Below are 71436 nucleotides of genomic sequence, written 5' to 3' on the forward strand. Positions count from 1 at the left end.
GCTTCACTTATTCTCACTCCTTTTGTGACATCAAATTTAAAATTTTGTTTAAAAGGATATGATAGAAGCTCCTAATAAGTTATTCCTAATTGTTATTGATTAATCTCTCGATACCCATGACTGAATCTATAAAACTCAATTTTATTAAGAAAAAGATCAAGTCTTTTAATAAATTATCATTAATTATTTGGGCTTTATTGTTGAATTATTTTGTATTGATTTACGAGTATTTTTTTAAAAAAAGATAGGACTCCTTAAGTCCTAGCTAACACTCATGACTCTTTTATTGGTCTAGTGGCCATAATAAATACATACACAATAAGATTGCTTTCATATATATTCAATAATAATATTGTGAGTTACCATGATTTACATCCTCCCAAATGCATGCTCTGTCCGGGGTGTGCGGGTTCTTAGGATTGGGGATCAGCCTTTTGGAAGAATAATAATTAATTAATAATATTGCTTTCATTTGTGTTAACTATATAAGCCCATCCTCCACTTGGTGCAACCTCATTCTCATCAAGGCTTCTTCTCTCAAAGATCGCCAGCTTCAAACCTTTTTCAAGAAAAAGACAAAGAGAGAGGGAGAGAGATGGATTATTACTCTGGAAATGGCTTCTTGGAAGAGTTATTAGCTTTGAGAAATGAGTCGTGGGAAGGAAACAGTATTGCCATGGGAATGGGAATGGAGATGATGAATGATGAGCTCTTCTGCAACTACAATGGGTGGCCGAGCAGTGATTATTGCACCGCTCTTCATTCCTTCGGGGAAAGCGCCGCCATGCCCGTTCCGCCACCTTGCACCACCGCCTCCGGCGGCGCAGCCTTTTGTTTTGATGAATTCTTGAGCTCCTTGCCATTTGACCAAAGTCAAAGTTACTTACACCCCGAGTTCTACATCCCGCCAGTGCCGTTTGGGGATGAACTTTCGCTCCCTCAGCTGGCGGAATCTTCGAGCACCAAGCTGGAATCATTGCCATTCCCGGGCAGTCAAGAAGACTTGTCGGCCATCCTCGAGCCGGTTCAATCCTCCAGCGTTGAAACGCCCAGTGCTTTCAATATCGGGTTTTGCGGCCCTGAGAAAAAGGCCAACAAATCCAAGAAGCTCCATGGCCAACCTTCAAAGAATTTGATGGCGGAAAGACGAAGAAGAAAGAGACTTAACGACAGACTTTCCATGCTCAGATCAGTTGTTCCCAAAATTAGCAAGGTACCCCCTCATTTTCTTGGTTATTTCATTTCTACCCACAAATATTTTCTTCTTCGAATCATCCCAATAAAATGCTTCTTTTTTTTCCTTGATAGATGGACAGGACATCTATCCTGGGGGACACAATAGATTACATGAAAGAGTTGCTAGAGAGAATCAACAACTTGCAAGAAGAAATGGAGCTGGGGACAAATGATCTGAGCCTGATGAGCATCTTCAAGAACGAGAAACCCAATGAAATGGTGGTCAGAAATTCACCAAAGGTAATATAATTATTTTTTTGAGTGACGAAAAATATCCACAACCACTACTCAAAAGTACTGAAGAGTGTGTACGGCGTAAATCTCGTCTTGTGATCCTAATTGATAAAGAATTATAATAATGTAAATTATCTTAGGTTGTCTATAGCTAACGGACAATTTGTAATTTTGGGAATACTAAGTCAGTAATTTGACTAACTTGGTTGGAAATAGGGGTTGTTTCGTAAAACAACTATTACTATATGGTTGTCAGTTTACATCACTTTTAAAATGTTGGGGGTCAATGTATAATTTAGAAGATTTGTTTGCAGTTTGATGTGGAAAGCAGAGGGGAGATGGATACGAGGATAGAGATATGCTGCGGAGCAAAGCCAGGTCTTCTGCTATCAACTGTGGCTACACTGGAGAATCTAGGCCTTGAGATTCAACAGTGTGTGATTAGCTGTTTCAATGATTTTGCAATGCAAGCTTCTTGCACTAAGGTACAACATATATGCAATATTCTAATTACTGGCCATGTTCCGTAACATAGTTAGCTTATCAGTTAATTTTAATTTATTTGATCATTATAAGCTGTTTGACTTGTTAAATAATATTTGATTAATTAATTTTTCGTAACAACTTATTGTTCCAAAATGCTAAAATTAAAAAAAAGCTGCTCAAGTAGCTTTTTAAGAAAGTTATTTTGCATGTAATCAGCTAATAGCTAATTTACCAAACATTTTTCTACAATAATCTAATGCTATCAACTAGTCAAATCCACTAACTCAATGAATTAAAAGTTATTTACCAAACACTCCACATTACACATAGCAAGATTTACTAGTGCACACCCATAAATAGTGGTTACATGTTTTTCTCGTCATCTAAAATTAATAATATAATTATTAACTAAACACATACAAATCAAACAATATCATTTACCGTTTTGGCACTATTTTTATTTGTGGTGGTGTAACGTTATAAAATTTCTCTAATCTATAACATTGGCTAAAATAGATTTCTTAATGTTATTTCAACATAAAGTTTATCAAGCATATGCTAGATGTTTTCTCCTTTTAACTCGATATTTTTTGTGATGGTGATAGGAGTTGGAGCAAAGGGAAGTCCTAAGTTCAGAAGACATAAGGCAGGCACTGTATAGAAATGCTGGATATGGAGGGAAGTGTTTCTAAAAGAAAATATCAAAATAGAGGAAAGTGAGGATAGTCTCTGGATCTTGTTTGACAAGACATGGAGGTTTTCGAGAGAGCTGACGTTGTAGTTAATTTTTGTGAATTTTATCATCCTAAAATATGTTGATATTCCATTTTATATATTTATTATATCAAAAGTTTTGGTTGATTTTATTAAGTATTAATGACATACATCTATTCCCGACCAGCAATTTCAGACTTTAATAGTGAGGTTTTTGAGTAATTTTACAAATGTAATTATGAGAGAAATATGAGAAAAAAAATAAAAATAAAAGTCTGACCACACAAAAAAAACGACTATTTACACGTTCGGAGTGCACAATTTTAACTAGCATGCGGGGCTCATCATTTCTGACCAAAAACCTCTTCTCCTGCAAGCACCTTATTTCTTCTCTCTCCTCACCTTCTCTCTTCCACATCAGCCACTCTTCCTCAAAAACCTCACAAGAACCACTAATGTGGGTGTCCTTAGAGCATCCTCAATAGTGGAGATTTTGGTGATTTTGAGTAATTTTTGTATGTGTGATGATGAAAAAGAAAATGAGAAGAAAAAATGGAGAAAAAAAAAAAAGCTGAATTTACAAAATGTTAAAAAAAAAAAAAACAGAAAGCTAGGAATTAACGCGCCCAGCTGGCATGCGCCAAGCTGGGCGCAGGTTGGCCTTCACGCAGCCTACGCTGCAATTGTTTTTTCCATTGGTTGGATCCCACCAACTGACAAAATCTCCAAAATATCAGAAGCAACTCTTCCATTCTCTCTACTGTTTTTCTTTCATCAATGGTGACATTTTTTTCTCAAATACCGTGAACAACCCCCTAATGGGGATGTTCTTAGAGGCTTAGAGTCATAGTTAATCGATTAGCAATTTCTATGTACCTTTTTTATTTATTTAATTCTTACACTAAGTCATTATAAAGCAAAATTTGATATTATGTAGTGTACATACTTTATTATAATAAGATATTTTGAGTATTTATTTATTTAATTTCACTATTTAAATTTGATAAATAATACTCCTTATAATTATTGAATATATGTTACTATTACTACATCACATACTAATTAATATTATTACACAAGATATTTTAATGACTGCATATCAAATAATGAAATTTGAAATCCTACCTTATTTTCACCTTATTCTTTTTCTATAAAATTACAATTTTTTTTTTCAATAGTTCTCTCCTTCCAACAAAATGTCCTATGAACCACTGAACCAGCCGACCTGTTACAGACTTACAGTACTTCCAATGTGACAACACAAAACAACCTCAGCTCAGTGGTCCCGTGGTCTACGTCAGTGTACAAAGCTTTTGAGGATGTCAATAAAGCCGATATTGTACGTCATATGTGAATTGGGAAAACAGTCCAAGAACTTTAACCCTTCATCAAAAGCCACCTGTCGAGTTTCTACCCCATTGGCCCCATTTTCTCAAGCAACTTCACCGAGCAGTTGTACGTTGGGAGACTGATTTTGATACGAAACAGTGATAGAATCTATAGAAATGAATCTTTTCTTGGTTAGTTTCATGCATGCAGACAAAAAGCTATGGCATTATTGTTGCCTAAAAGTCTTAACCCACATGTAATAACTACTATTTGATGTAATCCATGAAAGACAGTACACTATTTACTGCTGTGTTTGAAACATCATAGTTGACAGGGACATTGATGAATTGGAAGAAGCTAATAACTGCAGAAGAGGAAAATGGAGAAAACAGATTTGAGTAAGTTTAGTGTTCAATTCTGTGATTGCTCAACCTTAGCTCTAATCTTCTGTTCCAGCACTGATATCTCAGTTTCCAGGCTGAACATCCTGTTAAGGGCATGCATGTTTTCGAGGGTTTCGCTTAGAGTCCGGCTATCGCTCCCATCGCACCTTAAATGCTGCATAGGACCATGGAGGATCTTGTTTACTATCCCTCTGCTGAGATCATCCACCGCTTTCCTCGCCTTCTTTGTGATGTCATCGCCCATTTTCGACATGCATTTCTCGAGCTCTGCAACTCGTATTCGCTCTGCATAGGCTCTCAGTTTCTTGATGGTCGGGACGGTTTCCAGTGAATCCCTCCAGGCTTCGAATTGGCTGGACTCCTCGGAGATAATTGCCTGTGCTTCCATTGCTTTGCGAAGGCGGTCCTCCTTGTTTGCAGCGACGACCTCCTTGAGATCGTCCACGTTGTACACTCGTGCAGTGTCGAGAGCGTCGACACAGGCACCCACATTCCTAGGGACGGAAATGTCCACGAAAAGCCTTAGCCCCCCGACGCTAGGGCCTACAGGCGGAAGGCCAATCACGTTCTCTCTTACAAACAAGGCGGTTTCTGAAGCCGTGCTTGTAAAGATCACATCTGAGTCTGCAGCACAGTTTAGCATCTCGGACATGGGCTTATAGATTATCTCGGCATCTTTCATCTCCTCCTGAATCGCGACAACTCTATCCTCGCTTCTATTTACAACCACCATCTTCGTACACCCCTTTGCCACCAAGTGCTTGATCACGAGCTTGCCCATCTTGCCCGCTCCGATCACCAACATCCTAGCGCTACCATGAGAGGCCTCGGGGAGCTTCATTAACGCCAGTTCAACAGCAGCAGAACTAACAGAAACCGCCCCAGCTGCAATGTTCGTTTCAGTTCTAACCCGCTTTCCCACAGTGATTGCGTGTTTGAACAGTCCACTAATGTTCCTTCCAAAACCGGTCACCCCTTGCCCAACCTTCACCACTTGCTTCACCTGTGCAAGGATTTGACCTTCTCCCAAAACCAACGAGTCCAGCCCAGCTGATACCTCGAATAGGTGCTGCGTTGCATCTTTGTTATACAGCAAAAACCGGTGCTTGCAAATCTCCGAAACAGGAACTCCACTGATCTGTCGAAAAAATAAGTAAATATATAAAACTTTGTGTTCAATTTGATCCTTTAATCATTCCATAAGCAAAAGATATGGCCACATATAACACACTGAATAGCAGCCGAAAGGAAAGACAGGAAAACATTACCTTTGACATCCATTCAGTGACTTCTTTAACACCACGATGCAGAGAAAGCGCTACAACATATATCTCCATCCTGTTACAGGTACTAAGAACAGCAGCCTCTTCAATGTGGTTCAAATTGCAGAGTTCCCCGATCGCTCTAGACCACTCCGCTTCAGGGATAGCAAGCTTTTCCCGGATTTCTACTGGTGTAGTGTGGATACTGAGCCCTATAACAACGATACTACTCCTTTCTTTCGTATATCCTGAAACAAATCAATCATCACTATCAGTTCTATTAACTTACACATGTATTTAAGAATATGCAACCATTCAAGGAAAATTAGAGAAAAAACACTATGAGAGTCTCAAACTTAAATTAAGCCTTCAAATTTTGTAAGAAAGGGAAACAAATATGGTTCTACTGTCATACCTAGAAAAATAGAAAGTACACATTCTCTTAGTAAGTAGTTGCACTATAATATGTTCCTCTCATAAAAATCATCATCATAAGTACTATTTCATATTCTTTTTATTCATTTGTATGAAAATATTATTATGTTACATTTAATTTTCAATTGCTGAGAATTGAAGCATGTGCTCCATCTCAACTAAAAGTCCCCTCAATTCGAACCCATGACATTTGGTCTAGCTCTGATACCAAATTAAAGCTTCATCTCAACTAAAAACTTAAGCTAATAGTTGATTGCACATTAATGGCTATATGCTCGAGAACTTGCAGCCGGTAAAGAGCTTACAGAAACTAATCAACAATAATATGATGAAATTAAATGCAGAAAATAGGGAGCAAAAAATAAAGAAAAAAAATCACTGATTAAACTCTTATGAAGCTATACATACTGTCAGCAGCTGATGTCTTGAGCTGTTGAAGAGCAGAAAGGCTGGAAGCCAAAGCCACATTGGCAGAGTCGGGCGTGGATTCCGTCGGAGCCACAACGTCCGACGTCGCCGATTCACATCTGACGGCGAAATTGAGCGAACCCTTCTGGATTAAAGCCATTCTACCTCGACCCGGATTGCAGAACACGGCAATAGGCGCGGAAGTGGAAGCCCCGGCATTGCGAAGCGGCAAAGACTCGAGCTTGGGTCCCGTAAAAGCGTTCAACACAGCCATTCCCGACGACGCTAATTTCAACGGAGATAATTGGGTTTTGCCGGCCGGGGTGGGGAGCGGAAGGGGCGTGTGGCGATCAACGGAGAGAATTTTCTATTGTGTGAAGTGGCGAGAGGAGATGCAAGCATGGTTGTCCAGGTTGGACCCCTTTGTATTTTTGATGCGACCATTATTGGTGATTGAGCTAAGCTTTTTGGCGTTTGGGATTTCTCAGAATTCTGATTGGGGGATGGTTTACCCGTTCTATCCACACTCGCCACTACCAAACGCCTTGGAAGATCTTCTAGCAGCTTTGTGGGTCCATCAACATCTCTACATAAGAAAAAAGATATGTACGCAACTATCCTATGTGGCGTATCCTATTCCAGTTAAAACTTTCACCTAGGTATCACTTTTCATGTTTAATAAAAATAAAATACTTTTCGCGTGCACAGCTAAGTTGGTCACAGGGGTGAAGTTTGAGAAGAATGACCTGGAATTGAGTCACGGGTGAGTGTTAACAGCAATGAGGGCAGCTCTGCTGGTTCGAGTGTGGGCTCTGGGAGCAACTTTTCAAAGTGAGAGAGGGAGGCCCTGGAAGCAATTTTCAAAGTGAGAGAGCGGGGCCCTTGAGATTGGAAATTCAACAATTTAGGAAGAATAAAAATAAAATACTACATCTACTTCCAACTTTTACTTTCTCTCACCAAATTTAGATGTTGACATTTTTCTAGAGACCCACGGGATAAAAATAAATAATCATTCATTATCATCATCTTTTTTAGTTAAACTTGTGGCACAAAATCTTTCTAGTGCAAATTTACTAATGTATACTTTATATATTCTTCCCAAAAGTTTGAATCTCCAACCTCAATGGCCCCACACCCCGACCCAATCCAAAAAGTTGAATCGCCATCCGCAAGGGTCCCCATCCCCAACCTCAATGTATACTTTATATATTGAGTATAAGAGGTGACTTGTTTGAACATTACAAAGTGCGATTATGATCAAATGTCATTCGTTTTAGTTTGAGCCAACTTAGGCCTCTTACCCTTGGCTAATCAATTACCATTGATCGATCTCACATTTTAGGCTAACCTCATCATTAAAATCGAGCATTTATGCTTTAAAAAAAAAAAAAAAAAAAAAAAAAAAAACCTCTCTAATATCTATCTAACACATTCATAGAGAAGCAAATCAATGAATAGACGAGTTGACTCAAATAATCATAATATTTCCTATGTTTTTTATGTATTCAATCAATCTTCCAATAATTTGAAGCCATTATTTTTTAATCTCGTTAAAAGAAGTGTGATCTATATTTAAATAATTATTCTTTCATTGAAGTTGTACTAAAACCCATCAAATATTTCGGCAGTATAATAATTATATCTCATAAATCCATAGACAAACTTTAATTTACAGTTTTATATAATAATATAAGGATTAAGAATGGGACATAAATACATAGATGCATTTTGAAGAAAAAGATAAGATACTTTAGAGAAGTGATGGAGATTGTCCCTTAGGATTTCCGCGGCCGTTTCCGCCACAAATTGCACTAGAGAATCATGGGAGGGACCTCAACTTAATTTTTATAGATAGATAGGTCTTTCTTCACAACTCCAGTCATACTATATATGATATGATTGAAGAATATAAGCAATGAGAATATATCTCCATCCTAAATACCTTCGTAAAATTACATATGAGAATTTATTGTGTAGGAATGAAAATTCCAATTCACCCAGTGAATATTAATTCAAATTCATTTTACACAGATTATATTTTTTAGGTAATAGTGGATGATGGGTGTGGTGAAATTTCAAAACTAATCTTAGTATGGATTGGGTTGGATGTAAGTTTATATACAAAACTCGCATAAAACCCCATTCAACCCACCATGTTACTTTGTAAGTTTAAGAAAATAAAATAACATTTTTTTTCAAGCAAGGTAGTTTAAGTTTTGCCCACACCCATATGTGAAAATAAATTTAGATAGGAATGTCAAAAGGATCCTAGGTTGAGGGAGCTTTAAAAAATATTGAGTGGTGGCAACTTGCAAACATCACATTGAAAACTTTGATTTTAGGAGTGACGGAGTTTTTCGAATCGTTTTTCTTTTAGTGGGCACGAAAGGTCTCTCCCGCGAGCGTGGCGTTTATGTGGCATTGGTTGGTTCTTTGTGGACTTCAATTCTTTATGGTGCATTTACATGGTCCTCAAGTAACCTACTGAAGCACAAAGAGTCAATGTCCCGAGATTCTTTGGTCATTTACTTCTCATTTGAGGGGTCACAAGTATGCCACTTGATCATATAGCCTTTGATGGGTTATAAAAAGTAAATTTTCTTTTGAAATATTTCTATCAAAACTGAATAAAACATATTTAGCATTTTAGATTTTTAGTATTATTTCTCCTAAAAAAATCGTAAGCAACAATGGGCCGCTTCACATACATATATGGCCCAATAATAAAGTGGCTCAAATATATATTATAGCCCACTAAGGTCTAAAACTTCAAAACCCAACAAATTTGGCAATTTATATCATGGACTAGGGTATTGTGGCAAATTATGCCCTGGACTCGTGTCCACAGTGAATTGTGGACACGGGCCCAAAACGACGTCGTTTTTCAAAAAAAACGCGTCATTTAGTTATAAAAAAAAAAAAAAAAAAATCGCGCGCGTTTTGCCGTTAACGGCGTTATTTTTTTTTTGGATTATGAATGTACAGTTATGCCGTTATGAATGTACAGTTATGCAATTATGAAATTATGAACACAGAGCTCTAACATTATGAACTTACAATTATGAACATATATAGTGATAAAATTATGACCATGGAGCTTTAAAATTGTGAATATAGAGCTTCGAAGATTATGAATGTACAGTTATGGAGTTATGAATCTACAGTTATGGAGTTATAAATCTACAGTTATGAGATTATGAATCTACAGTTATGGAATTATGAATGTACAGTTATTGATCGAATTATGAACAAAGAGCTCTAACATTATGAACTTACAATTATGAACATATAGTGATAAAATTATGAACATAAAGCTCTAAAATTGTGAACATAGAGTTTCGAAAATTATGAATGTACAATTATAGAGTTATGAATGTACATTTATGGAGTTATGAATGTACAGTTATAGAGTTATGAACGTACAGTTATGGAGTTATGAATGTACAGTTATTAATAATATAGTAATAAAATTATGAATATATACTCCTATAACAAAGCGGTCTGAAATTTATAATAATAATAATAATAAAAAAAAGGGAGATAACAGTGCCTAACGGCACTGTTACCCGTGTCCAGCAAGCATGCTGGACAGGGGTCCAACGCATAACGATTGGGGTATTGTGGACCCTTGATCAAAATGATGATTTAATGTACAGAATTTCATAATACAAAAAACAAAAAATCACAACAACAAGACATATAACACATGTTATATATTTACTTATTTTTCACATTTGATTTAAATACAAAATTTGTGTTTATAGACATATAATTTCACAACACAAGACACTAAATTCATAATATAAGACACAATTACTTATTTGTTTAAAGTACAAAATTTATACTTTTAAGGTACAAAATTTTATAAACAAAATACAAAAATTAACAATATAAAATACATACAAATGCACTAGGGTCCATAGTGCCTGTAAACCCTAGTTCATGGTATAAGGATTGAACAAATTTGGTGTGGAGTATTCTTTTTTTATTTTTTCTTTGTTCCGGGAAAAAGTACAAAAAATAATAATTATATAATTAATTGAGGCAAAAATGAATGCGGTTTATTTTTATTTTTATTTTAAAAAAAATCTTTTTGTTTTTGTTTTTTTTAAAGGTGCGTGCCACGTTTTGGCCATACTGGCCAAACAGGAGTATCCGCCCATTACGGGGTGATGGAATTGTCCTCTCAACATCTTTGGCTTGCTCTATTCTATCTCTTTCACGCTTACATATTTATATTCTTTATATTATATTTATATAAAAGAAAGGAAAAAAAAATGTCGACCACGTAAATTTAGGTCATGCAATACTGATAACATCCACTAAATGTGAAGAATGATAACTATTAAGGACAAAAAAAAATCAATTTAATTTAATAACAACAACGATCTATTACCAATTAATTATATAAAAGCTAATCTTTTTATAAATATATTTGATATTAATAGTTAGTAATCGTACAACTAAGTTTATTTTTCTCTAATTATACGTTTATTAATGAGATTTTGAGTGAAGTTTTCTCTAAAATTAAGAGTCAAACTCTTTGAATGTGATTCAAAATAAATTCAGATTGACACCATCATAATAAAAATATCAAATGTGGTATGCATTATTCATTACTGGAAATTATGAAATTTCCGACCACCTGAAAGTGATCTTAAATAAAGTTGAAAGCCTTGTTCCGACCACTTTTGGTATCTGGAAAAACCATTGTTGCTATTTCCGACCACTTTTGGTATCCGGAAAAATCATTGTTGCTATTTTCGACCATTTTTTGGTATCAACTTGATTTAAGATCACTTTCAAGTGGTCGAAAATTCCATAATTTCTAGTAGTGATTGTCAATCTCTTTCCCCACCACATGCAATGCTCAATCTCCCTCAGTCATTGGAGAGAATTTGAATTGAATGTGCAACCAACTGAACCCCACCCGTCCACTTCATCACTACAAGATCATATCATAATGAGTTGAGGATCCCACACCAAAGTTTTGGCCATCATCCCTCCTTCCAATTCTTTGGTTTGTCATCTTTAATTTATACGTTTTTGGAGCTTTTGTCCGGACGTAGGGATCGAATAAAATCAAAATGCTAAGATCCAAACTCTTTGGAGTGATTATACTTTTTTCTTTAAAAAAATGAGTATTACAGGTTAATCACTATCTTATAGTATGTTAACTTTAGACATTTTCTAATTATTTTAATTCTTTTTTATTTATGAAAAAGTTACGCTTTGGATGAAACTTATCTTGTGGCTCTAGTCGGCAAAAAGGTAAAGGGAGGTAAATCAGCATAAGTTGTTCATAGCTAACCAGCTCAATATGAACTTGAAATTTTGTACTTACCAAGTCAATTGCTTGACAAACTTGGCTGAGAATTGAGATTGACTCCAACTATATTAGCTTTCTTTGATTTATGGGAAAGTTGCACTTTGGATAAAACATATCCTGTGGTCCGAGTCGATAAAAGACTACACGAAGGTAAACCAATTTAGGTACACGAAGGTAAACCAATTTAGGTTGTTCATAACTGATAAGGTCAATGCGAACTTAGAAACTTAGAATCTTGTTGTTATCAAACCATCAACTGCCTAACAAAGTAACAAACTCGATTGGGATTGCCCCCAATTATCTTAGCTCTCGACTTTAGTATTAGAGGTTCAAATCTTTTTCATTGACAATTTCTGAATACGAAATGCTTAGTCTTGTAAGATTGAATAGTTTAGTTCAGTGACTTACAGGTTTAATATAAGTGATCATTTTGATATAAAAAGTTTGATGAAATCACAATATCACATATATCTAATCAAATTTAATTTCTCGATATGGAAAGGGTATCAAAAGTTAACTTTTTGAGCGGAGGATTACACTTTTCTTTTAAAAGAAAATTTGTTGCTATGGCTGAATAGCTTAAATTAAGTATCTAGACCTGCAACCCTGGACCTCCATGTTGACCGGGGAAGCTGGTATAAGTGAGATTGAACCCTGGACCTCCATGTGGAATTTGTGGATCCCTGCAAATTAAAAGCCAAAAATTTCTTTTGGTAGACCTTCTAAATGCTAAAAGAGTAGACTGCCCCATCATCACTTGCCCTTTATGCTAATTAACTGCTAATGAATCCACTTTGCATTTACTTGTTGAGTGTGAGACAGCCAAATCTTGTTGGTATTTTATTTAATACTGGTGGTTATTAATCCTTTTCAGATTGGGTTTCTACTGCTTTCACTGCGTTGGAGTTGGAACATCAATGCCTACTCATTTTGATATGTTGGAACTTGGAAGCTTTGGTATGCAAGAAACCAAAAAACCCATACTCTAGATTTATTAGGCAATGAATACTTTTAATCACTTTTTCGTTAGGTTTAATTTATTAGGCGATCTGCGAATAATACAATCCAACTGTAGCTAGGTACGTTCCAGACTTTATTTGTAATGCTTTGTATATATATGGATTTGACTGAATGATATGTTTTCGTTTTGCCAAAAAAGAAAAAACTCAAAAAATCTTGTCCATGAGTTGAGGAAGTGCGTAGAAACAGTGGCAATAGTTGCATATGATCATGGGAGTATTGCCATGAAATTACTTTTGCCACTAGATATTTATAATTGCGTGGTTGAGAAGAAAAGTATATATATGCCACATTAGTGTCAACCATGCATGTTAGTGGAAGGTCCATTTGTTCCAAAGATTTGCTCCAGTATTTTCTACATCTTCCACCGATTAATTAATGCTTTTAATTTTATTTAAATCCCTAATAATTAATTGAAAAGACTCAGGATCCAAATTAATCTCTCGACTATACTGATTTTATAATTTTGATTCTCAATTGTTTATTTTTCTTCGTGAAGTCTTAATTAACTATAAAATTCTTATATATTTTAACCATTCAAATATGGGAGCAATTAAGTAATTTACATGCTTTTTCCCCTTCCCCAGTTTCAGAATATTAATTAATTGTTCTTATGCAAGTATATAACAACTTTAATTTTATTATAAAAAAAAAAATGTTTTAAGGTTCCAAAAGTTGTCAAAGAAGGTTGCAAATTGGGAAGCATGAAAATTATTTCTCTACCCTACGATTTGACAGGGGCTTAATATAAGAATTTTATAGTTAAATTTTTTACTAAACAAAATAAAAAAAAAAAATTAAGAAACAAAACGGTACGTACTCCATAGCTCTCACTAAGTTTACCTTCTAGCGTGACAATTTAATAAAAAAAAAAAATTGTATTCATTTAGTGCATTAATTAATCAACTCCATTTTGAATTTAAAAATGTTTTTTTTAAATTAAATGATCATATAATATAACAAGAGACGAATATTTTGAAAAATAAAATTAAAAATTAAGAGGGTGAGGGTGTATGTATAGCATTAATTTTACCTCTAATTGACAATCACTATAGTCATCGGTCTACAAATTAAATGTTTGCCTTTGTCGTTATTGTTGTTGAAACATTGACCTTGTTGCGACAGTGATCATGGGTAGAATTGTACTTAACGTAAGATCAACATTAAAGTTAGCAGGCACTTAATAAATTATTTTGAGTAAGGCTGCATGTATATATTTAACTATTTATCTATGCAAACACTTTCATTTTTAAAAGTGGATACTCTCAATCACCAAATTAAGCAGCTACGCAACCTTTTGTCAGAGTTGCAAACTTGCAACCGCTGCAGTTGCAAGTTTGCAACCCATGTCATCATTTAAAAAAAATTGCTTCTCAATATGTCATGTCATATTGCAAATGTCTAAATTTCAGGGATAAATTTAGCTTAATCCCAAGAGACCCAACAATGATTTTTGAGAGGTTTTTAATTTTGTGATTTGATGAAAAAGAGATTGAGTTGGATAGAAAAAAACGTTAGAAAGAGAAAAAAAAAATAGTAAATTGACCCTATATGTTTTCTATTAAAATTTTCAACTATTTATAAATTCTAATGACCAACTATGATCGTCGTCACTTTTTAAAAGACATTGTTCTCATTTGATCATGTCCCATATATATATATATATATATATATATATATATATATATATATATATATATATATATATATATGTATATATGTATGTATGTATATATGTATGTATGTATGATAGCATTGTTTAAAAAAAAAATCCCCCTTTTTTTCTCCCTCTCTCCTTATGTGGCATGAAAATCATGCAAAAACTTGCGTTGATGGAATTTTTGGTAGGGAGAATATTAAAATTTAAAAAAAGAATTGATATAAAAAATTTGTTAACATTTTCTTGATTAAGTATATTTTATTATAAATTATTATTTAAAAACAAGATCCGTGCATATGTTGGAATGAAGGTGACAAAATATCATCATAATAATTTTTTTAATTAAAAAGTATAGAAAAAGCTTTTGAGATCATGATCTGATATTAATATTTTCAAGTGTCAAAAATTTATTTTGTAATAGTAAATATGTATAATGATGTGATTGTGTGAATCACGAGACAAAAGTTGCCAACTCTTAAAAGGATATGCCGATACCACTAATCTTTCGCCCATTGTAAGTTTTCTTGAACATAGGTTTACAATGTATGTGCCTTTATTTATCTTGATTGTATTGTAATATAATTCTATTATATTGCAGGGCGTTATGCAATCGAGAAGTATCACACATGCATGGTTATTATATGAAGAAACGAAATTATTATTTCAGTATATATAAAGCAAACAGTTAAATAAATTACGGAGTATTTGACATAGTTTTGCATATATAAAACTTCTCCCAAAAGATTTAACCCCAACCTACGTCTTCATGCTTATTTTATATATATATATATATATATATATATATATATATATATATATATATATATATTAGTAATTAATTAATTTAAATTGTGTAGGTCTAGAAGAGAACACGTATGTTGAGTAACACTCGAAGAACTTATGCATCTTAAGTTATAAAATCATGCACATTAAGTTTAAACTGATGCACCTTAAACTAGAAATGTGACGCACTTAAAACTATGAAAGACGCACCTTAAAGTTTTTTTTTTTTTTTTTTTTTTTTTCTAAAAACACATATTAAGTTTTCAACTGAATAACTTATGTACCTTAAGCACAGAAACCACACATCTTAAGTTTGACCAATACGCAAAAAGATCAAATTGTCATTGCGTTTTTTAAAAAAATTTCTTCAATCTGGGTTGTTGATTTTGTCTAGATCATTGGCTGATTTCTCTCTCTCTCTCCACATATATATATATATATATATATATATATATATATATATATATATATATATATATATAAACTAAATTTACAATATTTTATTTATATTGTATAGCGCACACACATGTCCCAGGAATCATTTCCACATAATACTTTCCTAAATTTTCATATAAACACTCATTTTGTTTAATTTAAATTTATAATTTATAATATTTAATACTAATATAATAAAATGGAATGTAGAGTCCCTTGTAGTTTGATAGTATCACTATTAATATTCCAAACACTTACTTTAGATAAGTTAGATTGTAGTCATAACAAAAAAAAAAAGAGTTAATTCCACTTTTGGTACTAAATTTATAGGTGTCAGTCCACTTTTAATCTTTTTTACCAGAGCATCTATATTTGGTCATAGTATTATTGTGACATAACTATTTTTTATCATCCGTCAACAAAATTGTTGAAATATCGTTTAATACAAAGACATTTCAATTATTGTTATACAAAGTGAGTTGGCCCCGCTATATTTTTACTTTTTTATATTTATTTTTTTTTTTGAAAAAATTCGTAAATCGAAGACCGATGTAACTTTGTATTTAACGACATTAAAACTGTTTTTTGTAAATAGAAGATAAAAAATGATCATACCACAATAATATTATCCTAGGACTAAATATGAATGTTCTAATAAAAAATGACTAAAAGTGGACTAGCACTTAAAAATCCAAGGCTAAAAATATAATTAACTCAAAAAAGAACATAATAAATTGGAATTCATTGTATCAACTTCTAACCGCTAATCTGATCGTATGACATAAATATCGAACATAAATTCATGTAATTAAGTAGCATTTCTTTCAAGATTTGGTGGCATAATGGTACCAAGATTGGACTTTCATATAAAAAGTTGTGAATTCAAGTGTTAGTGGAGATAATATTAACTCTTTGTGTTAAGTAGTTATGAACAGATATTACATTGTAATAGAGCCAGTAGCATTTCTTAATGTTACAAGTCGTTGAAAGATTATCCCCGTTCAAAATTTAAAATCAATCAGATTTTGTGCAGTGGCTAAAAAGTAGGGCCATTAACTATTATGCTGTCATAATAACATTTGTTTATATATTATGTGGTTCATAGAAATATAATTAATAGAGACAAAAAAAAATATAATTAATTAAGATTTTTTTTAAGTGATGAGAAAAATTTGTAACCATTTTATAAAGGTTTGTACAGGATAAATTATATTTTTAGGTAATAATTTATAAATCATCATACAATACAGGTAAATAAGACTTATCTAGAGGAGTAAATTGAATAAATCTTGTTTCAATGTAATAATCTACAAATCACTACACATAAGGTAAGAACGGTAAACTACGTACCTAAAAGCGTAAATTAGATCAATATCGTTATTATGTAATAGTCTGCAAATCACTTCAATTTGATAAATCACGTTCCCATATAATTATTCAAGGTAATCTGCATTGAGACACTAAAGTACGAGTCATATATGACCTGTTGGATCACCTATTTAAGGGCAGAATTAATTAACTTCTTTGTTATGTAGGCATATAAATACTCCGTACCATCTAGATTAGTAGCTTAACCCCATTTCCAAAAGCCAACTTGCTAATTTAAATCCTCCATTAAATTGCTAGTTGATCTTGCACACAGCTGACTAATCCCCAGAAATCGGATAGATACATAATAGAATATTAGATATAATCAATGTCAAATGAATTTGGGATCAAGTTCTGACGTGTAGCCTACCGCGACAACATATGTGATTGCCCCTCCTTTAATCACGAAAACATGTCATGTCACATGTACATAGATTGATATTTGGTTATAGTTTTTTTTTTTTTTTAATTTTAAATACTACTAACTCTAATATAATTTATATATCTCATATGTTCAAACCTCGATGAGTATTAACTCTTTAAACTATAATTGATATAAAATTATAAATAATATTTCTCTTTAAATAATATCTCTTTGGGTTAAATTATTTTTCGTAAATTATTTGAGTCGCTCATTACACATTTCAATATTTTTCGCATTATTATGGACCTTATTTTGACTTTATTTATGCCATAAATTATTATTATAAAATTATTATTATGAGATAAAGTTTTGTAAAAAATCTTATCGGGATGACAACCCTGGTTAGCCTTATCCATAGTTAAACTAACCATACTGGAACAGAGAGTTGAGAGTGCTATAAATTGAAGACATCATTTCCTCTCACCACACCCAAACCTTCCATTATTATACTGTGTATGGTTGGACCATCCCGTTCCGTTTCGTTCCGTAATTCCATCTTCCACTCTTCACCTTCTTCATCATATCCCCTTCCTTTCTGGTTCGTTCTCGCCTTCTGTGATCCCACTTTAAATCATTAATGTTCACGAATTTCGTGTTTTTAATTACTGCACGCCGGCCGGTTTATACTATACCGCCTGAGAATTGAAACTGTTTTGCAGGGAGAAATAATGGCGGCGGCGAACAACGGAGAGTTTAGCTTCTCCACCGCCGGAAAAGGGCGGAATGGACTGCCGAAAATCCAGACGCAGAAGACGACGAAGGAGGACGAGATCTGCCACGACGACAGCGCGAAGCCGGTGAATGCTAAGACGCTGGAGGAGTTGCACTCGCTGCAGAAGAAGAAGTCCGCCCCTACCACCCCGCTCACCGGAACTCAGACCGCCTTCGCCGCCGCCGTCTCCGAGGAAGAGCGGCAGAAACAACAGTTGCATTCCATCAGGTAAAAACACGCAAGAAAATTAACTTAATTTTTCCTCGTAAAAGTAAGATCATAAACTTAGTTAACTCGAGTTACCGTAATTAATGGGCAGCTTAAATGATAAGCTTACCTCATACATTACTATTGACTAACAACCCAGAAAGCCGTGTTGACGTGGCGCTTATTTAGTCAAGGCCAGACCGTCAGACACGTATACGTTTAGTGTTGACGTATTGTCATATGAATACGATGATCATATCCGTTATCTCAACTTTTCTTTTCTTTTTTTAAAAAAATTTACTCAAAATTTTATGATATTATAATAAGAAGTAAAAATGGTTAGAATAAAATATTATTGGATTTTGGGTTTATTTATTTATTTATTTTAAATTTGGATAAAATTCAGTGCTTCGTTGGCATCGCTGACGAGGGAGACTGGGCCGAATGTGGTGAAGGGAGATCCGGCGAGGACGACGCCGGAGACGCCGCGGGTGTCACATGACTCGCACGTGAGTCACCATCATCACGCGCCGACGCTCAACATCAGTGACAGTTCCCTCAAGTTTACCCATATTCTCTACAATCTTTCTCCTGCTGGTAAATCTTTCATTCTGACTCGGCTTTCCACTTTTTTCTGTCAAGCGTAATTATTACTGCGGTGATTTTTTTTTTTTTTTTTTATAAATTTTCTGACAAACAAAAGTCAACATCTTGATTAATTGTTTAATTAGTTTAAGATTTTTTTTGAAGACAATTAGTTTAAGATAAAACGTGTGCTTTGCCGTACAAATCTCTGCTTTAATTTGTTGCATTTTCCAAATATTTAATCTTTTGTCCATAAAACGTGTGCTTTGCCGTACAAATCTCTGCTTTAATTTGTTGCATTTTCCAAATATTTAATCTTTTGTCCAATGTTTAATTTGATGATGGGGGATATTACAACAGTTATACCATGTACCCGGGCCCACCTTGCAAGATGGACTCGGTTTCGAAATACACAATTTAACTACGGAAAGTTCACAATTTAGGTACTGAAATCCGGGTCCATAGAATAATTTGTCGGGATATTAGAATATACTCCGCAGCACATTTTAGAATTCCTAGGAATATATAAAAAGATTATATTCTAATCTCGAGAGTCTAGGAGCTTTGTTGTCCTTACTTGGCATGTGTGATGAAAGAGATAAATCTCGAGTTGTGTCAGTCATTTACAAATGACTAAATTAGTCACGTCTCAAACGTTTCATGTAACTTAGTAGTCTCTTCCTAGGATAACGTTGGAAATCATTGTCTGTTAAATGCAGAGCTTTATGAGCAAGCGTTGAAGTATGAGAAAGGTTCGTTTATCACGGCCAGTGGTGCACTGGCTACACTGTCGGGAGCCAAAACAGGTCGCTCCCCGAGGGACAAGCGTGTTGTTAAGGATGACAGTACCAATGATCTTTGGTGGGGAAAGTAAGTTAATAACGTTTTCTTGATTTTGTGTCAAGAAATACTTTCACTCTTAATTCTAATGGTGCTTTATTCTTGTAGTAAAGTTGGTGGAATTTATGACGTTTTGTGCCTTTTTTCTTGTAGGGGCTCACCTAATATTGAAATGGACGAACATACTTTCTTGGTGAACAGAGAAAGGGCTGTTGATTACCTATGCTCTTTAGAAAAGGTATGAACTTTACCCAAAAATATTCTATTTTAATGTAATCTTGTGATTCTTGGCTTGCTAAAGGGTTCTTTGTGGTAACAACACTATATTTGTTACTGTATCTATTCTTGTACTGGATATAATAGGGTGCTTCCTGGTAATAGTACTAGGCTGGCCTTCACCACATCGTCTTTTTGAAAGAATAATGTTTTGGGTCCCAACACGGATTTCGTGGGGAATGGAATATATGGGATTATGGGAATTTCAGAAGTGCGGTATGGTGGGGGGATGATATGTGATTCCTAGTAAATGACAGCTCGAGAAATTCCCATAAGAGCAGATAGGAAGTATATGGTTGTTGTTTTCCTTATCATAATTGAGTTCTTTCATGCTAGGGGCCATCTGCTGTCTCCAATAGTACACCAAGGTTTAATGTTATTAGACTGTACTTTTAATTTGTTTAGAACATCATAGTACACAGCTGAAGATTGTGTCTGGGATTTGCATTTTTCGCTATATGTGCTAAAGAAAATTTATATGTATTACAGATTTTTGTGAACGATCAGTTTCTGAATTGGGATCCGAACAACCGTATCAAAGTTAGGATTGTGTCTGCAAGAGCTTATCACTCCTTGTTCATGCACAACATGTAAGCACCTACCTAATCGAGAATATCTTTGAAGTTTTGTTTTTTACAGGCCACCAGATAAGTATGCTATTTCAAAAAAAAAAAAAAAAAAAAAAAAAGATTGAAGGTAGTCGAGAATACAAGATGTTAGTTAGTGCATACAATAACTAGGTCGGTTACAGGTGTATCCGACCCACAGCTGAAGAGCTGGAGAATTTTGGTACTCCGGACTTCACTATATACAATGCGGGCCAATTCCCATGTAACCGTTACACCCACTATATGACTTCCTCCACTAGCATAGACCTCAATCTTGCTAGACGGGAAATGGTCATCCTTGGCACACAGTATGCTGGGGAAATGAAGAAAGGTCTGTTCAGCGTAATGCACTATCTAATGCCTAAGCGTCAAATCCTCTCTTTACACTCGGGATGCAATATGGGAAAAGACGGAGATGTAGCCCTCTTCTTTGGATTATCAGGTATATATAGTGTGCAGGGGTCGATGACTTATCCCTTAAAGGAGACCTGCAACCGTACAGTCCCGATATGTGCTCTCTAACCTTTACGACTCTTTACCACTTTTATGGTCCGCTTTGTTGCTCATTTTGTACTTTTGTTTTTTTCGATATGTGTTTATAGGTACGGGAAAGACGACATTGTCTACGGACCACAATCGGTACCTGATTGGAGATGATGAACATTGTTGGAGTGATTATGGTGTATCGAACATCGAGGGAGGTTGCTATGCGAAATGCATTGACCTCTCGAGGGAGAAAGAGCCCGATATCTGGAATGCTATCAAGTTTGGCACGGGTATATTTTGCACGGTTTTTAACTTTTAACTAGGCGTTTTTGCAACTATCAATCGGTACCAATTCCAATGCCATTTCTCGTGTTTTGCAGTCCTAGAAAATGTGGTTTTTGATGAACACACTCGCGAAGTCTACTATGAAGATAAATCTGTAACAGGTAATTCCCCAGTACATTGGCAAAGTGTTCTCTATTCGAAGAATTTTTTACTTGGCATTGAAGCATGTGCTCCATCTCAACTAAAAGCTTAAGCTAATAGTTGGATTGCACATTAATGGTTATATGCTCAACACGCACACGTGCCTGATACCAAATTGAAGCATGTGTTCCATCTCAACTAAAAGCTTAAGCTAATAGTTGGATTGCACATTAATGGTTATATGCTCATCATGCACTCGCTATCAAACGAACATTTTGTTCTTGTATTGCAGAGAACACTCGGGCAGCATATCCGATAGAATACATTCCCAACGCTAAGATTCCGTGCGTTGGTCCTCATCCGAAAAACGTCATTCTTCTCGCCTGTGATGCCTTTGGTGTGCTTCCACCCGTGAGCAAATTGAATTTGGCTCAGACGATGTACCATTTCATTAGTGGTTACACCGCTTTGGTACACTACAAACCTCGAGAATCTGTTATCTGTCACTTCCTGTAACCGAACAAAACTAAAGAACTTTTATAATTTTCTTTTTGATGATTCGAAAGGTGGCTGGAACCGAGGATGGTATAAAGGAACCTACTGCGACATTCTCTGCGTGCTTCGGTGCAGCGTTTATAATGTTCCATCCCACCAAGTATGCGGCTATGTTGTCTGAGAAGATGCAGAAACAGGGAGCAACCGGATGGCTCGTGAACACTGGCTGGTCGGGTGGAAGGTATAAACATTAGATATATATAAAACATGTCGGGATTACGAGTTCTGGATATGGCTAATGATCGACTTGAACGTGCAGCTATGGAGTTGGCAGCCGTATAAAGTTGGCGTACACTAGGAAGATCATTGACGCAATTCACTCCGGGAAACTCTTGGAAGCGAACTACACAAAGACTGAGGTGTTTGGCTTCGAGATCCCAACAGAGATCGAGGGAGTGCCTTCTGAAATCCTGAACCCCATCAACACTGTAAGTGACTTTTCATTGCCAGATAATCTTTAAGAGTCGAATCGCTTTTCTCACAAGAACGAGTTTCTATTGATGCATTGTTTCGTGGCAGTGGCCCGACAAGGATGCCTACAACAAAACCCTGCTCAAGTTGGGAGGGCTGTTCAAGAACAACTTTGAGGTGTTCCTGAACTATAAGGTTGGGGCAGACAACAGCCTGACTGAGGAAATTCTGGCGGCTGGTCCGAACTTCTAAGGCGATAAACCCGGCTGCTGGTTGCAAAGGATGATGCCGAAAAAGATTATCAAGAAATAAAGTTTTATGAGCAGACTTTGTAATGTTGAGTGTTTTTTTTTTTTTTTTTTAAACTTGTTTTCATTTCTGTTTTGAGTGGTTAGGAGCTTTTTACATTCTTTGTTTCTGGGGTTTTCTCCCCTAGTGTACTGCTGCAGATTTTCATCTGCTAATTATACTGAAAAGTGAAAACCCCAGCTTGTTTTAAGCATCTGCTCAAGTTATATTTCCCTTCAAAATCTATTCTTGAGGAGTTTGGTTAACATATTTTCAAGAATTTGGGTTTCAGCATATTTAGCAGCAGAGATCTTGAAAACCTAATGTTATGTTGTCAAGTTCAAGGGAAAACAAAAAGGGTATATATAATATATTACAGTCAAGTGTGGGTTTCATCACTAGGCAGACTCGGTTTACCTTCTCGATTCATGAGATTCTAAATATAGTATGGTTAATGAAAGAGATTGGATTCTTGATTTACCTTCTCGATTCATGAGATTCGGAATATAATTTGGTTAATGAAAGAGATTGGATTCTCGATTCATGAGATTCGGAATATAGTCTGGTTAATGGAAGAGATTGGGTTTTGCTTCAAATGTGGTTAGTAAACCTCACAAAGTGATACACAGTAGTGAAGAAAGATAGTACAACGGCAAACAAGATGATTTGGAAGGGGAAGAAAAGAGAGTATTTCAGGTGACGTGATTCAAATAAAAAACATTAATACAGATTGAAAGTCAGATAAAAACTTTAAGCTCAATAGTCTTTCATAGCAACTAAATTTGGGGGTGTAAACAGTGAGACTGAAATAAACCCTGGAAACTCCAGTGTTAGATCTCAATTATCAGTTTAGCTTCTTCCACATACACTATAATCCAAAAAAAAAAAAGGGAAAAAAAGAAAAAGAAGAGCTGATGGAAACATTATCAGTCTCTGCAACGAAGAACAGAAATTTCAAGATTCGCTTGATGTGGCTACATCATCCTTGTGCTTAATCATGCCAGAATCAACCAGAACTGGAATTTCTGCCGCGAGCCATGGTGCCAGACCCAAACAGAGTGCGTGCGCTATGCCAAATCTCGGGCTGACAGAACAAAACTCAACAGTCACATAGAAGAACCACACTTTCAGATACAAACTACTGAACTACAAACAGGAAAATATTAAGTTTCAGAAGTAAAAGCTGCCCCATCACATAACAAAAGCCTATGGAATTCAGCTTCCAAAAGCAGAAAACGAAGTAAGCATTTCATCTTATAAACAAACAGGGAAATTGTATGATCATCTGAGGCATCATACCTCAAAATGGACCATATATTTTCCTATGATACTATCTATGAAGACTATGCTATTATTTTAGAATGTCCAAACATGACCATATATTGGGGCTGCCAGAATATTATTTAACTAAGAACTAAAAAACACAAATTTAGAATGACAAAGTTTCTGTTTATTTCATTTCTTTCATTCTAAGGTTTCCCATTAAAATTCACAAGTGTTTCAACCAGTATAACCGGAAAGAGACTTCCTATACATCAAAGTTGCTGGAAACCTTTACCAATTTAAATCTTCGAAAGCAAAGCTTAAAAACGAGAAATTTACCAATTTTTCGCCCACAATGGTTTGAAATGCACTGTCAAGCAAATCTTTCCTCCTCTATACATCTACATTAATCGGAAAACAAGTAATCAAAATTAGAATACAAATTCAAAAAATTATATTTGTAGCAAAGCAAATTGAAGAATACAGAATACGGGAATAATTATTATTAAAAAAAAAAAAAAAAAAAAAAAAAAAAAAAAAAAAAAAAAACCTTCTCGGTCTTGCCATCGAGCTGGGGCAACTCGAGCTCGGGGGCGGTGGCGGGATAAGTGACGGGGATATCGAACTGGAGATCGAATTCATACTTGAGGAGGTTATGAATGTACCAGCACTTGCCGGTCCAGCGAGTGCCCTCCGGATTGGCAGCGGAGATCCGGAACCAGTCGTTATCCTTGGACTTGTTCATCGACGTGTAGGCGATCAAAGCCTTGTACTCCTCCTTCAGCCGCTGCGTCCAGGCGCCGCCGTCACGGGGGCCGGCCTTCGTCGTCAGCAGCGGGATCTGCGTGAGCGTTGACTTCGTATTCGGATCCCAACCCTCCATTATCAGACCCGAATTCCTGGACAAATTCGATTAGTTTTTAGTGTTCTTTGACTTCGTCTCTATCGAGGAAGAAGGCGTTAGTTTTACGAAGACGACACTGGGAAAGTTGCCGTTTCTAGGAATACCAATAATTTGACCATCTTCACGTCAATTGTATTTATATTTAATTCCCCTCTAATTTTATAAATTAGATAATTTTGACGTCAATTGTATTTAATTCCCCTCTAATTTATAAATTACATAATTTTGTGATTTGGAAGGGATCAATTTACTTTTCTTAGAATGAGTTACTAGAAGATATTAAGATCGGTAGACAAAGTTCAATTCAAAAAAATCCAACTTATTCTTATTTTTTCATTTTTAATACGGAGTAGTTCTTTTATGAATGTTGGTGGTTGTATTCACATTTTAAACCATCTAACATGAAAGAATGCTTCATTCACAAATCGCAAGTGCATCAACAGTCTTATTTGGATCAATTTACATTAAATTAATTAAAATTTAAATTATTTAGTAAATATTAAAAATGTAAAAAATTATAAAAACACATATTTGACAACTTTATACTCCATACTATATATCACACTTTAAGGCTTTACTAGAGCGTATTTGCTAATGCGCTCCTCCATAGTACAATATCCCTTGCTTCGGCTTCACCTAGCACCGACCTTGATTGGAGCAATAGAGGAAGAGAATGAGGCATCAACCTTTGATTTATGAAAAAGCCTGCAACTTCCACTCAAATGTGCACTCTAAGTGAAGTTCTCCTTATGAGCTTAACTGACAAAAGACTACAATGACAACTTTGATTATTTATAACTAACTAAATTAAATTAAAAAGTTAATAGACAACTTTTTAAAAAATTAATTATTAATAATTGTCTAATTAACTTGATTGGGATTACTCCAAGACATAAATAGTACAGATTATGAAAACAGCTAAATGAACACTCATTATCACTTATGTTACATCATACCTTCATTGAAAAAAGTAAGAAAAAAAGTACATAACTCGATCGAATTATTATAAGAAAATTATATTATAAAAATACTTATCTATCACGTCGAGGCGAAGAATTAAATACAGAATTCTACAATATAAATTTTATCCTTCTGGAAGTATATCTTTGTTGTTATCATGATTGGCACACATTCACATATAAAGGGAAAAAGTGCAAAACAAATAAAATGACGGGTCTGACATGTCCTTTTATTATAAAGGATATAATATAATTTTACCACTTGAGTCAGCAAACCTTTAATGAGAGATGAAAATTGACTTCGTGCTTTTCGTAAATCGAAGAAATGGAAATCACAGTTAACAAGGGAGACTAATTTTCATACGACAGCAAGTTTGTTTCATTTGCAGGAACATCCACAATTCCTCTGAAGGTATTGAAGAAACAGCAACCAGTAAGCCCCCAAAAAAAGGAATATATATAGCTTCCAATCATTATTTCATGGACTATGCTCCACACATTTGTGTAAACTAACCATAAATTAAAAAAAAAATTAATATATTAAAAGTACATTATTTATATACATAAAAGCATATTATTTGAAAATATATGATTTTTTATATATTATTATCAAATAATGGACATCAGACAGGAATAATATCCCATAAGGAAGTACAAAACCAAAGGTTCATCATCCCATTTTCCTGAATGACAGTATTTGCTTCTTTTGGTAGTAAAACACCATGATCATATCATATGCTCTAGGATTATGGAACTTCAACAAAATAACTATCACACACACACAAAAAAATCGTTTTCCATCCTCGTGCTTAGGACATTGGAGCATGAAAAAGAATCGAGGTGTCATTAGTTTATCAAATACCGGCCTGCAGTGAGTAGTGATTACTAGTCCTCATCATGAAAACACACCGACATATTTATAGATAGCAAGGAGAATAAGAGAGCTAAATTTATATTTCAAATGCACTTGGCATGTTCAGTTCTAAGAATTATTGTGGAAAAAGCTTCATCATTTAATCCTTCAATTCCCTCAAGTCTACTATGTGTGAGGTTAGGGTGATAAGTGAGATTTAATTATCTCTGGAAAAAGGGAATAGGTTTATATAAGAGTGGAAGCAAAAATGAGATGTTGCATGCACCTCAACTTGGTCTTCTTAGCATCTGGTTCAGATCCCATCACATGGCAGGTAAAGTTACATGAAGGTTCTTTAGAATCAACCAGCCTTTTGGGTAAACAAGTTTACGACCTTCCAAATGGAGGTGCCAATTCAGTACCCTTGAACAACCAGAAGGTACTCCTTCCATTTGACTTTCATCTCCTACAAGTTGTTCTATGAAGGTGGTCTCCTGCACATAACCATAATGAATAACTGCCTTGCATCCTGAGTTAATTAATGAATACCAAGAAAAAGAGACAAAGAATAAGGCATATGCATACCTGAAAACCTTCTTTCACAGTGTCTAATTGCCGAATTGGACTGGCAGTAGGCCGATGCCATCTTTTTGGATCCCATAGCATAGTACTATTAAAGGCAAAGCCAGACATATCAACATGAAATCTTCTAAGTTGTTTACTCTTCTCATTTGTGTGCCATCCGATAACTCGGCTTCCATTACAGATAGGACCTTCCAGTATTGCTTTGTTTTTGCTTTGTGCCAGCATAGCTACAGGCCAAGTGCCAAAACGACTGGAAAGGGGAAAAAAAAGTTACTCCATAATGATAATAGCAAATAATCACAATATTAAAGATGTGAAATAGCACATTCCAAGAACAGTCAGAAAAATTTAAACTGCCCTGCATTCAGAATTCACTGTTAATGGTGCATTATGTGAGATAAACAAGTTTTGATGGAAAACTACAAAATTATAGAAGTTTGAAGCAAACCAGATTGCTGCATATAAATCAATATTTTACAGCATGATAATTGATAGGGGTTCCAATCCACATATAAGTAAATTGTAACCACTTTAAGGATTTATCTATCTCCTTGTGATTGTTAGCCGAGAATATAACATCCACTATGACTAATCTCAAAGTAATTATAGCACATAGACAAATGCGAATGATGTTGAATAGAACGGTTGCAATATTGCCAGTGTCTACCAAATTACCTGATATTCCTAATGTTCTTAAACAACTCAAGTGAATAGATATTGTCATCATCTGCAAAGTAAACGATTCCATCAAGCCTATGGCGTTCAATGTGCTCCAATGCAGTGTTCCTCTGATGAACACCCCGGTCCTTTATATCTGCCATTTCCTTGGAGCACACAAGATGTCTATACACAACACCGGTCTCCCTCAAAATCTCCGCGGTCTCTGATGAAGCCGCATTCATCTCAACCACAATCCATAGCAATGGCGGCTGCACGAGCCTCAGAACGTGCCCCAATCTACTCAAATCATATGTTTGCATTGCCCTGGGATATGTAGGAGTTACAACAATCAATTGTTTCTGCGGAATAACATCAAACCTTGCATGCACTTCAATCTTCTTGTGTACTTGTACTAGAGAAGTATCAACGGCGGATTTAGGTCTAGGCATTATTACTGTATCCTTCAACTCCCTCTCACCATTTGTTGGGGGAGGTTTCACTTCAATTGAGGAATAATTGCTGCTGTTCACATCTTCAAGATCACCAAAAGGTATTATGCCTATTAAAAATCCTAGAAAGAAGAAAATCAAACACCTATAAAGCGATTTCCTCCATGAAAAAACTTTCTTCGAATACCGCACCCCACGGAGTAAGTTACCGACTGCAAATCCAAATGCAGACAACAGAGATGAGCTTTTGCCGCTAGACAGAAGCTTGTGAGATGGCGAATGAACGTCGAGAGGTAACGAATTCCCTCCGTTCGGATAATGCCGCTCGGGAAATGGCGGGAGAGTTCTCCGGATCGACGCCATCGATAACGAGATGCATCAGCTTAACGAGAAAAATCGGTTCAATGATCTCAACTTCACTAAATAATCCACAAAAAGCCAAAAATTCACTGCAAATAAGTACATACTGAGTCAAGCATCATACCAGTCACGATGAATGCAGACAATAGTAGATCATACCGATACAGAGCACGATTCTTCACTTCAATGTATCGAACTATATACAATTCTCTGCTTCAAGGGAGCTTTTGAAGAAGAAAACAAGCCGATTTTAGTAATAATTTTACTTGAAAATTTTAAACGGAAAGAACTCTAATTTTTCAGTTTTTTTGGCATTTTAAGGAATACGGATTACGGAGTGTAAAGCGAAAGATTCTACCAATCCCACAAATAGAGATTTGTTATGGACGTAAGATTAGCTTTTACCAATTTTAAACTTTTTAAGGTACAGTAAATATTTTATTGTTTTTTTAGTACTATTTTATTGTTACTTTATTTTATTTTTGAAAGGTATTTTATTTTTATTTTTTTTGAAGGGGGTATTTTATTGTTATTTGTGTTAAAAAAATTATTAATAATTATTTCGAGAAAAATGTAATGTATTACTTCAAGAATAATTTGAGTTTTGTCTCAAAAAATGACTGAGTGAGTGATTCTCATATCTAATTTAAAAGTTAGGAGTTTATTACTAACATTTTATTAATATTTATTGTGCAAAATAATAACTAATCTCAAATGAAAATAAGGTTCTAACCCATAACCTCTCATTTGAAAAAGTCACTTCATACAAGACCACAAGATCATTGACAATCAAACATCTATATTATTGAACACAAAGACAAAAATTATCAATAATGTATACTAATAGAATAAAATATTTTTACAATAATTTATGTGCATAATTGGGCTCCAGATGAATTATATTTGGGCTGTTATAAAAACCAATAACATGAAGAGCAATCGTTATACCCTACACCACGACGCACATAGCACTGTGCGTCGCGCGCCTCCCAAAACGACGTTGTTTTGGGGTCGTTTTGGGAGGCGCGGTAGGAAGTTGTTGGGATTATGTGTATTTGTTCACACAGTTGTGTATTTGTTCATATAGTTATGTACATTTTTTTTACAATTATGTACATTCTTTTTATACAATTATGTACATCCGAATCAGAAAATTTGTGTGTATTATGTTAATAGTTGATGTGTATTATGTTAAAAGTTTATGTTTATTATGTATTATATTAGATTATGTGTATTATCTTTTAAAAAGAGTATGTATATTTTGTTATATAATTATGTACATTCATGTATACAATTATGTGTATTTTAGTATAACATTATGTACATTCTTGAACAGCAGGTTTTTTTTAAAGAAAAAACTACTGCCATTCACTGGAGCGGGAAATTTCAAAAAAAAAAAAATTAAAACGACGTCGTTTTGCATCTGGGCGCATAGTGCAATGCGCACCGTGGTGTAGGATATAAATTGCCCATGAAGAGACAATGAATGGTTGAACACCAAGCCTATTGTGCAGGTCTTGGGTTTCAAGCCCAATAGATATCTCTAGTTGGGCCTTACCATTTTTACAGCTTGGTTAATCAGAAATGTATATTTGCAAATTTTTTAGATTTGCCCAAAATGTAAATATCCTCACAATCAATACTTAGGCTTAATATAATGATCAAGAGTCGCCCATGCAAACAATGACCCGGAATTGAGTGTGGGAGTAGGAGTCTCTATGTTCAGATAAGTTATCATGATTTTCGTAACTTTTAGAGACAATAATTATCTCGAGTCTTTTTTTTTTTTTTTTCTTTTTCTTTGTGATTGGTTTCACCTATTTAACTGAGAGTTAAAACTCACATTCTAAATTATCTATCATTCACATGTGTTGTCATCCAATCTTTACATAAATTTACTTCAAAATACATATAGGGAGTAGTGCACCCGTAATGTTGCCTCAGTGTCTCACCAAGTCATAGATGACTTTTAAATTTTATCACAAATTAACTATTTTTTTTAAAAGAACAAAATGGCATTAATTTCCCAACGTAACCATTATATATTCTTCCACTTAAAGAGATATCAAGTCCAATCTTCTTACCATTGTTATATTATATATGTAAATTTATAATTGTAAAGTTAATTTCAATTTAATTTCATCTCATCATTTGGTCAATAGTGCTATGTTGCTGTTGCATATACTACACGCTAGACGTCGATGTTCCCTTGCCTTCTAAGTATATCTCTTGAAGACAATTCAAGCCATTATTTCTTTATTTAATTATTTTTTAAAATTTTCACATGTATTCTAAAAATCTATGAAGAGATAAATTGAACATGTCCAGTTTCAAGACTCAATATCAAACCAACACAACCGTAGGTCATATATAGAAGCCCAATCTCCAGATTGTTCATGGAATTGAATTTACTTGCTTGACCGGTTAGTTGATTAAGTCTGTTCAATCATATTATTAATATGAATATGTTATATTTTGCTACTTCACAATTTGGTTTGCATGTCCTTGGTGAACTTTAATTTCTTAGAGAACTTAGGTATAGGAAAATTACTTTTTGATATTTTATTTCGGGTAACTAAAGAATTTTGATTAAATTTAAATAGATTCACTCCGTCCCGTTCATCTCTTTATATATATTTTCCTTCTTTTTTAAATACAAAAAAGGGAGAAAAAACTCAATTATATTACATGAACTTGGACCTATACCCATGACTTCAACAAGCTAAGCAGCTAAATCTATGACACCTTCAAGAAAAGAGTCGTTGAAGATATAACGATTAAGTTGTAATCAGTCATATAGTATGTAATCCTTTTTCATGTAAATTGGGAGAGCATGCCGATAGAGATACTTTGACTAATAATTAATTAAGAATCCTAGATTATATATATATATATATATATATATATATATATATATATATATATATATGATGCTGGATGGATATGGAAGTTGACATGCATGAAGCTAGGTCAGTGGGTGTTTATGAACATTTGACCATATGTAATACGGGGTAATCATTATGTCTTTGACTCCTTTGAATCGTTAATTGTTTTGCTGGTAGTTATCAAAACCCAACAGTTAGAATACTAGCTTATAACCAATATTTATATAAAGAGATGTATTAGATAAACATCACTTTTACCAGGACTATGTGGTCTAATGGTATCCGGGTTGGACTTCCATTTGGAAGATTATGAATTTGAGCCTCAGTAGAAGCGTTATTGGTTCTTTATACTACAATGTAATAGAGCCAGTAGCTTTCAAAAAAAAAAAAAGATAAACATCACTTCTGTGTAATAACAATGAGATATTATTCTTCCAAAGTTTACCTATCTATCATATTCTACTATTGAATGCTGAACGTTGAATACTAAATGTAAATACATTCTCCGTCTCATGCATTTTATGTGTCGGTTTTAGTTAATAAGGTTTCGCTGAAATTTTAATTTAATTTTTTATAATATTAAGTTTGGCTGAAGTTATTATTTACAATTTAATTTTTTATAATATTAAGTTTAGAATTAGTATGTAAAATTTATATATTTTAATGTAGTTTTCATATTTATCCATGTTTTCCTCATCTCCCTCTTCTATTGGCCGAGGGAAAGATAGAAGACTTTCCCTCCATATAAATAGTAACACATATCCAAAATAATAAAATTATGTACACTCTACCTCCATAATTGTATGTTCTTCAAGTTTAAATAAATCTTGGCCACATACTAATTTAAGCTAACTAGTTTGTAGATGAATATTGATCGTTGATTGTATATCCTCGAAATACCACGTCGCTTGGTATCCCAACGACTAATCAAATTTAAACATTTAATAGAGAAAAAATTCATTGGTGGAATAAATATTACTCCCTCTGTCACATTTTATGTGTTTGATTCAGTTAACGAGGTTTGACTAAAGTTATTTACAATTTAATTTTTACAATATTAAGTTTAGAATTAGTATGCAAAATTTATATATTTAGAAACTACAATGAAGTTGGTTTGACTACTGAATAATCAGTGGGACATATAAAATATAGGACAAACGGGAGTAATTTATTTTCTCTCTTCTCATTCAATAATCATTCAACCAATGTTTTTTTTTTTTTTTTTTTAATTTTTCTCGATTTCTTAGATATTCAAATTTAGTTGGTTTAGATACTAAGTGATATGGTATCTGGAGAATATATCTCTAGGGGTAGTTGTCTTTGCATTTTCAACATGTTGATATTTTTAATTAATGATAGATGTTACTTTTCTGATTTTCCGTTAGTGTCGGAAAGTATGTTAGAAAAGTAATTAGTGTTTATAGAGTTTGATTTCAACACAATCTATGAACCAATTATCATCATGATAATGGATGTGCTTGCTTGTCAACTTTGCCATTTTGAACGTTGGGAACTTTGACCATTGCATTGAAAGCCCCAAATACCCAAAAAGCAATATGAATCCATCCATATATCCATCAATAGAATGAAGCTTTGAGTGTATCTTTTGTGATCCGATCTTATGCTTCCATTCTTCAAATAGTGTTCATGGCTAGGCTACCTTGTTGGACTGCTTTTTTGCCTCTTTCTATTTGTCTTTCTTCTTCCACCTATGATTTCTTTAAATTTCCCAATTAAATACGCACACAAATCCTAGTAGAAAACAACTAAGTATTCCCAAAGTCAAGACAAAATCTTTTGGAGGCAATGTGTCAAATGAAACAGCATTGCGATTGTCAAAAGCAACAAGCAAACCTTTTTTCTCAATTGCTTCATTATTCTCTTTCACTTGTAGAAAGGCATGCAAAAGTGCAATTAATTTAAGCACATTGAAACATGCTGCAGATCAAGGCTTTACTAAGTTGGTGTGGTAGGTCCTATGTCCATTATGGAATTATAGTCTCAATTTGTATTAAAAAAAAATTACAGATCAGGATCCGTGAGACGAGTCGGATCAATATGTAAATGTAATACTTATACCAGTAAATGTAATACTAAATCATGAATAAAATGTTTATTACTTATAAGGAAAAACATAATACTTTTTTGAAGACAAATGTAATACCTTTTTTTATTTTGATGTAAAAATATTACTCTTTTAATCAAAAGTATTATATTTTCCCTTATACGTAACGCTGCACTTAAAAATGAAAATGTAATACTTTGATGAAAATGTAAAAGTATTACATTTTTTCCTTCAACAATATTACATTTTTTCTAAGTAATAAACCTTTATTCCTGATTTAGTATTACATTTGTTAGTATAAGTATTACATTTAATCTTAATCCACTCATCTCAGAGACAAAGATTCGTGAGACAGTTTCACACAAATTTTTACCTTTTAATTATAGTTTAGCCGCTTGTTCTAAACGAATTCTCCACGAGTTATGCTCCCTTTGGTTATCTCAGATCAGCTTTCACACATGATGTGTGGTGTCGGATTCGCGTGGCTCTCATTTTCAATCTTGTTTACGTCTTGTCTTTAGCTTTGCAAATTGACCTGTACTGTTGTGAAATCCATAAACTAAGGCAAAAAAAATCTGAAATTTTGGAATTCAAAATATATTTGCCGTCCAAATTTTGACCATACTTAGCTTTTCTCCACTTCTAATATAAAGGAATTATTATAAAAAGTATTATCATTGAGAGTAATCTCTAGCGAAATGGACAATTAGCTTGATTATCAGGCCGGATTCTTCATAAGAGTTAGTTGTCTATTGATTTTATATTGGTTTAAATTGCCCACTAAAATCATAAGATGGACGTCACTTAAAGCTCACATTCAAGTAGTTTCGACAATATTATTATTTATTTTAAAAAAATATCTACTTAATTATTTTCATCTTACTATTAAATTTTTCAAATACAAACAAAGAAGTAGCCATGAAATTGTCAAACATGTTGTAGCCCTAAAGCAACAAAACTCTCCCTAGCCTTAAAAACAACAACAATTTCTCCCTCCCTCTTAGTGGGTGTCAGTCCCACTAATAAGTGACATCCAGACTCAAAACAATAAAAAAAAAATAAATTATTTATTTATTTATTTTAAAAAAAGAAGTCTTTAATTTCATCTCCTGCTTGCATGTATTGGTAGGAATGGTCCACTTTGAAATCATGTGATAGAATTGTCGAGACCCCCCTTTTGTGTTGGAAAAACATTGAACCATTTTCTTCTTGTGGTACAAAGCTTAATGTCACACGATTGGTATCTTTGAATGGCAAATGCTGCGGATTTGAGCCATCCTAATGGATAAACCATGAGTAATCCCAACTAAATCGTATGTATTTTCTTGATAAGATTATATGACAATGTTTAGACAAATTAAAAACTCTTCCGAATAAAATTTGACACAATTTGAAGAAAAGAGAAAAAACCAATCTCCAAATATATGCATTCTAAGCTAATATTTCAGTTTACAAGTTAATAAACCAATTACGATCATGTCCATAAGAAATGCAACTAAATATCTTGAAAATAAATGTCTACAATTGGATCTATGAAATTACTTTGGGTAATAACACTCAATACCTAAAGTCAAGTGGATTTTAAACTTAGAGAAATGAAACTAAGATTCTTAGTAATTATGAAATTATTTTTAAAATTAACGATTAAAAAGTATATAAACCATCAAGAACGAGAAGTGAAAGCGCAAGTACTGAAGAATACTATTAAAAAAAATGAAATATGAGTGGAATCAATAAGTCTCTCTTATATCAAACTAGATATATAAATTTCTTGTCCTCATGGATAGTTCAATTAGTGGGGTGAAATTTGAGAACAATAATCCAAGATTGAGTCTCATCAGCGATAATATGGGAGCTACACTTCTTTTAGTATGTCAATAACACTTTAAATTAGTTCACGACACATGTTGGAAATTTCAATCCATGTCCAATAGAGAATAGAGACACATCCAATCAAATTAAACATGCCTCTCTGTTGAGCATATAATACTAATGTGCAATCCAACTATCAGCTTAGGCTTTTAGTTGAGATTGAGCAAATGTTTCAATTTGGTATCAGAGTCACTACGGTCCACGTGTTGCATCTAACTATCAGCTTAGGCTTTTAGTGTGCTCCAATTCTCTCAAGGTGTGAATATATATATATAATCTATAGATATAGATATTGTTGACAAGAATGTGTATAAATGGATGGTGAAGTCAATAATTTTCTTCCATGTTGGTGTTTTCTTTTCCACATAGGCATAGGCTTGTACCACCTCAACATGCTATATTCGGTCAGCACGCATGTTAGCCAGGGTGGTGTGGTAAAAGCCGTATCTCAATTTAATTTTCACTTTACCCATTATCCTATCCTAAAACCCCCAAATCGACATGACCGCCGCCCCTCCTCCGCCGTCCGATCCTCATCCCTTCCAGGGGCCGTACCGCCTGCAAATTGCGATTTTTTCAAAAGCCGATTCCAATACGGAAAAAAAATAAAAAAAATTACTATGCTCAATTCATCATACACATTGGTATTTTCTACGCCAAACAAGAAAGTTGACTCACGAGTGTGTGATGATTCACGTATTACAAGATTACAAATTTTATTCTTATTAAAATATTTTTGATCAAACCCATCCCACCCGATATTCCTAGTGCAGTTTATTTAGTTTCTCGTTTATTTGTGGTTTGTGAGCTATTATATATAAATGCAATTTACCATATTAAATTTAACTCATTGTGAGAGCTGTCTATTAACATTTCTATTTTGATTTAATAAACTATGAATCAACTAAATTTGTTTATCTCTTAGCGACGATAAATTTTTTCATAAATCATAAAGTTTATGTTACACGGGAGTCCCGAGAAAACAAGATTCAATCTCATGGGGACATATATGATTAAGATGCATGAATCATTGAATATATCCAGCTTTGCCTTCCCTATACACTATGTATTCTGATCCTGAAACGTATAGGCTAGGTTAGATCAATAATTTTAACTATTTCAGGCTAGTCTTTTCTCTTTTCTTTTCTTTTTTTTTTTTTGTTTTAATTTTTGGGTTTAATTTATAATATTTTAAAAAATAGTTTTGAAAATTGATGATTTGTTGTAATGCATTAAGTAGTGTTGAAGACTTTGGAATAAGAATTATTATATTCTTTCTTACTTTCCGACAGCCCCTTCCCTCCCACCTTAGGAATGAATATGTGCGTATGAATAAATGCAGTGTTAAATGATTTGATGCATCCAGGTCCGTTATTAATGAAAAATTAGATCGAAATATAAAAAATTTGATCAATTCTATATTATATTCTTAATTAAAGCATGTGCTTTAGACCATATATAGCAAACATAGGTAAACTTCTTCTCTCAAAAGGTTGAATTTCTAATTCTAAGGGCTCTCGATATCCTGACCAGCAGAATCCTCAGCAGACAGGGCTGCACAAGGAATCTGTCCACTTTGTATATAATCTCCATAGTGCAACTGTCGAGGTTCAAATATTGGTCTCTTTTCTCAAATATTGTCTACTGAACCATTAAGCTAAGCACGTGCAGACCAAACATAGGTAAATTAACCTAAGTATGTCTTGGTTGACCAGCTCAGAGAGACAGAGACCAATAAACAACCTTTAATTAGGAGTCAATTTTGTGACCTTAATGTCACAAGTTCATTGTCCGATCAACTCAGCTGAAATAAAAAATCCTACAAACTCCTACTTCTATTCTATTTTTATTCACGGTTAACTTAATTGCTTAATTAACCCCCAAAAAAAGTCACACTATTTTTTCTTATTTTCATTTTCTTTCTTGAGTATGAAAAATTTTATTTTTTGAAAATACATTATCATTTTTGCGAATATACACTTTTTATAAAAATAATGTTCTTTTCATTGAATTCCATGGTGCATAACCCTCCCATTTGCTCCACCATTGGCGGCTATCCATTCACTAATTAATAGTCCCCCACCCCCCGCCCTCAACCCCACCCCACATCCTCGCTATTCAAAACCACTTTTTATTGTCAATTTTTTCAAAATATAGGCCTATATACCATAATACTCGAAAAAGTTCAACTTGTATCAAGTTAAAGAGTTTTTTTTTTTAATTGATGAACTAAAAATTTATCGGACATAAATGATTATAAGTCATCATCTTGACAGATCAAAAGAATATAAGTTATACAAGTTATTTAGAAGAATTGAATACGTGGCAACCAATTGACAAGCACTTAGGTAATTGAATAAAAGATGATCAGAGAATAGAAATATATTCTTTTTCAATATTACTTGGTATTTAACTTATGCTATTTGATTCTAAGTTCATATATTGCCTTGTTAGACAGGGATGCATTAAGTACTTAAACTTTCCAAGTATGAAAATATAGATTGTGTTAATTCAAATTTATTGCAATTTTACTTGATTAGTAGGTGATGGATATATTAGATTTAGCTCAAAAAAAATTTATGCTCAAGAAGCTTGACACAAACTCAAATCAACATGGTAACTTCGACCATGACCGTGAGGTTGGCCTATTTGATCTGTCATTATATTGTACTAGTACAAAATACATCGAGTATAAGCGTTTATGATGTCATCATGACCGTTGGGGGTGGTGGGTGGATGGGTCTAGCTGATCGCTTGATCGCTCGAGCTTCCAGCTTGGTCTGCTGTTTTTCTTGTCCTGTGTTTGATGATGTAAAAGTAGTTTCGGTGAGTTTAGCGCATAACCATTTATAATAATGACGGATGTACATTTCTGTACTAGTGAGCATCGGTTACACATCAAACTAGGGGAGAATAAGTGATAATTACTCTAATATTGTACACTTTCTAAAACTAATAATCAATTAACATGTTAAAAGGTAGAGAGTAAAACACGAGTACCAAGAGATCTGAGTAACGAAAGAGTAGCTATCGAATTGAACGTCGACAACAGTGGAAAGTGGGTCTGCAGAGTGTAACAGTGATGAAGTGAGGGCTGAGGAGTTGCAGTAAGCAAAAACCCCACGAATTTTTCCAAATTAGTACGAACATAGGACCATTTTTCCCACTGTTTTTGTTTCGCTCTTGTTCATCCCATAATGCCGCATGCACTGCACTGCACTGCATGGATAAGGATTATACTATATTCTTTGACCAAGTGAATACAGTATTATTCTTATACCTAAACGTCATAAGTTTGATTCTTGTCAACAATTTTTGGCTCATGGTAAGTTGAATGTGTCAAAACTATATTTTCTAGATATAATATTTATACTTGTTGACTTTACGACTTATGTAGTAGATGGTTGGTCAATACAACCGCTCAAAAACAGGTAAATTGGTAACCGAAAGCTATAGAAAAATGTTTATTGCATGGTGAATCAAGGATTCCAAACCCTTTATAAAATTTCCCCTAAAACTATAAACAAACGTAGTAAAATTACAATTCAAAATCATCATACACATAGTAAAAAAAAATTGTCACGAAGGTAATAGTTGGAATTACATTTTAGGTTACGTTTGACCACCGTCATAATATAAATGCAAAAAGGGGATGATCGACAATGAAAGCTGCAAAGTAATTAAATTTGTAACGAGAGAAATAGACAGAAGAAATAATTGGTGGCATTCAGATAGGTCATAGGTGCAGGGCCTCCCTTCCTTTCACAGTTTCACTCACACTTCTTCTCTACTTCTCAAAAGCTTCATACTTCAAGCACAACATATATTACAAAATTAACAAGAAACTCAAACTAAGTTGGTATGACAGTTGACTTGATAATATAATTCAGCTAGTCAAGTAGTTAAGTCAATTAATATTGACAACAACTTAAATTGATTTCTCTTTGTGGTCTTTTCTCGGCTAGGGTCATAAGACGCTCTTGATCTTTACCCTGATGCAGGGCACATTCTAGTATAATGTAATACCGTTTTATTTTAATTTTTTTGCTCCCTCCTGTCTTGATGTGACATGTTGTTTTGATTGATAAAACATAAAAATTCGACTCACAATTTTCCTTCTTTGTATCTTCTTCAAATAAAATTTGGACATGCAACGATTAATAATTCCACCTTATCATTTTGGTTTGGGGTATTATGCCAAAGTTTCTATTCTAAGCTGTGGCCTTAAAAAGAGACACACAAATGGAACAAGAAATTAAAGTAATTATAAGCAGATGGCGTTCACTCCAACCGACATAATATATGATTTGGATAATTGGTTGTATATTTGGTAGTAATTCAACAACAAAACATTATATAGATCAAATTTAACCTGTAAAACGAGATTAATATCATTTCTTAGTCTACTCAAATATGAAAATTTTGAAAAACATTAGTTCATATAACATTGCATTGAGGGTCAAAGACCTGGCTGGTAGTCAAAGAGCATAACTATGGCTCTCCCACAGGTAGTGCAAAATGAAATGATCGAATAGACATGATGAATTGATTCAAGGAAATGAAAAATTGGAGTTATTGTAATAATTAGTGTACAATAATTTGTGTAGTGGTGGTACAAATGAGAGGGATAGTTTCAAGTGTAACATCAGATGATTTCTCCAACTCATCATTATCCTCATCATCATCTTTCCTGCACAAAATCTCCTCCAGATTGTCTCTCGTCTTCTTCTGGGCCTGTGGGCGTGGCGAAGAAGAAGAAGAAGAAGAAGATTGTGTGAGGTGTTTTGCTCTTTCTGCTTGGAGTTTCCAGTCGGTTCTGTAAAGGACGAAGAGCATAAGAATGGCGCATGAGGCTTGGGCGGCGAGAAGGCCGAGCCAGAGGCCGGGGAAGCCCATTTTGAGGAAAAATCCGAGGAGAATAGCGACCGGCATTCCGACGAGGTAGAATGATCCCAGGTTTATGTTGGCGCCGGTGGTCGGCCGGGCGCTGCCGCGGAGAACGCCGCAGCCGGTGGTCTGCGGGCAGTTTCCGAGCTCGCAGAGCCCCGCGATCGGCAATGCCACGGCGGTCAGCTCGAGAATCTCCGGGTCTTCCGTGAAGAATCTCCCCCATCTGTGCCTCATCACGGCGGCGAACACCATCGCCGCCACCCCCAGCCCGAACGCGCAGATTAAAGAAACCACCGTCGCAATCCGCGCCCGCGCGGGGCGCCCCGCCCCGAGCTCGTTCCCCACCCGCGTCGACACCCCGAGGCTCAACGCGGACGGGAAAACATAAACCAACGAGGTTGTCTGAATAAGAATCCCCATGGAAGCAATGGCGGCCTTGGGGTTCCCCAACACCCCACACATCATTATCATCAATTCATACCACCACCACTCCAAACAAACGGAAATACACGTCGGAACCGCCAATGCCAGCAGCGACGACCACCCTTTCAGGCAGTCAACGCTCACGCCGCCGACGAAACACTCCTTATACACGCCGGAGAAATACACAAACGAGCAGAGTAGCAGAAACAAGTTTAAATCAGTCCACACCATCGCCACCGCCACGCCGGCGATCCCCAGCTCAAAATACTTAACCAACAGAAAATTCAGCGGCACGTGGAGAAGAACAGAGATGGCGGCGCAATACGTCAGCGGCAACGTAATCCCTTGCGTCCTAAGATAAATCCTGAGAGGATGAAGCAAAGAGAGGAAGAACAAATCCGGGATAGCGAAGACGATGAAAGTATGCGCCATTGATGAAATCTCCTCGTCTTGGCCGCACCATAAGAGAATTTTGTTCATGTTTAGCCACATGAAGGAGATGGGGACGGAGGCGGAGAGGAGGAGGAGGACGGTTCTCTGTAAAGTTATCCCCAGAAGCTTCATTTGCTTGGCGCCGTAAGCCTGGCCGCAAATGGGCTCCATTCCCATGGCGAGGCCGGCGATGACGGAGTAGCCGGTGATGTTGGCGAAGCCGATGGAGAGAGAGCCGCCGGCGAGTTCGAGCTCTCCGAGGTATCCCAGAAAAAGCATGGAGATAAAGGCTCGAGAGTACAGTAACAGCCCTGTTATGGCCGTCGGGCCCGAAATCTTCCCTATAGCTTTGATTTCTTCAATCGCCTGAGCAATTTTCAACAACATACATGCAAGGAAACATAAGTAAATGAAACAATTTTTCTTTTCTTTTCTTTGAACCATTTTATGTCGTTCTATAATAATAATAATAATTATTATTATTATTATTTTTGTTTTGGTTTACCTCTGAGTAGGTTGGCCATCTGTGAAGCTGTTGTTCTTGATCATCAGAAAGAGAACCCATGGATTTATACTGGGATTTAAAAGATGGGGTTTTTGGTATAAAGACAAATGAGGATGGAGAAGAGGGGTTTGAATTGGGTTTCAAATATCCATTTATAATCTATATATACATATATATGTATATATATATATATATATCTTCTGTATGTATAGTATAATGGAGTTGTAATATATATATAACAGTAAACTGGGGGGTGGGGGGTGTAAGGGGGTTTGAAGGTGCAGGGCTTTAGATGTAGGAATGTGTGTGTGTGTGTGTATATATATATATACATGCATGCAAGGATACCATCGTACAATATAATGGCTTCAATGGCGTGTCAATCTTCGAAGGTTCAACTCTGTTTGTGAGAGAAACAATGAGGGGTAGGGGCCTGTTCAACTTGCACTATTTTTTCTTTTTTTCTTTTTTTTTTTCTTTTTTATTTTACTGGATTTGACGTACAAGATTCACTTTGACAATGACAAGTTTTTTCCCTTTTTCGAGCCCATGTGTATGCAGAACCGTTCTTGAAAGAGTTGATTGCAACACTATCTATGGAAGAGTCGACCTTGAAAAGAGTATGAATGAGATTGCTACTCGCTAGGCTAAAGTAGTTTATCTCATAATATGTGCGTAAATACCAGGTGCAGTATGTAGTATGCTAAAAAAGGTTAGAGTTGATGGTATCGAATAGTAATATTAAATTTCACTAATAATCAAGAATTGATTGTTGTACGTTACTTAGATGTTTAAAGAAACTTTATCACCGTGTTATGTGCTGCTAATTACATCATTTGTTCGTTACTGGATTTATTAAAAAAGTTCTACTTTTTCTATTTCTCTATTCTTTTTTATAAAATGAAAGACGGATAATGATTAGATTTTTTTTTCATAAGTCGTGACAAAACAGTGTTATGGGTAGATCAAACAAAACGATGGATAGATGTCGGGTTGAATTTACCCAAGTAAAAGGAAAGAGGAGGAGGCAATTTGGGGCCATGAAAGATATAGATAGGTAGCATAGATGCATATATGGTTGTGACTTGTGACCACTTCATGTACTAGACTAGACTAAGTTGTAAGATTCCTCATGTATATATGAATGAGAGTTTCCAGTTCATTAAGTAAAAAACAGGGAATAATAATAGGCGGTCCACAATAGATTAAACTTGGGGGATTTTAAGGTGGTGAAAATGGCAAAACATGATAGGGTGTTGGGAATTTGATTGGATTAATGATATTGATTAAGTTAAGGTTTAATTAGACGTGTTGGATTAAGTCCTAAAACCTGGCCTAATTTTAGGTTACGATTTCTATCCTCCTTTCTCTCTGTCGTCTCCCATTCCTGCCAGTCTGCCACTCTTTGTTTAGCTTTCCACCCTAAATAGGAAAAAGGTGATGCCAAGGGAATAAGAAGATTATCTTTGTATTTGGCAAGTGGGAGAGGAATGTAAATGGATTGGTATCATTTTCTCCAACATAATTTTGATTCTTTCATTTAATTACCTGATTTGAGAACTATTACATAATTTTGATTCTTTCATTTAACTTGAGACCTCTCATGTGAGGGGCCACAGTTATGCTGCTGGACCAGGCCTTTGGCAGAGTTAATTTACTTGTACTAAAGATAAATTCACACAAAATTTTCATAAAATGTTTAGTTTTCCCGCCATTATGAGATTAATCTGAATTTTGTCCAAATTATATGTCTTATTATAGTATTTGACACTCATTGATTTTCCGACATTGCAATTGCCAACAGTTCTAAACAGTTGGGTAGAAAATGTTCAGTTTGTTCACACACGACCCTGATATCTCGATCTAAGACTAATCAAGAGTTGAATTAGGTCAGGGTGACAATATTGATTGTCGGCGGTCTCAAATTGTTAGGTTGAAAACACTCAGCTTTTATTCAGTTAATAATTACGGAACATGTAGGTTGAGAGCGACCAGAAGTTTGATTACTAAAAAGGCAAATTACTCAAACATAATTCAATGAATTGGCATGATCATAGTACTTACATTGGCAGAGTGACATTGGAATTGTTGGATTGGTGGAGGGAGGGCAAGACATATATTCATGTGTAAGTTGTTGTTACATTACCTTCAATTCACCGCCCATGTGATGCTTCGCAGTCCTGACCACGACTTACGTTGTCTGCGACCCAATTTAACACCCAAACACCGTTCAGGGGGTATGGCTACTTGCCCTTTTTGAGAGTTACATGTTCCAACATTTATTGCAAACTCTTTCCCCTTAGGTCCCATGTAGTGTGTTTTGGGTTCTATCCTTCTTTTTTTCTTTTAAAATTTATTACATCCTTCATTATCAAGAGAGTGATTGCTGGTGAGATCATTAATTAGTGTACTCTGATATTTGTGTTTTCCAGGTGGTTCAAAATTGGGGAGAGCTATAGTGTCATTCCTTATCCTACATTTGCGTTCATCGTTGTCGAATAGTAGGGTGCAAAATTTGAATCCGATGACCAAAAGATGTAGATGTATGAATTTAGTCTAGTTGTAGATACTAATGTGCAAGCATTTTTGGGCTTATAGGCCAATTAAGACACATCTTACGATTTACCTTATACACATGTCTCCAAAGCAGAAGTGGTGAGGATTCTTAAGTTTGGAATACTTTTCATTTGACTAACTCGTTCTAATGCCATAATAAAATTCTAAAAAGGTTTATGATAAGAATCTTGATGTTGGAAGAGAATTTTGATGATGATCCTAAACTATTGCTATTAGATTTCATGTTCATTTTTTTTTTTTGTAAATTAAACATTTAATCGGTGTTCAATAAATATAAAATTCAAATGAAATGAATGTCAAGTTGATTCAGATTTCAGAATAGATACCCACGTTTACTATACATTAAAAATTACAATTACTGTGTCAACCTTTACTTGGGTAATCGTAAAATTTCAAGTTTGACATCAATAAAGTTTCCTATTAACCTTTTTAATTTAAATCGGTTAGCTATACACAACTTAAACTAGTTTATTTATTTGTAGTCTTTTTGCCATCAGGCTAACTTCGCCCAAAGAACACCTTTGGTAGCGGCTGAAGGCTTAATATTTCTGGTACACTAACAATAGGAATTGAGGAATTTTAAACAAAAAAAAAATGTAGTAACTAAATATCGCAAAATAATGGTATTAAAAAAGGACAATTTAATGATCTACTCATAAGTAGCAATCATGGCTGGTCCATTTTTATATGGAACTTATATTTTAGGCATTTGTTTTAGTCCTAAAAATGAAGCAACTTGTTGTGTGTGGTGGTGTCTTGTCAAACTCCTAGTCGGCTAGTCCTAGTCCTGGATAATCTGAATTTGCAAATCGATTTTTATCTACACAACACCTTACACCTATGCACATGATAACTTTGGTTGGGTGATGTGAAACATCACGCAGGATTTGAGACATGTATGTATGTATGTTCATTACAGAATAACTGCACCTCTGCCCCTACACTCAATTCAATTTCTCCGCGATTAAACTATAGCTTATTCGTTTTTCATTCTAAACCATCCGTCTTCTGTGTCATAACTATATTGCAACCTGACATTTGATACTCCTCCGTACATTTAATAAGCATATGAGAGACATGAGAATTCAACTAAAAATCTCATCTTTTTTGAACCCTAACCCTAACTTAAAATAGTCATTTTACTCAAAAACACAAGTCATTGTTCGTAGTTGTTGTCAACATACAATTATATATATATATATATATATATATATATATATATATATATATATATATATATATATATATATATATATATATATATATATATATATATATATATAGAAGCGCTCACATGTGGCCATGTTGTTAGGTGTGGTCATATGGTCAATTATAGACCATTAGATTAGATAGATCTAATGATTCATATTAATCAAGATTTTTTCCAGTATTTTCGCACACATTCTCCTACCCAGAGAACTGTAAGGGTAAACTTGTCATAAAACACCGGAATAGGGAAAATCACATTGTTGTGTGTTTTATTACACTATTGGTGCATGTTGTCAACACTGTTGGTGTATTCTGAAACCCGACCGCTATAACTGGCCATTGTAATTACCATAACACGGGAATACACCATTGGTGTGTTTCACTGTGGTGTGTTTTATTACACTATTGGTGTATGTTGTCAACACTGTTGGTGTATTCTGGAATCCGCCCGCTATAAATGGTCACTGTAATTACCATAACACCCCCACTTACTAAAACGCGCGAAAATTCTGAGAATTACCACTGCCTTTAGATTAAACTGATTCAACGACCCAGATACGACCACACGACCACACCTAATGACATGACCACATATGAGCGTTTTTCTATATATATATATATATATATATATGGAATGATAGATCGAAAACGCAGAGAAGGGGACCACTGAGGAAGGCTTAACGGAAGGTGACAGTGGGGGTGGATGGGATATGGAGAAGCGGCAGACGGGGGGAAAGGGAACACACTGAAACCAAGGATAAGGAAAAATATTGGTGTTCAACAAACAAACAAACCCTTTCCCCTTTTCCCATTTCCCCTTTAACTTAACGTGTTTACTTTCCAGCCATTTAAATTTTTTTGTATCCCTGCAGCACAAATCAAGGATGCGTGTCTTTTATTGTGTTGCCGCCTCTGTTTCTGTGCGTCTGTCCCTAACCTAAACGCCACCGTAGAAACCGCAACCACACATCTTCAATCCATAATATGTAATTTACATCCTTCCAAATGCTCGGTTGAGCCAGGGGAGTGGGTTGAGAATTGAGGGAAAAGATGAAGAATATTGGATCTGATTCACAGGGTAGGGTCCAAGCCCATATCAAGAGGAATGAAATTCATGACTTGCACCAAGTTTCTGCTTCTACAGAAGACGATAAGCATCATTTTTATGCCAAAGTTCAGTACGCAGAGAATAAAAGCAACTTTTGAGACACAGAGGAAGCTGGAATTTCAGTTTCTTTATCAAACATCTAAAAATGACCCAACATATTTTCAAGGATGGCCGTTCTGTATAAAAAGAACAGATCCTTTTATTCTAATTCTACCACTGGCATGGCATGGCAGCTAATCTCAATAACATAATATTCATAAATAAACAAATAATAAAACAAAAGTATGATTCCTAGCCTAGCAGCCTTGGGAGAACTTCCATACTTAGCATCTCAAGTAAACAGTCTAATCAATGATTCGATTCTCCACATCTTAGTTTGTCATTTCAGTTTAAGTATGATTGTGATCATCAAATCAATATTGACAGCAAACAAAGTTATTAGAATGTTAAAATGTTTCAATTGACACAGGTAAGAAGCATGACATAAGGAAATGAATGCACAATGGCCATTTCTAGATACTGATGAATGCAATAACCACAAGAATTTATTCCCATACTTACAGAAGAAAATAAAGGGAAGAGAATATTAAAAAAAGGTATCCTGAAAAATAAAAATCAGTGCAGCTTCTCCTACACAAAACAAGAATAGTAGAAACACACATCTCAATCAAGGTTTCAATCAGCACAGCTCATAAAATGGTTGGCCACAACCATGTTCAGTAAGTTCAATCACACTTTCTCCTACACAAAAATAATAACAGTGAAAGCACATCTTATTCAATGTTTCAATCAGAACAGCTCATTAAAATGGTTGGCCACCACACTACATAAGTTCAGTCACATTACCATTCATCACTTACGAATACATAGGGCACCGAAGAAGGTCAAATTCACATTCACTTATTCCAGAAATAGGAAGTCCACTCAGTCTGATAGTGTGTAACATTACTAGTAATAAATATATTCTTCTCATGTGATCATCATTCAAGACCTCAGTCCAATAGAGGATTTTACTCAAAATGAAGACATCACTGTATATAGAGAAAAACAAAATTAAAAAAAAAAAAAACACACACACACACACACACACACATATAAGCTGGAAAGATGAATCTCACACTCACATCATGTGTAGTTGATAATATTTAAGTGTTGCATATTTTTTCTGGGCCGTTTATACTAAATTCTAGTTTAATGGAGGCAACTCCCAAGGAAAATGTTCTGACAGCTGGATGTCCATGGTGCCAAAGACATCACATAGCTGACAAAACAATATGGGTAGCGGATATATTCCAACCTAGAAATTACTCCACAAATATCTTCATCTGGACATTATAATCATCCATGTCATTATCAGAACCTAAAATTATCATTTGGAAAAAGCTTTCCATCTGTATTACAATATGTCAATACAGACAGTTAAATATGAGACTAGTTTTAATACAGAGTTATATATGAGATTAGTTTTAATTAACCTTTCTTACATAATATCTCACCATTGAAACGAAAACAAAAGAAAGTACAAGAGAGAGGAATAGAGAGAAGAGAAACTATGCCTAAAGGGAAAATAAAATGCAAAGAAACATACTCATCATAGACTCATAGTGTTCCAGTACTTATTACAATGATCAATCACCTCTCCATTAATATTCAGACAATTGCTATGGTGTCATGTTTGCTTCTTTATATAAAATCTAATACTTAAAGTGTATATCCGGTGAATGAAAATTGCAATGAAAAGAAAAAATAAAAAAAAAATCTAGAGAGCAATGCATGTATTGCAGAAATCATTTCACTAAAATCAATGAAGTGACAATGACAATTTATTTACAAAATCTTCATGCATATTCTCCTGTTGGACAATAAAATAAAATGAATACGACAAAATACCTCACAGTAAATGCTGGATTCTTAAAACTTTACATTTGAGCAATTGTCAAACAGGCTACAAGTCAACTGGAAAGAACCAAGTCAAAGTACCTGCAAGACTTGTGTGGAGATTAACCAGCTGCATCAAGCATACATCACAATGAGATGTGGAAACCTATCCAGAGAAACTAAGGATTTATAATCTGCAAGGCTAAAAACCTACATAACAGGGGAAGAAAGTATAACAATTTTGAAATTGAGGCTACCCTATAATTTTAGTAGCACCATTAATCAGCTAATCTAGAGGAGATTTTGTCTTTTAAAGGTTTAATAACTATTCATTTAAAGTGAAGAGATCAAGAAAAAATGCGATTGCTTTTTTGAATTATCGGAAACCAGAGAAAGGGATATGTTTGCAAGGTAAACATCATATTCTCCACTGACCAACCACTCAAATACATAAAAAATATTTTTCACAAAACGTACACTTTAAAACTCATATTACCTAATAACCCATATGCCATACTTAGATGTGTAATTAAGAACCGCCTATGATTGTAACAAATCACAACTTCTAATCAGTTTTCTGATAAACCCATCACCTCCGAAAATGATGTCTCTCACATGATTTCATTAAGGCACAACCATCGAAGTATTGAGACCCTGTACATATCTTTTGTAGTCAGTGGCAATCTCATCCCTCGTGGTTACTGTCCAATTCTCCCCAATCCAAGCCCAACAACACATGCCGGCAAAAGTGGTTGATGGATTTATATAACTTATATGGAATACAAATCTTCATTTTTATCTATGTTTTCCCCTTGTTCTTGCATCTATAATTTGTCTTATTTGGACCTTTTTAATTTGTTTTTAATGATATTTCCATATTCAAATGAATGAACGGCAAATCTGAATACAATTATACAAGTAGTCAAGTAGAATACTAGTCCACCTAGCCCAGTTGGCCAAAACCCTCCAAGTACAATATGAATGCATCAAATAGTTACATCTGAATCTAGAAAGGAAGCCTAATGTAGCTAATAATTAATGGAAAATGACTCCATGTATCAAATTTTATTTCAATTGAAAAGAAGATATATTACCAGTATTGTTTTCAAAAAAAAGAAAGATATATTAGCAGTACACAATATATATGGTTCCAAGGTAATAAGTAGTATAAAGGCCAAGAAGCAAATCTCCAACATAGCAAAAGTAGTAATTCTCTTTGGTGAATACACAAATTTGTAGTCAAAATTGGGAAATGTGATGAAAACAATGACATATACCTTAAGGGAGAATCTTCGGCTTGTCAACTTTTGTTCGAGGTATAGCCAAGATGGCCACGAGTCCACCAGCAAATGCAGAAATCGCTGCCACAACAAAGGCTGGTGAATTTCCTCCACCAAATAGCTCATCCCAGGGTCCACTACCAAGGGAAACGAACATCTGTTTTAAAGCACAACTTTGTTAAAATGGGAAAACATATTCCAACAAGCAATAATAGAGGAGATAGCATTTTTCCTTATGATAATGCTTCATGTACAGAACTCCACAAATTATATAAAGAGTGGTAATTTAACACATTTGAATTGGAAGGTCATCACATTAATATTCATTTTAACTAAATATTCAGTATCGTATTATTCATCCAGCTCATAATCATCACATTTGAATTGTATATAGCTTCCCACGCCCAGGCTCATAGACCAACTGGATAAGCTTTCACTTCTTGGATAATATCTTTAGCAGTCAATGAAGGGCCAACATAACATCTAGAAGAAATTGTGTTGGTAAACATTATTTGAGAGATGAGGAAACTCTATACTAGCATATTCTAATATGATATTATACACTATGTATAAATAATGGGATACATCCTCATCTAAAAATTGTGAAAAGCTATGGGAAAGATATTTAGATGCGACGAGGAATTGAGGAAGGGTACAGCATGGTCAAGCACCCACATTGGGTGTTACTTGGCTTTCACAAGTGTCATCTCTAATATAGCAGCAACAGTTTCATTTATGAGTTTATTTTAAACCAACACAGACGGTGCACAGAATACCCTTCCTTATCAACAAATTTTCTTCACTAATGAAATTGTGTTTTTAGATAATAGGTACTTTATAACAACACAAATGATACAAATTTTCCCTTAGAAACCTTAATTGGGTGAAGTGACACCAAACATCAGAAAGGTACATGATTTTGCCAAGACTGACCATATAAGGCTTTCTTGAAACTTGAAGGAAGAAGTCAAGACAACGTAGCAAAATAAATAAATAGAGTTAAAACGACTATTATACCTGGGGTAGAACAATTGCCAGATTTAGTACACCCATTGATAGTCCTGCGTGGTTTGAACAGCAGTTTATACATTAGTTCCCTATATCAGTATAGCTCCAAGTGCAGAACTGGAAGAAACTTGCAAAACAACCCACCTTGGCCGAGCCCCAAAGCCTCAATGCGTGAAGATACCAATGCATATGGTACACTGTAAGTTATCTGCAAGGAATTGTTTGAAATCATACCACCCAGGCCAGGTATTCAGAAGGTTCTCCAGAAAAGAAAAAAAAAATAAAAAATAAAAAATAATAATAATAATAATGTATTTGGACTTCTGCTTGTGTGCGTAACTGGGTACGCGCACACACATTAGAACCTAATATTCCTACAACATTTCCAATTTTCAGATGTGGAGTAAATAATGTGTAAATATCTTAAAACATTTTACAGGTTTCACATACAACCAATCATAAGATCTTGACTTTTTTTTTACCAAACCATGAAGTTATAGAGTTTTATTTTAAAGGCTGACTGCTAAAAGAATTACAGAGCTGAGTGTTAAAGTTCATCTACAGGCAAAATCAAATTAGCTGCACATGTGGATAATCTCACATATCGTGCATGTGCCTCCAATCAGCATTTGTAATGGCAAAGTAAAACTAGAAATAATGTAATGACAGTGGAAGAAACCAAAAACTTACAGCTAGTGGAGCCCCAAGAATAGTGAATACTACCAACACAGCAATAACAATGCCATCTGGAGGAGGATCACCGATACCAATGTCCATGTGGTTCCTGACGGCAGTAATTATAAGCATTGCTATAAAGCAGAGAGACATGACAATACTTGACACTCCCCATGTAAATCCAGCCCCCCATTTTCGACATAGCTTCTCCATGAACACAGAAGTAATTCCAAGGACCACAGAATTCAACATTAGACCCAGTGACCCCATTCTGACTCCGGTACTATAATTTGTTCCTTCATTTGGCTCACCCCCATAAATTTCACGACCCACCCAATCAGTATCAAAGAGAATAAACGGGAACCAGCCAATCCATGTCAGAGCAGTAACAAGCAGAATTACCCAAACAGTAGTTGGGAAATATCTAAATGTTCCAAACAGTTCCCAGAGAAAAGGTTCTTCCTCACCATGGCTCGACTGTTCAGCATCTCCACCAGTTTGAGCAGAACCCTGATGGGAATTCAGAGGTTGCTCATGGGCTGCTGATAAGCTTATATATGTAGTTATTACAATGAAAATAATGTCAAGAAGGAAAGCAGACTTCAGGTTTGCACAGTTGACCCCACATCCAGCAGTGAGGGTAAAAGGAAATATCTTATACCATCCACTGTAGGATCCAGTTGCATAGCCAAGGATGTTACCAGCTGCCATGAACAAGGAGAAATATGCATTTGCAACTCGGGTCCTCCGATGGTCCTTTTCTAGCACATATAATTAACAGAAAACAAATGTCAATTTTTTGAAAGCAAATCCCAAATTGCATAGTTTTATCATTATCGGCATATATTATGCAAATGTAAAAAATAATAATAAATTTAAATATAGTACTGGAGCATCACAAGCATACCTCATTTCAAATACTATAAATGATTATATACATATGGTTAGAGGTTTAAAAATGAAATTAGATGACCATGGTAAAATTAAACTTCTTGTTTTGGCTTTTGTATTATTATCTAAATAAATGGCCAAGTAAAAACAAACATGGCACTTAAGTTTTGGCAAAAGAAATCCTGATTTTCATGACCAAAGCAAGCATATTGATACAAAGGCATCATTATGTACATCAGTGCAGTCTTAAGGAAGTAGAGTTAAAATTTCTGAAGATTCAAAAACAAGTAGCAGGTATTTTTACGAACCTTCTCAAATTTTCTGCTTTTCAGTATATACAAAATTTACTTGGTGTTACCATGAAAAATTATTATTATAGGGGAGCACTGGAAAAATAATCTTAATTTGTGTATAATTTGAATTTTTTCAATTATTTATTTCATGTTCTCTGTGCTATTACTAGCTTATGACTTTTGTTAGTTGTCATTACTTTATGTTAATGGGTCATTATTTCATGTATTGGTCTTTTTATTTTGGGGTTTAAATTTTTTATTTCAGAGAGAGTTTTTTGTTAAAAAATATCACTCCATATTTAGTCTTAATTTCCACAATTAGTTGGGCAGAAAATAATTCAATATATTTTCTATTGTAAAAATAAAACTATTCTGAGTGTTCCTCCAAGGCTCCAAATTATTTTTATCTTTTGAATGAATTGTAGTCAAGTGATGCGATTCATTATTGTCCAGCACATATATATATATATATATATATATATATATATATATATATATATATATATAAGCTCTAATGCAGCGTGCACAAGTAGGTAATATCCTAGTGAACCTATTTGTTGAATCCTTATCTTGAGATGTGAGCATGTAAGCTCCAATGCAATACGCATAGCAAACATCCTAGCAAACCTACTTCTCAAATCTCCATATCACTTTATGTTGGTTGTTAACCAGCCCTAGCCCCGCTCCTTCACTAAAGTTTGAAACCTGCTTGGCTGCTTATGTAAGGGAACAACTCTAGCTATCAAAATTAATTTCTCCTTGACACTTAAAAGTGGAAGTCTCACAAGTATCATGATTATATAATTCCATTAGAAAATACTCCGTATTCGTTTCTTAATCAACAGCAGAATACATATGTTGTGCATAGAACAAATGCAACCCAGTGCGTATTGTTGACAAATTCACCAAAAAGCTACTATGTTGTACAGAGCGGCAAGACATAATGAACTTCCCTTTTAGTAATTTTCAGTTTCCTTAAACTAAGTTGCATTTAGTAAACAAATCATAACATGATATCTATCTAGTCCTCATAGGAATTCTATTATGAATTACTTACCTTCACTAGTACCATTATTCTCAATTTGGTTGGCTTACTGGCTAGCCATTAAATGTGCTTACTATTTACAATATGCCTGAACTCCTTAAGTATCAAATTTTAGGTCCACAACTTACTGGGGCGAGGGATTTTGCCTTTTGAGTGGGAGCTAAGTACTAGTTTGAATAGTGCTAGTAGTAGTAGCATTCAAGATTTCAAGCAACCAGCTATCCAGGACTGAATCGTAGTTAGAAGCTTATTAAAGGGGTAGATTCGTCCATTCATCCAATGACGTGGAGTTCGACAACTTTCCCCTTAATTAAAAAAGTGCGAGTATTACTTGCTCATTTGCCAAGGGAAAGTTATATTCCACGCAACACAAAAATCTAAGGAAATGCTATTAAATTTAAATAATTTAAATAATACTCCGTAGTCCGTAATAATAATAATGGAAAAAATAGAAAAATATGGCCGGCGATAATGCGATATAGACCTTCATCTTCCCCAGAAAACTAACAGAATTACTGAAATATTATGAAGAAAATAAGAACCTTCCCGGATAAATTCTTAATACCAATATTGATATGCAAGCAATTGTTTGCTTATTTCACACAATAAATAAATGCTTAGGTGCAATTGAGTAGATTAGAAGCTTACTAGTGAGATCGGCGAGAAGAGCTCTACAGGGTCCCTGAGTCATATTATTGGCGACATCGAGGAGCCAAAACCCTACAATGAAGGCGGCGATGGCGCCTACCTTAACCTGGCCGCGATCGCCGAGCAGCCAGCCAATATCAGCGGAGAAACCGATGACAAGCACGGCGATCATGATGGAGACGGCACCGCCAAGGATGAAGGGGCGGCGGCGGCCGAAATTGCTGGTGCATCGGTCGCTGAGGATTCCAACCAGCGGCTGAACTAGCAGGCCGGAGAGCGGGCCGCAAAGCCAGATGATGCTGGACCAGACGTGAGGGATTCCGAGCTCCTGCACGTAGGGCGTGAGCAAAGACAGCTGTAAGGCCCATCCGAACTGTATCCCGCCGGCGACTGAGGCGACTCGGAGCAGCAACTTCAGCGACACCCGCGGCGTCGCTCTGGCCGGTTCTCTGCTCGTCGAAGCTCGATTCTGCCTCGCCCTTGGCCGCTCCCCTTCCGGCATCGTACAGTATCTCCGGTAGTGAGCCAAATATCGATTGTATACTAAAGAATAAAGAATTTTGTACTTTACTTGTGGAGTTGGTGAGGGGCGGTTGTCGGGTTGGGAAGGTGGCGGGAGAGAGGATGCGGGGCTTGATGAGAATCGGAATATGGGGAAAACCGGACAAAATGCCCTTACATATCCATATATTTACGGGATAGCATTTTACGGAGTAATTTATTACAAACTAAAAAGAATATGCGTGAGATGTGGGCGAAAATGTAATTGCAAGATGGGGGCAATTTTAGTCCCTGGCACGTTGAATTGAGTTGTCCCGGAAATGCTACACCTACTCACCCCTACTCTATTGCACGTTTTAGGCTGTGTTGAAAAAACATATTCCGCCCGCACGGGTTTAACTCACTGGTTCAATAGACAGTACTCAGAAAAAGACATCAAGAAATCAAGGTTGAACCTCGACAGTGACAGTGTGAAGATTATGTCCAAAGTGAACAGATCCTTTGTGTGCAGACCGACATCATTTGGCCCTGTCGGCTGAATCAGTGTAAAGAAAAATTATATTTAAGTTTGTTTTATAAGTATGTGGAGTTAGTTAGAGCATTCATAGTAGTTCAACTCCGGCGCGGTTTTTAAAGAGTTTTTGTATGTGTGATTATGAAAGAGATAAACATGTGGGTGAAAAAAAGAAAAAGAAAAAATTTAAACATTCCGACATTTATAAAAAATAAATAAATAAATAAAAATAAAAAGAGTTTAAAAGTCAGAGTGGCCGCCAGCTGGCAGGCACTCTGACGCGCCCAGTGAGCGCGCACCAGTCTTCTTTCCTTTTTTTTTCTGACATTATTTCGAACTTTGCAGGAGGAATAATTTAGATATTAAATTTCCTCTACGTCTAGAAAGATCCCCACCCAAGTTATTTGATCTGACATGAACCCCTAAATCACTCCTGATGTATATGCTCTTAATTTATAGCACTCAATAAATATAAGTAACATATAATTAAAAGAAACATTACGAGAAAAATAGCATTTTCATTGACAAATAGTTGCCACAATGAATAAATAATGTAAAGATGTTTAGAACTAGTTTAGTATGAAACTAGTTTAATATCCATTTTATGTTTGATATGTGAGTATATGTAACTATGATAACTTTATATAGTGTTCGTGAGTATAAATATCAAACGATGTAATTATGCTTGTATTGAACACTTTAAAATATTTGTTTTGTTATAATATTCACTTCAATTATGCAATACCCTTGACAAGATAAAAACAAAAATTCAAATAACTATGGGATAAAACTTTATCATTGTCTTGTTGTCTTCCAAGACAAGCTTAAAGTAAAGTTGTGTTGCAGTGTTGAGTAAATACAATGATTGTGTTTAATTCCATTTTCTTTTAATTCATAATCACTATTTGTGTGTGCATTAAGTAAATTTTATTTCTGTATAATAACTTGTAAATTATGAACTTGTGGTATTAATCCTTTATATAATAAAGCTATATGGTTTGGGAAATAATTAATGTTACAATTAATGCCACAACATCCTTTATTATATATAAAAAAAAACACAACATTTAAAAAATAAAATAGCTATATATTATATAATCATATAAAAAATATACTTTTGAAAAATAAAATAGCTATATATTATATAATCATATAAAAAATGTGTTCAATTAGAGTTTAAATTTACACATACAAAATTTGAAATTTGCTTTCAAAATGTAATTATCTTAGTTATTATTCGTATTGTGAAAATTATAATATAGATGAAATACAATTAAGAATAAATCAATGTAATTATGTAAATTCTCTCTATAAGTTTATTTGAATATGCACATAATTAGAGATTATATTAACCATACAAAATTATAATTTTAATTTTAATTTTAATTTTAATTGTAATTTTGTATTCTATATAAATAATAAATACTTGACCAATGGAAGCTCAAAAATATTATTATATTAAATAATTTAAAATATTAATTTTGCTATTTCTTATTTATATTTATAATAACATAATTTTTTTCCCGTGCATCGTACGGGTGAATTACTAGTTATGAAAGATAGCTGCACATCTCTTTTTATTTTTTTTGGTAACGTGAAAATTTAATAGTTGCAGTGAGTAAATACCACATTTTGACTTTGGCCCTGTTTGGTAAAATGGCTGTTAGCTGATAGCTGTTTGCTGTTAGCTGATTGTGATAATTAGAGAGTATAAAATAGTTGATAACATTAGCTGATTGTAGAAAAGTGTTTGGTAAATTAGCTGTTAGCTGATAGCTGTTTGGTATAATTTATTTTCTCAAAAAGCTAATTGAAAAAGTTGCTAGGAGTAGCTTTTTTAATTTTAGCCTTTTGGAGTTGCAAAAAGCTAATTAACCAAACATTTATATTGATATTTTAACTAAATCAAACAATTAATAGTGATCAAATAAGCCAAAATTAATTTATAGGCCAATTTTTTTACCAAACAGGGCCTTTATCAAGTAAAGGATCTTGATGAGTTAAAATTAATATAGGTTACTTATAAAAAAAAGATCAATAAATCATTCTCGTTAGAAGAATTTATAATCATGTGATGTGATTAGTTAGATCATTATTTTTACCCTTATAAAATGCAGTAACAAACATGATTAGGCCCCCAACGTTTGAAAAAGGAAAGATTAGACGCAGAAACGGGCAAACATTTAACAAGACATTTGAATGACTGTGGTGGGGTCGGGAGGGGTTAGCAAATCGATTTGCGCTGAGGTTTACATAATTTAAGAGCACATGTTCAGTACGACAAGGTTTAACATTTTTATGGCACGTATAAATATGTGGATGTAAATTAATTACGTTAAAATTGATTAATGATTATCATCTTTAACGACTCTGTTTAAGATGTTGCGCTTCGCGGTGATGATTCGTCTGCCCGATCTGGCAAGTTGCAATCTCAGCGAAAAAACGCAACTACTTCAAACATTATATTTTATCTGATTTAATTACAAGTTTATTCATCCACACAAAAAATAAATAAATAAATAAATAAATAAATTACAAGTTTATTCAATCGGTCATCTAATAAAGACCATTGATTAAACTATAATGGACATGTGTGATGCGTCATCTCATTTATATCACATAAATATTTCAAACGTTCTATTTTTATTTAATTTGATCAAATATTTCTTTAATCAATCAAATAAGATTAAAACATTTAATTAACTAAAGACTTTGTGGTCGAGCAGCATAGTTGTGGCCCCTCAAATGAGAGGTTTCATATACAAATTTTGGTGTGGAGGCAATGACTCTTTGTGCTTCAATAGGTTAAGAAAGTATGTATGACCTACATTGTAATAGAGTCAATAGCATTAAAAAAAAAAACATTTGATTAAGTTAAAATAGAACCATACCATTTTATCTCTATCTCATAGATATTTCAAGCATTTTATTTTTATCTAATTTGATCACGGATTTTTCAATCAATCAATTAATTAAAAGTGAGACCTCTTATTAGAACGAGATAGACTACTTATGTCATCTTATTAATACTGCAAGGATGTTTAATAAAAACATTCTATTTAAGTGATTTTTGTTGTGCTAACCTTCTAAAAAAAAATCAAAAAATGTATTTAATAAAATAGTTAATTCTCAAAATGGTCTTTTGACTATGACCTTTTCTCAAATTGATTCATTTACTTTTAATTGCACCTAAAGTGGTCTTCCAACTATTGAATTTTAAGCCAAAATGGTCATTTGTTAACTTTAGTGTTAAGTGGGTGTTAAAATAAAGAACAAAAAAAACAATTTATATTGTTTGTTGTTTAGAGCTTTGACCAACTTATTTTATTTTATTTTTTAAAAATACTTGACCAGCTACTATTTACAATGCAGTATTTAAAAAATAAAAAATAAAAATAAAAACTTAACTAGCGGATTTCTTCCCAGCGAAATAATTATCCCAATTCTCAAATTAAACAATAAACATATTTTATTTTTCTTCACAGCTGGCTAATATAGTGCGGCTATGGCTATTTCGGTGGATGCCAATGATGCAATGACGCAAAGTATATATGAAGTGTCGATCTTATACTAGTTATTTATTTATTTAGAAGAACAAAAAGGATAGAAGACAATATGAGATGCAGCAGCAAAGCAGTTTTGATTGTAACGGCCGCGGTTGTATACATCTAATCTAATAAATCTGACAAGGTTACAATTTGATATTATTAATGTTAACAACAAGTAGTAATCATTAAGCAAACTAATTGCAATATTATTTGTAATTAAGCAAGAACACAATGTGCATCCTTGATGGCTATTAAACGATTTTATACAACATGCTTGACCAAAAGAGTGTTAATACTAATAAAACTCGTGACCTTCAAATATAATAATTATGTTCTACCCACTTAACTGTTTATTTCAAAACTTGATTGTATTGTTTTTGTATGGAGATGTGTGATTAATCTGCCTACAGAGGAGTCTATTACGTAAGTTGGGATTCAAACTACTCAGCTTGGATTACTGTTACCAATCGAAGACTCGAGTAGCTTACTATATATCCTATTTGGAATTTAAACACCTCATTCTGTGACTGATAATTAGAGCAAACCTATTAATGATTTTTTTTTTTTTTTTTTTTTTTGGGTTATATGGACGGGGAAGAGTGTGAGCTAGAGGGAAGAGAATAGTAAAGAAAGAAGGAAAAGCTTGTTGTGGGGGTAGTGATTTCATGGACAATACGCGTTTATCTCACCAAACATTCCAAAAACCTTATGATCTAATAATATGAAGTGGTTCTGATACTACATTGTAATAGAGTCATTAGTACTTAAAAAAAAATATATCTCTCTTTTCATTTCCATTAAGCATATGATGGGACTAGTTAATTTGTTCATACTTGATTTAAACGAGTAAAACAGTAAATGGACTTTTCAAGAAGTTAGGAGCCACTTGATAATTATATAATCTATTTAATTTACTTTTTTATATATAAAAATCCTAGTCAAAATAATATATGCATGCAGCAATATAATATATTTCTTTTTATCTTTATTGCCGACTAAAAAATATTATCAGTATTTATTTATCCATTATGTTTTATTCATTATTACCTCACAAAATAGATAATTATTGGTAAGATGTAAACCCCCAATTATTGGACTTGCTGATCAGCTGTTAATAATATTTAATTCAGTAAATAATTATTTTACCTATTTTTATTCACATAGGATAATTTAATGTTGAACAATAATAAAATCGGTGAGACAATCACTTTTAATCATTTAATTATAGTGCTGTTTGAATTACGTTTACTCTTGAGGTCCAAAATGTTTAACAATTCATTAGGTTTATTTTTACCAGTTTTATATGAGGTAATAAACGTGTGTTATCTTTTATGTTATTGACAAAAAGAAGCAAGTTAAAGCAGACATAACAACTTTATTTTTACCATTTTTATGTTATTTTTAAATTACAAAAGGAGGCAAGAAGAAATTTATTAGATCGAGTTTGGAACAAACAATCCTAATAAATAACACACGTTTCGGGTAACGATTTTCAGATGCCGGCCAAGACAAGAGTGCGCAATTGGCCTACAGATCCAATTTACATGATTCCAAACTCCACTTTAGATTATTCCAAAGTTTTTTAATTTCTGTGGGGCAATATGCAATGCTTTTGACTTCACCCAGCAACATAATACATATAATTTAACAGAAAATGAAATATCTTACGGCAAATTAATCATTGTTCTTAGTCAATACACCATTAAGTGTTATGGCCTGTTTGGTTGATATGAATTGAATTGCAATTACAACACAATCCTTTGGGCTCCTTAATTTCAGTGTTTGGTGGGTTGAAACTGCAATTCCTTGCATTTGTTGAATTACAATTTATACATCTCTTATAGAAATTACAATTCAATGACAATTAAGAAACTAGGAAAGCCTTTAAAAAAAAAAAAAAAAAAAAACTAGGAAAGAAAAAAAATAGGAAAATTACTATATTGCCTTTGATTATTATTATTATTACATAAGGATATTATAGTATTTATACTACTACTTCTTTCCCCATTCCCAATAGTTCAATTCTCTCTACCAAATACGGAGTAATATAATTTGAATTCATATCTTATTTACACATTATTCTTTTCCCACCGAATTACAATTCATTTCCCTCATAATTTCTGTTTTGCATGATTTGGGTTGGGTGCAGGTTCATGTTTTTCACATGTTTTTCCCAGATCTGATTTGATGGTTGTGGTTTAATTAATGGTACAATTATATGTAATTGACTTCTCAAAGAGATCAGTATTTAATACGGAGTAATAGTTTAAAAATTGATATGAATTTAAGTCGACCCATGAACCTTTAATATCTTTAATGGTTAGTTGGCAACCATTAATTATTTGTACCGCAAGCTTTTAAATAAAATTTGAAAATAAGTATTGGCCTTAGGTTTGAGAAAAACTTACAAATCAATTTGTACATGGAATGTTGATGAGATTGTGTGAGTCACTTTCATCTAAATATGATCAAAGTTCGGATCAAACTAGAATCGTACGAACAGTTCCAATTATAGTTAAGAACCGAAACCTATAAAGTTTCAATTTCGGATAATTTGAAATCAGAACCGGATGGTTCCAATTCCAAAATCGAAAATGAAAAAAAAAAATAAAAGTTTTACAAAATTAGGTATGTTTGAAGTTGAAAAGCCAATGCCGCACCATTCTAGGCTACTAGTGGCCTACTGGCGAATAGCAAATAGCATGACCAATTACGCCCAAAATTAAAAAACATAGGTTTATTTATTGTAAAATTCTGTTAGAACCAGTGGTTCGAATCGGAATCGCCGGTTCAAGAACCAGAATTTAAACCTTTATATAAGGTTTCAGTTCTAATTTGTCCATTTTCAGAACCGAAGTCGTGGTCAAGTCAATTCCACCTTAATCAGAGATCTCATGTTCGAGTCTTGAATAATTCTCTAAGAAGCAAACTTTGTTAGTATAATTCAAATATAATTTGAAATAAGTTTATAGTAATGGATGCAACAACAACAACAATAATAATAATAATTATTATTATTATTATTATTGTTATAAAGGTAAGGTAAAATTTGTACTACAATTAATAACTTATAAATAATTGAATTAAAAACCCTTTAAGTTTTTTTTTTTTTTTTTTTCAAATACTACCGACTCTGTTACAATGTAATATCTGTTCATAACTAATTTCTCAACCTACTAAAGCACACAAAGTCAATAACACCCCCACTCATTTAGAAGAACCACTAGACCACAAGGTCATTGGTCCTTTTAAAGTATTTAATATAAAAAAAATTGAATTTTTATATGTTACATATCATTAAATAGTAACAGTGACTTTTTTTTTTCATCATCTAAAAAAGTTGAATTCTTGATATCAAACTTGTTAACCAACCCGACCAACACCATGGAATAAAGTTTTTGTAAGAAATTCCAACTGAATCATTTGGTTCTAACCATATTCGTCAATTTTCACAAAGAAAAAGGTATATTTGTTCCATTGTTTCCTACTTAATGGAGAAGGAAAGCAAAGCAAGCCCACTGAATACAGAAGAAATGCTGTTCCATTTGAAATATGTGCAAAAATAGTTACAATAAAAAAAAAAAAATGTTATTCATGACAGGCCTCAGAGATTGCCTTATTGGCCCCTCCTATTTGTCAGTCGTTATATTATAGACCGCGGTGCATGTGCACCGCGGTCAAAAACGACGCCGTTTTTTTAAGTAAAGAAACGGCCCGCCGTTAGAGTTAACGGAGTCCGTTTGTTTGGTGTATTAAACACCAACTGACATTACAGTATATCTAAACTGACACTGCAGTTATATCAAAATGATACTGTAGTTATAGTGAAATGAAACTGCAGTGTATATAAACTGAAACTGAATAACATTTCACATATTTGAGTGTACATTGTACAATGAAGCTGTAATTATATCAAAATGATCATGTAGTTGTGTTTTAATGAAATTATAGTGTATATAAAATAAAATTAAATAACATTTTCACATATTTGAGTCTATAAATATCGAATGAAACTATAGTTATATCGAAATGAAACTGTAGTTATGTTCAACTGAAACTGCAGTGTATACAAAATGACACTGAATAACAGAGTTACTTTTTGCAAAAGGGTGCGAAACGGCGGAAATAAACACTGTTAATTTTCATTTAAAAAAAAGACGTGCGGTGCATAAGATAATTTGCCCCTATTTGTATTCAAAATGTATTAAATTGTGCTCGTTGGTATATGGAAAAGCATACAATTAATATCTAAAAGTATATTTTGAATACGACCTATTTTGTAACTTTAACTTTATCACACAAAAAATAAATTTATCAAAGTTAACTATAACTGTTATGTCAAACCAATCAAATAAATAGACAGCAGAAAGTCAAACTTAATATTAGTTGTGATCTTAAAATGATTAATACCCTTTGTATTTCAATAACAAAAAAACAAAAAAAAAAAAATGTTGGGTGTACTGTGTACACGGAGGACTAACAACATCCACATTTATTATTTCTTTTTGGAGTTTTTCCTCTTTTTTTTTTTCTTTTTTTTTTTTTGGGAATCATAGACTAGATAGATTACCTACTCAATATCTCAATTGATTTGGGTCAGTTGTCACAATTTTGTTTTATTATGGTTTTTTCTTATGGGCCTTGTCTGTATCCACTTGGCCCAAGAAATAGTAAACCCAATTACCGGATTGGCCCAACCCACATAGGTTTGCGAGTCTGCAAAAACATATGCACATGTTTAGAATCCAACTTGATAGAAGTCTGTCGGCAAATTATGCTGTGCATACAGATGCAAAAACGACGTCGTTTTATTAAAAACGAGTGTCTCACTTAAAAAAAAAAAAATCAATTTTGATTCCCAGCAATAACATTATATTGTGCATAATTTGAATTATATATCCAGAATCGATGAACTAAAATTCCAGAATCTATGAACTAAAATTCCAGAATGAATGAACTAAAATTTCAGAATGAATGAACTAAAATTCCAGAATCGATGAACTAAAAATCCAGAATATATGAACTAAAATTCCAGAATCTATGAACTAAAATTTCAGAATGAATGAACAACATAATGCTGTTGAGGGGAATCGAAACTGATTTTTTTTTAAAGTGGGATGCGTGTTTTTAATAAAACGACGTTGTTTTTGCATCCGTATGCACCATGCATACGGATGCACAGCATAACTATCCAAGTCTGTCCCTCTAATTATATTTATGAATGTATATTGTAGACCTTTTGAGTGACTTTGACCAATGTTCACACGGAATAGTCAAATGTTGCACTCTGTATATTCACATTTTGCAACGCATTTTATTTGGTTTTTTCATATAAAAAATCCCTCAATATATGTAGGGAATAATGTTTGGACCCAATATATTGACAAGGATATTCGGGTTATAATCCAATCTAGGCCTAAACAAGTCCAATTTAAGGATGAATGTGCATAATCGCATAGACTAACATTCTATTTTTCTCTATCAACATCCAACACTACAACCATCTTTACCCACCAATGGGTGAAGGTTTAACCCGACAGGTTATTCATGGTGAGGTGTCAAGGTGGGTCAAAATTCGCTGGTCAATTCTAAACTGCTCTACAATAGAGTGGGTTAAGACCTAGAAATTTTGGCCAGCGAAAATGCAGATCTTGCAAGCTATGGCCAGCGCAGGTTGACGAGCTACGCAGGTCGCGGGCTTCTCAAGAAAAAAATAATATATATATATATATATATATATATATATATATATATATATATATATATATATATATATATATATATATATATATATTACACAGTTTACAAACTGTTTATAGTTTATATATATATTCTAAACATTAAAAATATAAAAAAAAATTAAAATATTTTTTTATAAACACGAAAAAATCTAATATTATTTATGTTAAATCGTTAGAATATAGAATAATAGCATTATTTTTAAAATTTTGGAAGCTGGCTCGTGGGGCCGTGAGCCCGCATGAGGTGGGCTAGGATTGCATAATCTTAGCAAGCAGGCCTCACGGGCTCGCCCACAAAGGATCGTGAATTAAAAAAGCCCGAGATTGGGCGGGCCAACCCACATAGACATCCCTTTACATGAATTAGTGTTCAATCAATAGGGGCAACTGCTATTAAGTTGGTCGAATAGTTGGTTTGATAACCATAAGATTTCAAATTTGACTTATCTGTTAGAGTTGTACCCATCCACTGAGGGTCAAACCATCTACCTCCCACATATGAGAGCAATCGGATACCAATGAACCACATAGTCCTTGATATAAAAATAGAAAGCATTTAATACAAATTTATTCCACTTGCTCTTGCCCATTATTTCTTGCTGGGTGGTTGATCGTAAATACAAACTTGTCATCGTCAATTGCACTCGATTTCCATACTAAAAACAATGATTGAGAATCACTTATAGCATTGAAAAAAATGCACATTTGAAGATTCAACATTCATACCCATCTCAATAGATGAAGAAGAACGCAAAGTTTGGTTTCCCAGTTGTCTGCACATGATGTGATGGAGACCTTCCATACACTACCCTATGGCTGCTTGGATGCATATGACTCACATTGCAACAAAGAGACAAGTTTGAATGATCAACGACGTCGTATGTACTGTACTTCAACAATTCTCCATGACAAGGTTTTTTTTGTTTGTATAAAGAAGTTCCATTTCTGGTCTACCATTGTTGTCCCAGTCAAAGCCATTGGGGCCATCTGATGTTATTGCCTCAATTGATTGTGGGGACATGATTTTCTGGTCGCCTCGAGCAGCCCAACTTAATGTAGATGCTGCTCTGAATGGCCCGAAGACCAGTTAAAGCATATCGTAATTTACTTTATTCACTAGTAAGTAAGACAAGAGTAATGAAAGATTCTTAAGTATTATTAGATTCAAACTTATAAGTTTGTGAATTACAAAATTGATTAAATATCGAATAGTATTAGTGTAAGTTGAAAGGGTTTGAGCCAGTCAACTATAACGTTTTGATTTTGAATTCACAAATATGTAACAAAGTTCTTAAAAGATTTGCTTGAATGGCCTGGTTGAAATTTAATTAAATTAGTTTTATTTTATAGGACGTAGATATTAGCAAAAAGGGAGAAAAAAAGTTGAACTAAATCAACTACTAGTGACAATTCAGAAGCAGAGCCAATGATCTTAGGGATAAGGACCTTTTGTTAAAGCTATCACTGCACTCCAGTCAAAATTGTTGGCCATTTTGGGGTTGATGTTAACAACCAAAAAGATTTTATTTTATTATTTTTTTTTTAAAAAAAAAAAAAGAAAGAAAAAATGCACTCAGAAAATTAATAAAATAAAATGCACTGAATTGTTGGTTTTCCCAGTCAGGCAGCGTAATACTGCCTGCCATGGCAACCATCTAGAAGAGGCATTGTTAATTGGGATACATATTTTTTTTGAAAAATAATCACAGTCTAAAATTTTGTGTAAAATCATGGAGAATTACTTTCTGAATTTTGTTAATTAAGATATATATTTTCTTCCTCTTACTAAACATTGAAAATCCGGAAGTCCTATTTATTAGATCATCACTTTTAACTGAGTTTAACATTATTGGAAAGTTTATAACAACACATAATTATTTCACATTTAAACCTAATGTTGGATCATTGCACTGTTTGGCAGGAGATGTGCCCAATAGTAAATATTGAGTCGGAAATGTGCTCAATAGTAAATATTTGACCTGATTGAGTCAAGTCTGTTGCACAGAAATTTCCTAATACAATTTATCTTTTCTATATAATTTGCGGACCATTACATCAGAGTAAGGTTTTCATCATCCTAATAAAAAAACACTTGAGCCCACGGAGCTTAGCGTAGTATGTAATTCGTCGTCTGACTTGATATCAAGACTAAAAGCGGTAGTATGGGTTTGAATCTCACTGTAAACATGAAAGGAAAAAAGGCCCATGAAAATTATGATTTAATTGCTAGACTAATTGCATGAGTTGTGATTTACCTCTACAGTGACTCTAAGGCGGATTTACAAATTTATGTGACGTTAAAATCATTTTAAAAAATTAAGCCCAATTTATACTAAGTGGCAATGTTAATGATTAACTTTTGACAGACAAAATGCAGTTGCGCTAATGTTAATGCACTAGCTAGCTTATACCTTTTCCTTTTTTAACAAAAAATATTTAAATCTTAGTGCATGAATGCATATGGCTTTCGTATGCACATTCAATCAATACTTGTAAAGATATGTTCATACCCCCACATCCACTGTACGAGGTTACATAGAACAATTCCATGAAATATGATCGTAGTTGATGGGGTTAGTCATCGGCAGCCTTGCATTTGACCTCGCCCAAAGTGGTCGACACCATTTATTTCTAAGTTTTGAGGATTACATTCTTTGTGTTTTTAAGTAATCAATTTGAAATTAATGTGTACGGTTTGTGAGATTCAGGACCAGGAGATATACTGAGTAAGTGCTATTTTCGGTTTGCACCGAGTTGACTTAATTAATGGGAAAAAAAATGTTTGTCATATTAATTTTTTGTTTATATGAGATGAAATTTTGAACTCTGATCTCAAACTCTCTTAAGGGATCAGAATGCAAAATCATGCATGATAACTAAAATGATTAAAAGCAATAACGTCATTATATTCTTATTCCTATTTTTGTTATTAATTTCTTTGATTACTGACCGTTAACCTACAGTTAACATTACAAAAATACTACGACCCTGATTGGTAAATGGCTGTTAGCTGTTAGCTGATTGTGTTAATTATAGAGTATAACTAGTTGATAACATTAGTTGTTGTAGAAAAGTGTTTGGCAAATTAGCTGTTAGCTGATAGCTATTTGGTATGATTTCTTTTTTGAAAAAGCTAATTGAAAAAGTTGTTTGGAGTAGCTTTTTGAATTTTAGCATTTTGGAGTTGCAAAAAACTAATTAACCAAACACTTATATTGATATTTTAATTAAATCAAACAATTAATAGTAGTTAAATAAGCTAAAATTGATTTATAGGCCAATTTTTTACCAAACAGGGTCTACTTTTTTTCCTTTTTTTTTTGTTTTTTGTTTTTTTTTTTAATTTACTAGTATTAATGATGTTATTATTTTTTATTTTTTTGCCTCATTATTAAACCAATTGTAGTAGGTAAAAGTAAACTTTTCAAAGTTGATGATGGTGGAGTCAATATGAGGACTGCAAAAATTTCATGGTCAGATTACTTTAAAGTAATGAGTAATGACAGCATAGACTACATGCAATCAATCTTCCAGAATCTCTAATTATTGCTCTCTCCATTATTCACAGTACAAACGCTCCATTTAGCTAATCATAATTATATTCCATAGCAATACATACTTTGGTTTTGTTTTTGATGGTTTTGTTATACTTTGTTTTTCCTAGCTCGTTGGGTTAATGACAAAGTTAAAAAAAATTTAAAAGGTAAAAATAATATTATTTTTTTAATAATGTTACTGACTCTATTACAATTTGAAATAAATATTTAAAAATAATTTATTTATCCTTAAATAAGGTTTCAGACTCAATTTTTTTTTGTATATCCCAATAAGTATCAAAAAATTATTTTAAAAACTATTAATAAATATCTCAATTAGCATATGATAGGATCTAATATTCAAATTAATCTTCTTCAATATATGTATATGGTTGTGGCGCAATCATTCGATATATATAATTATGGTTTTCCCGTCCTGGGTGCTCTGGTCAGACTGAATCCGACCATAGATACAAGGATAAAGAAGCTGGCATCATTTGATTCGTGGGATTAGGAAAATTATTGCATTTTATGTTTTTTTTTTGTACTTGCATGTTATTGTCAACTATATTTAATCACAAATTATAAACGTGGTTTTTATAAGATAAGAATAACATTAACACATATTCTCACTGAACCAAACGTATTGTGTATTGCCATTTTGGGTGGTTTTAGGCAGCCCATTAAGCGGAGTTCACACTACATAACGTAATATAAATTTTAAATTTATTTTATATATGAACATAACATTTTTAATAAAAACTGAAATTAGTAGATACGTCTCCGTCAAGTTCGTACTATTTTATCTCTATCGCTGAACCTAACATGCTTTAGATAAGTGATCTCTTTCAAGTTAAATTTTTGTTAACACTTTTTTGATTAAATTTATTGCACAAGATTTTTTAATCTTAACACAATTTATTTTTCTTGTGTAATTTGTAAGTTATGGCACGTGAGTATAATTTATCTAGTACATACGCTCGAGTAGTAACTGTAAGTTTCTCTTCATCCACAAAAATGGAGAAGCTAGATAAGTAGTTTTTTTCAAGTTCAATAATTCTTGCCAACATATTTTTAGTCAAGTCGATCGTACATGATCTTTCTAACGCAATTTATTTTTCATGTGTGTTTTGTAAATTATTATTTAAAAGACTAAAATTTATTAAATATACACTTTTGAATAATAATTGTGAGTTTTCTTGCATCATCATTTTTTTTTTTTTTAAATGGAGAAGTTAGATAAGTTACACCAATCGTATATAGACAATGCCAAAAACAATTAATTTATTTTGCTAGTTTAGATCCGTGATTACATTTGATTTTACCGACATTAAAAAACACTTTAGAAAACAACATTTGTCCGGTTGGCAAATGGCAAGTGGCATGGTCTCTAGAACCGGATTTTACGTGTTCGACGACTTTTAATTTATTTCTTCAATTATTGGCGTTCCGATTAGAAGGCTAGCTAACCACCTTAATGACTTGTCTCACGTAACTAATTAACAAAAAATTCGAGGCTTATCGAAAAATAAAAATATAAAAGAAAACCGTGATTACTAGAAAGTTTTTTTTTGGTAATCATAACCATCGAACTATGTTGAATTAGTCAAGACTACAAACATAGTACAATAAAAGTAGTAAGTAGAAAGCAATTATTATCATTGTTTAAAAGCCAAATTAGAGAAAAATGCATATATGCAAATCCCAAATTGGAATATTCAGCCATCCCCCACCTCCAAGGAAAAATTCATTTTCATTATTTAATGATGCGATCTGAATAAATTTAATTTTTATGTAATAGTTCGTAAATTATATGAAAAAAAAAAAAAATGAAAACGGATAGGTTCGAGAGGGTTCACGTTCATGATTTTCCTTAATTAATGAAGTTAACGTCTAATCTTGGGATATATGCATATAATAAATACAATAATATTTACTATTTAATCAAAGACAAAGCCAGTTGAAAATGACAATGTAGGGAAAAGAGAACCCATGAAATGAAAGAGGACGGTGCAACAAAACAAAAAATTCTAATCCTCTGCCCACTGATATAACATTAATTTTCTTTCTTAGGATCCTTTACGTAGAATGCCAAGCCAACTACACGTATATATATGTCTTCCATTATTTATGCATGCCCCCCAATCATTCACCACTTTTCAAGAATTATATTGCAATTATTATCCTTTTTGCCATCAAACTCTTCCTTAATTATAAAGATTTTGTACTTGATCTAACCAATAATGTAATCAACCGCTATATCATTTATCTAGTGTTCTCTGCCTATAAATAACAACTTCAATTTTTCTCAAAGTGAGGGGAGTCTCACCAGCGACAGTGAGTAAAGGTTTAACTTCTATAGTTCATGTTCAGTTGAGTTACCATGATTTACATTCTCTCAAATGTTCTATCGGGTCGGGGTGTGGGGAGCCTTTAGGGTTGGGGTTTAGCCTTTTGTAATAATTTTTCTCTATTCCTTTTCGATCAAATCCATAGTCACATTGAATTTTTTTATTTAGTTTACTTCTCATGTATAATTTACAGGCTATCACACATAAACAAAGTTTATTCCATGCACATTTTTATATAATGATGGTGAATTTTTCTCATCATAAAAAATATAACTTTAAATTCTTTTAATTATTTAAAAATATTTAAATTTTACATGGTAGTTGTCATGTTAGCATAGTATGATTTTTCTTATTGATACTATATATCATTTTTTTTTAATTTAAATATTCAATTGCGTGAGCTCAATCAAGAATCGGGAACTAAACAAATTATAATTGTACCCTTCCACTCATCAATTGTGTTTTGGTGATATATATCGTTTATCATTTTAATTGCTTGTTGATAAAGGAATTAATTAATGGCTTCTTATCTTTTTGTTTGGAAAGTGAATGATTATTAAGGGACAAAGCTAGCCAAGCCGTCCATGACATGAGTAATAGGGTT

General features: G+C 33.9%; 7 protein-coding genes across 10 annotated transcripts; 2 read left to right on the plus strand and 5 right to left on the minus strand.

Moving 5' to 3' along the window:
- Positions 1–540: 540 nt before the first annotated feature.
- Positions 541–2860, plus strand: LOC109149336 (transcription factor bHLH93-like). Its single transcript, XM_019297052.1, has 4 exons — positions 541–1213; positions 1309–1476; positions 1785–1955; positions 2562–2860. The coding sequence occupies exons 1-4, from the start codon at positions 596–598 to the stop codon at positions 2646–2648; spliced, it is 1044 nt and encodes a 347-aa protein (XP_019152597.1). The 5' UTR covers positions 541–595; the 3' UTR covers positions 2649–2860.
- Positions 2861–4254: 1394 nt separating this feature from the next.
- Positions 4255–7027, minus strand: LOC109149804 (glutamyl-tRNA reductase 1, chloroplastic-like). The gene is made up of 3 exons (XM_019297807.1): positions 6509–7027; positions 5672–5913; positions 4255–5541 (listed from the first exon to the last, which is right to left on the minus strand). Exons 1-3 carry the CDS (start codon positions 6780–6782, stop codon positions 4411–4413), a joined length of 1647 nt encoding a protein of 548 aa, XP_019153352.1. The 5' UTR covers positions 6783–7027; the 3' UTR covers positions 4255–4410.
- A 10912-nt stretch (positions 7028–17939) lies between these two features.
- Positions 17940–23138, plus strand: LOC109149595 (phosphoenolpyruvate carboxykinase [ATP]-like). The gene is made up of 13 exons (XM_019297435.1): positions 17940–18068; positions 18190–18470; positions 18856–19046; positions 19754–19904; positions 20028–20112; positions 20640–20740; positions 20902–21200; positions 21361–21534; positions 21625–21690; positions 21963–22141; positions 22237–22406; positions 22485–22653; positions 22745–23138. The coding sequence occupies exons 2-13, from the start codon at positions 18199–18201 to the stop codon at positions 22886–22888; spliced, it is 2001 nt and encodes a 666-aa protein (XP_019152980.1). The 5' UTR covers positions 17940–18068; positions 18190–18198; the 3' UTR covers positions 22889–23138.
- Positions 23139–23653: 515 nt separating this feature from the next.
- On the minus strand, positions 23654–25179 carry LOC109149597 (ubiquitin-fold modifier-conjugating enzyme 1). The gene is made up of 3 exons (XM_019297438.1): positions 24738–25179; positions 24527–24588; positions 23654–24008 (listed from the first exon to the last, which is right to left on the minus strand). Exons 1-3 carry the CDS (start codon positions 25068–25070, stop codon positions 23879–23881), a joined length of 525 nt encoding a protein of 174 aa, XP_019152983.1. The 5' UTR covers positions 25071–25179; the 3' UTR covers positions 23654–23878.
- A 1769-nt stretch (positions 25180–26948) lies between these two features.
- On the minus strand, positions 26949–29293 carry LOC109149596 (probable beta-1,4-xylosyltransferase IRX9H). 2 transcript variants are annotated; one of them, XM_019297437.1, is made up of 4 exons: positions 29082–29293; positions 28164–28979; positions 27489–27738; positions 26949–27397 (listed from the first exon to the last, which is right to left on the minus strand). In XM_019297437.1, exons 2-4 carry the CDS (start codon positions 28958–28960, stop codon positions 27227–27229), a joined length of 1218 nt encoding a protein of 405 aa, XP_019152982.1. In that variant the 5' UTR covers positions 28961–28979; positions 29082–29293; the 3' UTR covers positions 26949–27226. The 2 variants fall into 2 exon arrangements, with proteins under 2 accessions (XP_019152982.1, XP_019152981.1); XM_019297436.1 differs by having other exon boundaries at positions 28164–29293.
- Positions 29294–40303: 11010 nt separating this feature from the next.
- On the minus strand, positions 40304–42266 carry LOC109149719 (protein DETOXIFICATION 48-like). Its single transcript, XM_019297657.1, has 2 exons — positions 42030–42266; positions 40304–41890 (listed from the first exon to the last, which is right to left on the minus strand). Exons 1-2 carry the CDS (start codon positions 42087–42089, stop codon positions 40364–40366), a joined length of 1587 nt encoding a protein of 528 aa, XP_019153202.1. The 5' UTR covers positions 42090–42266; the 3' UTR covers positions 40304–40363.
- Positions 42267–48681: 6415 nt separating this feature from the next.
- Positions 48682–55415, minus strand: LOC109149720 (sucrose transport protein SUC4). 3 transcript variants are annotated; one of them, XM_019297660.1, is made up of 6 exons: positions 54642–55415; positions 51780–52525; positions 51234–51297; positions 51099–51142; positions 50079–50238; positions 48682–48931 (listed from the first exon to the last, which is right to left on the minus strand). In XM_019297660.1, exons 1-5 carry the CDS (start codon positions 55141–55143, stop codon positions 50080–50082), a joined length of 1515 nt encoding a protein of 504 aa, XP_019153205.1. In that variant the 5' UTR covers positions 55144–55415; the 3' UTR covers positions 48682–48931; position 50079. The 3 variants fall into 3 exon arrangements, with proteins under 3 accessions (XP_019153205.1, XP_019153204.1, XP_019153203.1); XM_019297659.1 differs by having other exon boundaries at positions 48682–49011; positions 54642–55414; XM_019297658.1 differs by having other exon boundaries at positions 48682–48967; positions 54642–55412.
- Positions 55416–71436: the final 16021 nt, after the last annotated feature.

This window comes from Ipomoea nil, unplaced genomic scaffold (assembly GCF_001879475.1).
Source record: "Ipomoea nil cultivar Tokyo-kokei standard unplaced genomic scaffold, Asagao_1.1 scaffold2159, whole genome shotgun sequence".
Taxonomy (NCBI): Eukaryota; Viridiplantae; Streptophyta; class Magnoliopsida; order Solanales; family Convolvulaceae; genus Ipomoea; species Ipomoea nil.

Bases quoted from the DNA above. Each gene is read 5' to 3' on its own strand.
- LOC109149596 (XM_019297437.1), bottom strand. From the start codon at position 28,960: ATGGCGTCGATCCGGAGAACTCTCCCGCCATTTCCCGAGCGGCATTAT. The intron at 27,739-28,163 runs GTAATTTGGTAG...TCCCCTTTCCAG, and splicing joins AAGAACATTAGGAATATCAG to TCGTTTTGGCACTTGGCCTG. The intron at 27,398-27,488 runs GTATGCATATGC...GGTTATGTGCAG, and splicing joins CTGTGAAAGAAGGTTTTCAG to GAGACCACCTTCATAGAACA.
- LOC109149336 (XM_019297052.1), top strand. From the start codon at position 596: ATGGATTATTACTCTGGAAATGGCTTCTTGGAAGAGTTATTAGCTTTG. The intron at 1,477-1,784 runs GTAATATAATTA...ATTTGTTTGCAG, and splicing joins TGGTCAGAAATTCACCAAAG to TTTGATGTGGAAAGCAGAGG. The intron at 1,956-2,561 runs GTACAACATATA...TGATGGTGATAG, and splicing joins TGCAAGCTTCTTGCACTAAG to GAGTTGGAGCAAAGGGAAGT.
- LOC109149720 (XM_019297660.1), bottom strand. From the start codon at position 55,143: ATGCCGGAAGGGGAGCGGCCAAGGGCGAGGCAGAATCGAGCTTCGACG. The intron at 51,298-51,779 runs GTAAGTTTTTGG...AATTCCTTGCAG, and splicing joins TTCTTGGGGCTCCACTAGCT to ATAACTTACAGTGTACCATA. The intron at 50,239-51,098 runs GTATAATAGTCG...GCTTTAAAACAG, and splicing joins TGGCAATTGTTCTACCCCAG to ATGTTCGTTTCCCTTGGTAG.
- LOC109149597 (XM_019297438.1), bottom strand. From the start codon at position 25,070: ATGGAGGGTTGGGATCCGAATACGAAGTCAACGCTCACGCAGATCCCG. The intron at 24,589-24,737 runs GTTTTTTTTTTT...CGATTAATGTAG, and splicing joins TCGATGGCAAGACCGAGAAG to ATGTATAGAGGAGGAAAGAT. The intron at 24,009-24,526 runs GTAAATTTCTCG...TTGTTCTGTCAG, and splicing joins CCATTGTGGGCGAAAAATTG to CCCGAGATTTGGCATAGCGC.
- LOC109149719 (XM_019297657.1), bottom strand. From the start codon at position 42,089: ATGGGTTCTCTTTCTGATGATCAAGAACAACAGCTTCACAGATGGCCA. The intron at 41,891-42,029 runs GTAAACCAAAAC...AAAATTGCTCAG, and splicing joins GATGGCCAACCTACTCAGAG to GCGATTGAAGAAATCAAAGC.
- LOC109149804 (XM_019297807.1), bottom strand. From the start codon at position 6,782: ATGGCTGTGTTGAACGCTTTTACGGGACCCAAGCTCGAGTCTTTGCCG. The intron at 5,914-6,508 runs GTATGTATAGCT...GATTTGTTTCAG, and splicing joins CAAGACATCAGCTGCTGACA to GATATACGAAAGAAAGGAGT. The intron at 5,542-5,671 runs GTAATGTTTTCC...TTTTTTCGACAG, and splicing joins TCACTGAATGGATGTCAAAG to ATCAGTGGAGTTCCTGTTTC.
- LOC109149595 (XM_019297435.1), top strand. From the start codon at position 18,199: ATGGCGGCGGCGAACAACGGAGAGTTTAGCTTCTCCACCGCCGGAAAA. The intron at 19,905-20,027 runs GTAAGTTAATAA...TTTTTCTTGTAG, and splicing joins AATGATCTTTGGTGGGGAAA to GGGCTCACCTAATATTGAAA. The intron at 20,741-20,901 runs GTAAGCACCTAC...GGTCGGTTACAG, and splicing joins TCCTTGTTCATGCACAACAT to GTGTATCCGACCCACAGCTG.